We start from the raw sequence: 72,089 nt of genomic DNA, 5'->3' as shown, positions 1-72,089 counted from the left end.
GTAAAAAAAAACAGTAAATCCTGACAGGACTCCTAGGAGAGTAGGTGAGAGTCCTGAGTACCTCGGCCACACACGGACAGCTTTCTGTGTATACATACGCCAAGGTGGAGCTGTAGATGTGTGAATGGGATTCATAGATTCTAATTCCCCAACACATGATCGTAGTAAGATAAGACAACTGCAAAACTAACATAAAACACTAAAAAATAAAAGTTCTAAAAGAAAAGTAAATTGCTAGTTCACACGTAAAAAACTCCTGGCTTATTTTGGTCCTGAAAAAAAAACAAAAACACTTCCTAATTAGGAAGCTTTTTTTTTTTACCTCGCCAAGCTTTTTTTTTTTGGAGCTTTTTTTTTTTTTTTTTTAAAAAAAACAGCTTCCAAAAAAAGCCAGGCTGTTTTCCCCTCCCATAAAGTGAATGGACTGAAAAAAACTAGCGTTTTCTTGCAAAAAAAAAAGTTGCCTATTTCTGCAAAAAAAAAAAAACGCACAGAAAAGAATGTGCGGTTTTCGCATCCCATTCACTTCTATTGCTTTCTTCAGGCGGAAAACGCCTGAAGAAAGGTCATGTCGCTTCTTTTTCTGCTAGCAGAAAAAAAAAAAAAAGCTAGCTGTTCACATAGGGCTCCATTGTACAGGGGCTGATTTTGAAGTGAAATCCACTGTCAAAATCAGCCTCTTTGCCCCCGTGTGAACTTTAGAGAAACAAGTTTTAATGTTTTTTTTATAAGCTACAGCAGCAACACTACTGTTTGTATAGTCATAGAATGACAGCATCAGGCAGTAATGCTTACTTTGTAACGGGAGGTTTCTTTTAATGTTTTTTTTTAAGAATGGGGTGAAAACTGATGAACACTTGTGAGGGATAAGAGCAATGGACTTTTAATAACAGTAGTGTGAACCTAGATTAATTTTTTTTTTTTTTAATACAATAAAAAAAAATAATTTCTCTTGTAAATACAACATATACTAGGCATACTTACCAAGTGCTCCGTCATTTCCCATCGCAGCAGGATTAGGCTTTAGGAATCCTTACAATTGCTGTAATGATGACGGATTATCAGCTCCTTACTCATCAGCAGTGATTAGGGTTAATTACCGGGTCAATCCTACAGAAATGACTGGTGATCTGAGCCCGAGCCATTGTATATAGCAACGCCATTGTATATACCTGAGCCATTGTATATAGCACCGCCATTGTACATAGCCACGCCATTGTATATACCTGAGCCATTGTATATAGCACCTCCATTGTATATAGCCACGCCATTGTATATACCCAAGCTATTGTATATAGCACCGCCATTGTATATAGCCTTCACCAAATAATAGATATAAAACCCAAATCCCAGATAAATCATGGCATTACTTTGTGAGGAGTTATTATAAGATCTGTACAACCAGCTGACACCCACTTGTACATCTGATACATGAGGCCCATGATCTTCTCGGAACTGGATTATCAATAATATACATCTAACGTTCTTCTCTTTATGGATTGTGCGAGTGAAAAGAAAACCACTGAACATTTAACATTACATTTTCAGTTTTTTGTTTAAATATATATTTTAAGTAAAGAAAGATTTTTCTCTAATGAATAGGTTATCGCTAGATTAGAGGATAGCGAGCGGTCAATAGATATTTTTGTAATAATCTAATACTTACAGATCATTTCTAACAAAATTATCTGAGGCTCAGCTCACACCAGCATTGGCTCTCTGTTCTGCTCTCCGCATTTTTCACCCTCTTCGGGCGGAAACCAAGCAGAAACCAGATAAACCCCATTATAGTATAAAGGGTGCACAGGTAACCCACTTAAAAAAAAAAAAAAAAAAAAAAAAAAAAACGATTGGGTTTCCATTCTGGGCACCCCAAGGAGACCCCCTAAATGGAAACCCAAACACAGATGTGAACCAGGCCTAAAAAGGAGTTTTCTGGGCTAAAATTACTGATGTCTTATACTAAGGAAAGGTCATAAATATAAGATCAGTGAGGGGCTGACACTCAAACCCCCAGAAGGTGATTTGCAGTACCGGGCCTGGCCACAAATACACAATGTCTGAATGTGGAGGGCTAGTACTTACTGGGACCCCCAGTAAACAGGAGAACACAGGACTAAAAGTTCCCCTGCCATTTTCCTGTGCCTGAAACGCCAGGGTGCTTGCATGACTAGTGCTCCATTCACTTCTATGTGGCTGCCATATACTGCACACTCAACAGCCCCACAGCACTGAATGCAGTGTTGGCCACGAAAGTACACTGGCGTTTCATTCACGTGGAGTATATAGAGGCACATTTTCAGTCCCATCTTCCTGATCACTGGGGATCCCATCGGTTGAATCTGCAGTGTTCTGACACCTATTACCTATCCTATGGATAGGGGCTACCGTAAGTTACTTTAATGGTACAACCATAATAAAACCAATGCACAACTTCTCCTCCATTCATACTGGTGGGACCTTCATTCTCATGGTTTTTAGGCATCCCAATGGTGGGGCTTCCTGCCATTAGAGACTTATCACCTACCCTGGGGATAAGTGCCAACTCCATAAACCCCTCAATGCTGACTGATCATCTACGAGATGACTGCAAAAACCTCCACAATAGTCAAGCATTTTTTGGAGGAGTTTTCTAATCTTCTTATCCTCTGGGGGGGGGCAGAGAGAAATAGGGCCTATCTTGAGTTTTCTGGCCTGGCCTCAGAACCCCCACATAATACATGGTTGGCCATGTGCATGGGGTGAATGAGTCCGAGTGCTATAAATTTATAAAGAAAAAAAAAAAAAAAAAAGAAAATAGCACAGTTGCAGTCATGTACATAGGGCCTAAGTTAGAAGTCCGTTGCCCATACACTTCAATGTTAAAAAAAAAATAAATTACGGACACTTGTCGTCCGTTTTTTCTAAAGGACGCAAAACTTCTGCATGTAAGATTTTTTTGTCCGCTGGTAAAAGACCCCCAGACTTCTGACGAATTGGGTGTAAACGGACACAATATAAAACCCCATTGAAATGAATGGAAATTTGAATCGATTTCTGACAGCTCAGCTAGTGTTCATTGCTAAAATCTTGTAACGGACAATAACTGCTGATGGTCACCAACAGAAGTGTGAATGGAGTCTGAACCTATATCTGCGGGGCCGAGTTGCTATGCTGGGTTCTACTGACAGTATCCCATCAAGTAAAATGACGCTGGTGTTTCCGAGATTATCTGCCAGAAGTTACATCCTTTAGCAACATGCTAGATCAATTTTTCCACCAACTCCAAAAAATAAAATAAAAGGAATAAAAGCCATAAACGCAAAGAATTCAGAAATACTACATATACACATGAAATTTGTATGGCATAAAATATGAGGTTTTACCAAAAGGTTCTAAAGTACAGGAGATCTAAATGGTGATTTATCACATGCAAGTTAGTTTCCCACGAGAAAGTATTACTTATGTAAGACTGAACACAACAAACCAGGACATGTATGTAAGCCAAAGGAAAGTGGTGCGCGGATCGTCTCCAGGCAATACTGTTGGGTTTTACCTTTTCCAATACAGAACATGTAAGGGCAGCGCAGGCATACTGCAGGTAATACTCACATGTCCCGCTGACTCATTTCATAGTTCACTGCAGGGAATATCCAACATCAGATAACTCCAGTGTAGAGGAGGGGGATAATACACAAATGGGCTTTATTCATAGAGCCCGATACCAGAAATAAAGTACGGTAACGCACAAGGTATGGCGTAATCGCAGACATTTTCCCACAGGAAAAAAACTAAACAAAAATGTCCAAAACGTGCAAGATGCCCTGTTTTATAGCCATCAGTACTTGCATTTGCAAAAAAATAAAATCTTTAGGCCAAGTCTTAAATGCCTCGGGCAGAGCTGACTGTGCATGCCCGCATTCACAAGAAAAACGGCCGCTTACACAGTAATACGGGTCATCTGGTATGATAAGGAAGGATGCTCTTTATGTGGAAACCTGGGGTCTTCTTCGTTTTAGTGAACATATTGACAATGGTAGACCATTAGTAAGCTGAAATACAGTCTAAAATCTTCAGAAGTGCCAAATTTGGCCCAGATTGGTCAAGTTGCTTGCTCGTGCATAGAGAAAAGGCAACAGTCAAGGGGTTGTATTTGACCATTTTCTCCAGTGATTAACAGTAGTCATAATGTGAATGGAGGCCTACAGCTATGTTTGGCATATGCTTTCCTGAAGTATACACCAAATACAGGCAATGTAGCCTACACCAGCAGTCGCAGTGTGAGGTTCCTGCACGGTTACCTTGCACCACTGCAGACCAGGTAAGGATCCGACCACTGACAACAGCTCTGCTGAGTATTTCAGGCCTCGACAAACAAATCTGACACAAATTTAGATGCCATCTCTAACCGGTTAGAAGCCAGCCACAAACTGGACTGCAAATGGTCACTGCTGGTGGCAACCATCAAGATTTCTAAAGAATTTCTAAGAATTCAGGGACACCCTCAGACTGATATTTCTATGCCATGGGTTACATGGATTATGACCCTGTCCGTACTCTATAATGTTTTCTTACTGTATATAGGTGTGAAGAAGTCTATACCTATACGCAGCAAATTACCCCACATAACCCTGTTAGCAGAACTTCAAAAGCAAAATGTGAACAATCTGCTACCAAAGTCAATGGCATTTATTACATCGGATGCTCCACCTTTCAGGGGAAGCTGTAAGCAAAAATGCAGAGTGTGAACACAACCAATCCCAAAAGAGTCATAAATAGCCGATAATAAATAACTACTAGCCATCTAGTATTCCACTCACCAAAGGACAAAAGTCTGAGCAGTCCAAGGCGACCACTTCCATGAGTCCTCGGAGCAGATGACTGTTCTCTAGACATAATAAATAGATCTAGACAGGAATTTTTACTTCTTTCCAAAGAACATACTGCCTAAATATAGTCAGATACATGTATTTATACCCAGGACACAGACTGATGGTGGTGCATGACACTAGATCCCCATGACCTCATGCTAAGAAATCGAATATAACCACTCGACCATTCACAAGCACAAAAAGAAAGCCCAGTAGGCGCAACATTACTATGAATTACACAGAGTTGTCGCCATCGTCATCCCCATTGCATATTAAAGTGTACCAAAACTTTTAATTTTCTGGCAATATTTGTGCCATTAATACATTTAGTAATATACTTTATCAACACATTCTCCTATCCTTGAAATCCTATACTGTACTGCACTCTCTGTCCCCCATGTATTCTTACCCCTATTGCTTACAGCAGAAATCCTTACTGCTGTCAGTACAACAGAGTATGACTGTAACAGAGGGAAGATGGAAGGGGGTAACGTCAAATACTAAGAGACTATGCACTCCGTCTGAAAAACATGGTCCATGTCTGATCCGTATTTTCCGGACTGAACTCAATCATGTGGGTAGTCAGTTATCATGCATTGAGCTCCCCAATGGCCTGATCGCTCCTGTACTAGCCTGACATAAAGAAGCAAGTTCAGTACAGTAGCCATTGGGCAGCTTGGAAGCTCACGACATTATAACTATGATGCAGTGAATTCTACACACACAACCGAGCCCAGTTTAGGAAATATAGTCCACACACGAACTACATAAAGAAAACAGCCTTGTGCAGGGCCACTTATATATCAGGCACTATAAAACTTAGAACGTGACTCTGGTGTCATATGAAAGATGAGATTCCCATTTTCTCATACAACACCAAGTTTGTAGTTGGACTTCTAGAATTTCTGGCGATATTCCCAGTGGAGAACACAGTTGGGGATTGGGCGCAGCTGGATAAAAATATACCAACCCTCAATGGGTTTTCAACTGGAGAATCTCGTCTTTCATATGACACCAGAGCAATGATCTACATCTTATAATGAGACGTGAGCACTCACCTCCAGTCACAGCTTCTCTGTATTACACCAGAATTCAAAATCAGGCCCGATTCACATCTGAATTCGGGGATTCTGTTCCCCCCTCCGCATGAAAAATGAGGAGAGAGCATAGTCAGTCAGTCAGCACTTTTCTCTCCACATTTTTTGTGTGGAAATCACACGGACCCCATTATAGTCTATGGGGTCTGAAGTCTCCTAATGTAACCGCTTTTTTATGCAGATTAAGTTTCTGTTTGTGGAGGTCCCCAAGTGGACCCCAAACAGAAACTCATGCACAGATGTGAACTGTGCCTTAAAATGAATGAAGATTTCTGTTACTAATAAGGTTATGTTCAGACACAGTTTTTTGTAGGTAGATTTTAAGGTGGAAACCACCTCAAAAATTGCCTCCCAAAACACCAAAATGATTTCAGTGCAGGATTTCACAGAAAGGAGTCACAATCCGTTATTGATGAAACAAATTGCCAGAAGATGAAATAGTTGTCAGAAGGTTTAGGTGCACTTGGATGGAAACCTGTCACCAGGGTGAAGTATAATGAACCAAGAGCACAGTTAGACAGTTCAGCTCACCTAAATATCATACCTCCATTGCTGAGATATTCATTTATTCATAATATGCAAAAGCAGTTCCGTTACTCCAAATTGCTATGCCCTGCATTGCCCCAATATGTTGGCTTAAACACAAAAACACAGGGGCAGGCTAGATTTCAGCACAGCTCCCAGGCTCGGTTACTCAAAGAAGGGAGGAAAGAGGGTGTATTAGGGAGCATTCACACAGAGGAAAATGGTGAGGAATTTGGTGTGAAATTTCAGCGCTGAAAAAAAAAAAAGCCTCTCATTGACTTCAATGGGTTCCTTTTTCTGCTAGCTGAAATTCCACACCAAATTCCTCACCATTTTCCTCTGTGTGAATGCACCCTTAGAGTAACGTGGAGTGAAGCTGTTTAGAGCAACCAGAGCCGCCCTCAGTGATCCCGGCTGTTCAATTGTGTATGGTGAAATAATTGATTATCTCAGCAATGGAGGTACGACTTTTCAAGGCGGAAAAGGTGTTCCATTCAGACGACTGAGCTATATAACTGGGTTACTGGTTTAATATGCTTGACCCTGGTGACAGACTATGAATAAGGCTGAGGTCACGTTGTGGAAAAGCTGCACTTTTGGCTGCCGATTTTGCAGCACTGTTTTGAGTCAAAGTGAAAAGTGACTTCAAAAGGAATAGGGAACATGTAGGAAATTCTTATACTTCTCCCTTCTGCTCAATCCTCATGTGGCCTCAGTATAAGGTTATCCTGGCTAAAGATCACCTATCCTTTAGACCTGAAGCACACGACATGTGCGTGACGTCAGCAGTGACTGATGTCATCCAAGTGCCGCCCATGCACCAGCACCATTCATTTGGGCCAGCAATCTGTCCTGAATTTTGTGTGACAAGCCATTGGCCTACACATGGAGCCGTGGAAATCACAAGTGTGTGCATGGGTCATAAAGGTTTTTCAAGGACTTAGTAATTGATGACTTCTTGGGAGCCTTCACACGATGTAAACGCTCCGCTCATTTTGTCCATTTTACACATAAAAATACACGTGTAAAATGTAGTTATCCACTGAGTTCAATGGCTTACGCGAATATTTTTGAGCGCTCAAATACGCACGTAAGCGCTAACTACATTTTACACGTATATTTGTACACGTATAAAATGGACAAAATAAGCGGAGCATTACATCGTGTGAAGGCTATAGGATAATTCATCAAATGAAAATCCGTAGGTGTCCAACACCAGAGGAACCCAGCAGATCAGCCGTTTGAAGCGACAGCAGTTTGACCTGAGCACTGCTTCCATTTCCCAGGATGCAGCACTCACACAAACACTGCGGCCTCTTCAAACAACTTATCGGCCGGTGGGCCCTGCTCGTCAAACCCCCTCCAATCTTCATTTTAAGATCTAAGGGTAGATCATAAATTAAAAACCCTGTAACATGGGTCATCAATAAGAAATAGAAGGTTGTGGCCAGGCCAATGTACACCAGCTCCCAGTCACTGCTGTACTATGCTTAGTGCAATACGAGGGAGCTGTTCTACAAATGCAAAGCTTCATCACATAACATTTGCTGTGAAACTGTAGAACAGCAGTACGGTAAGACTCCATGCAGTTATTTTTTACCAGAGTAGACCCAACCTCCCTGTCAGAATGCAATGTAAACATAATGGAACCTGATGCAAGTGTGTATAGTGCCTTACAACTGTAAATAGATTGGAAGATCTGCGCTACACAGTGACAAAATCACAGGCATATTAGGAGGTAGAATTATAGTCATCATGGGACTAGTACTCAAGAGCTTTTTATATATATATATATATATATATATATATATATATATATACCACAACTTTGCTTGCATGTTGATCCAATATACTACAGGCAGATATGAAGAGGAGGGCACACATATTAGACTGACCTGCTAACAATCTAATGTGTATTAGGGGGTGCCCCAACTCTCCCCAACAAGGTGAGCACCTTCATGTGCACAGGGCTATAAAGAATTTGTTGCCAACCATGTGCATGAGTGATGTAAGTCCCTGCTTGGAGTAAATGTTGCACAATTCATAGTGTGCCAAAGCACAAGGTTAAGTTACTGGGGAGGGGCAGCCTTAATCACTAAGATGTTGCTCTGAATGCAGACAGTCCTTACAAGATCCTCAGATAATCTCCTGGGTAGCTATTTGGCATGACTTGTGGTATTTACAATCTGTCTGTATACAACCCAAACCTCAAAATATCCCCTGGCATAAATAGCTACAGCTTGTGTCCAGAGTAAATAAAGCCAGACTAAAATTCCTTCAAGGTAATGGACTGCTGGCAGGAGACAGGCATAAACACTGGGATAGCAAGCGACATTGCTGGACCATCTTATAGGCAACAGAATAACAATCCAACTTGTTCCTTGAAGGCTCTACATGTGAAAAACATGGCCACACTATCGCCCTGTCATGTACACAAACATCTCAGTATGTCCTGACTGGGTGATGTGCAGAAAACATATTCCAAAAAGAAGTCCAACATGAGACAAGTGATGCAGATGTCCCACAGCGGAGACTACTTGGTGAACTATTTGTTTCAAACCCTATATGGCCAGATACAGACAAGCAGAATATAGGTGCATGTATGCGCCTGTATTGTGGCTGCAAGATCTGGTCTGACCCAAAGTGACAGCATCACAGATCCTATACATTACTAAATGTGAACTCTGTCAGAAAAATCCACATCCATGACATCTGCATCACAGCTCAATATCCACAAGGGATGTGTCTTGCAATGTAAGTATCCGTATCCCAAGGAAAGTCATACAGAAGTCAGTACAACCAAATATAAGCACAGCCCACATAGGGAACTAGGACGATAACATTACACCCGTCTATTGATCATCTGATCGTTCCTCACAAACAATCACAAAAAAAGTGAAAATCTGATAGAGGACGTAGAGAAGATGGCGACAGCGTGGATTTCATCTATGTTATGGAAGACGGCCCAAACATTCATTAGTCATGAAACATAATTTGTCTCTGACCTTTGCAGAATTTACTTACTAGTGTCCAGGTATGTAGGGGTTAAAGATACTTATTTATGAGTGTCCTGCTCTATGGCTGTGCAGGGTGCTGTATACCTCTAGGCAGGTATATGTATATAGTATGTATATGACCTAGGCGGCTGTGCAGGGTGCTGTATACCTCTAGGCAGGTATATGTATATATATCCTAGGTGGCTGTGCAGGGTGCTGTATACCTCTAGGCAGGTATATGTATATAGTATGTATATGACCTAGGCGGCTGTGCAGGGTGCTGTATACCTCTAGGCAGGTATATGTATATATATCCTAGGTGGCTGTGCAGGGTGCTGTATACCTCTAGGCAGGTATATGTATATAGTATGTATATGACCTAGGCAGGTATATGTATATAGTATGTATATGACCTAGGCAGGGATATGTATATAGTATGTATATGACCTAGGCAGGGATATGTATATAGTATGTATATGACCTAGGCAGGGATATGTATATAGTATGTATATGACCTAGGCAGGTATATGTATATAGTATGTATATGACCTAGGCAGGTATATGTATATAGTATGTATATGACCTAGGCAGGTATATGTATATAGTATGTATATGACCTAGGCAGGTCTATGCATATAGTATGCATATGACCTAGGCGGCTGTGCAGGGTGCTGTATACCTCTAGGCAGGTCTATGCATATAGTATGCATATGACCTAGGCGGCTGTGCAGGGTGCTGTATACCTCTAGGCAGGTCTATGCATATAGTATGCATATGACCTAGGCGGCTGTGCAGGGTGCTGTATACCTCTAGGCAGGTCTATGCATATAGTATGCATATGACCTAGGCGGCTGTGCAGGGTGCTGTATACCTCTAGGCAGGTCTATGCATATAGTATGCATATGACCTAGGCGGCTGTGCAGGGTGCTGTATACCTCTAGGCAGGTCTATGCATATAGTATGCATATGACCTAGGCGGCTGTGCAGGGTGCTGTATACCTCTAGGCAGGTCTATGCATATAGTATGCATATGACCTAGGCGGCTGTGCAGGGTGCTGTATACCTCTAGGCAGGTCTATGCATATAGTATGCATATGACCTAGGCGGCTGTGCAGGGTGCTGTATACCTCTAGGCAGGTCTATGCATATAGTATGCATATGACCTAGGCGGCTGTGCAGGGTGCTGTATACCTCTAGGCAGGTCTATGCATATAGTATGCATATGACCTAGGCGGCTGTGCAGGGTGCTGTATACCTCTAGGCAGGTCTATGCATATAGTATGCATATGACCTAGGCGGCTGTGCAGGGTGCTGTATACCTCTAGGCAGGTCTATGCATATAGTATGCATATGACCTAGGCGGCTGTGCAGGGTGCTGTATACCTCTAGGCAGGTCTATGCATATAGTATGCATATGACCTAGGCGGCTGTGCAGGGTGCTGTATACCTCTAGGCAGGTCTATGCATATAGTATGCATATGACCTAGGCGGCTGTGCAGGGTGCTGTATACCTCTAGGCAGGTCTATGCATATAGTATGCATATGACCTAGGCGGCTGTGCAGGGTGCTGTATACCTCTAGGCAGGTCTATGCATATAGTATGCATATGACCTAGGCGGCTGTGCAGGGTGCTGTATACCTCTAGGCAGGTCTATGCATATAGTATGCATATGACCTAGGCGGCTGTGCAGGGTGCTGTATACCTCTAGGCAGGTCTATGCATATAGTATGCATATGACCTAGGCGGCTGTGCAGGGTGCTGTATACCTCTAGGCAGGTCTATGCATATAGTATGCATATGACCTAGGCGGCTGTGCAGGGTGCTGTATACCTCTAGGCAGGTCTATGCATATAGTATGCATATGACCTAGGCGGCTGTGCAGGGTGCTGTATACCTCTAGGCAGGTCTATGCATATAGTATGCATATGACCTAGGCGGCTGTGCAGGGTGCTGTATACCTCTAGGCAGGTCTATGCATATAGTATGCATATGACCTAGGCGGCTGTGCAGGGTGCTGTATACCTCTAGGCAGGTCTATGCATATAGTATGCATATGACCTAGGCGGCTGTGCAGGGTGCTGTATACCTCTAGGCAGGTCTATGCATATAGTATGCATATGACCTAGGCGGCTGTGCAGGGTGCTGTATACCTCTAGGCAGGGATATGTATATGACCTAGGCAGGGATATGTATATAGTATGTATATGACCTAGGCAGGGATATGTATATAGTATGTATATGACCTAGGCAGGGATATGTATATAGTATGTATATGACCTAGGCAGGGATATGTATATAGTATGTATATGACCTAGGCAGGGATATGTATATAGTATGTATATGACCTAGGCAGGGATATGTATATAGTATGTATATGACCTAGGCAGGGATATGTATATAGTATGTATATGACCTAGGCAGGGATATGTATATAGTATGTATATGACCTAGGCAGGGATATGTATATAGTATGTATATGACCTAGGCAGGGATATGTATATAGTATGTATATGACCTAGGCAGGGATATGTATATAGTATGTATATGACCTAGGCAGGGATATGTATATAGTATGTATATGACCTAGGCAGGGATATGTATATAGTATGTATATGACCTAGGCAGGGATATGTATATAGTATGTATATGACCTAGGCAGGGATATGTATATAGTATGTATATGACCTAGGCAGGGATATGTATATAGTATGTATATGACCTAGGCAGGGATATGTATATAGTATGTATATGACCTAGGCAGGGATATGTATATAGTATGTATATGACCTAGGCAGGGATATGTATATAGTATGTATATGACCTAGGCAGGGATATGTATATAGTATGTATATGACCTAGGCAGGGATATGTATATAGTATGTATATGACCTAGGCAGGGATATGTATATAGTATGTATATGACCTAGGCAGGGATATGTATATAGTATGTATATGACCTAGGCAGGGATATGTATATAGTATGTATATGACCTAGGCAGGGATATGTATATAGTATGTATATGACCTAGGCAGGGATATGTATATAGTATGTATATGACCTAGGCAGGGATATGTATATAGTATGTATATGACCTAGGCAGGGATATGTATATAGTATGTATATGACCTAGGCAGGGATATGTATATAGTATGTATATGACCTAGGCAGGGATATGTATATAGTATGTATATGACCTAGGCAGGGATATGTATATAGTATGTATATGACCTAGGCAGGGATATGTATATAGTATGTATATGACCTAGGCAGGGATATGTATATAGTATGTATATGACCTAGGCAGGGATATGTATATAGTATGTATATGACCTAGGCAGGGATATGTATATAGTATGTATATGACCTAGGCAGGGATATGTATATAGTATGTATATGACCTAGGCAGGGATATGTATATAGTATGTATATGACCTAGGCAGGGATATGTATATAGTATGTATATGACCTAGGCAGGGATATGTATATAGTATGTATATGACCTAGGCAGGGATATGTATATAGTATGTATATGACCTAGGCAGGGATATGTATATAGTATGTATATGACCTAGGCAGGGATATGTATATAGTATGTATATGACCTAGGCAGGGATATGTATATAGTATGTATATGACCTAGGCAGGGATATGTATATAGTATGTATATGACCTAGGCAGGGATATGTATATAGTATGTATATGACCTAGGCAGGGATATGTATATAGTATGTATATGACCTAGGCAGGGATATGTATATAGTATGTATATGACCTAGGCAGGGATATGTATATAGTATGTATATGACCTAGGCAGGGATATGTATATAGTATGTATATGACCTAGGCAGGGATATGTATATAGTATGTATATGACCTAGGCAGGGATATGTATATAGTATGTATATGACCTAGGCAGGGATATGTATATAGTATGTATATGACCTAGGCAGGGATATGTATATAGTATGTATATGACCTAGGCAGGGATATGTATATAGTATGTATATGACCTAGGCAGGGATATGTATATAGTATGTATATGACCTAGGCAGGGATATGTATATAGTATGTATATGACCTAGGCAGGGATATGTATATAGTATGTATATGACCTAGGCAGGGATATGTATATAGTATGTATATGACCTAGGCAGGGATATGTATATAGTATGTATATGACCTAGGCAGGGATATGTATATAGTATGTATATGACCTAGGCAGGGATATGTATATAGTATGTATATGACCTAGGCAGGGATATGTATATAGTATGCATATGACCTAGGCGGCTGTGCAGGGTGCTGTATACCTCTAGGCAGGTATATGTATATAGTGTGCATATGACCTATAGGCAGGTATATGTATATAGTATGTATATGACCTATGCAGCTGTGCAGGGTGCTGTATACCTCTAGGCAGGTATATGTATATAGTATGTATATGACCTAGGCGGCTGTGCAGGGTGCTGTATACCTCTAGGCAGGTATATGTATATATATCCTAGGCGGCTGTGCAGGGTGCTGTATACCTCTAGGCAAGTATATGTATATAGTATGCATATGACCTAGGCGGCTGTGCACTGGTCACCCCATAGCAGGTACTGGTGCTATACTGGGACACTGCCCTATAGCCGGGGACATTAGCCATAACTTTATCATGCACTTACCAGCCCGTTACCCTTAGCATACCAAACAAGTCTAGCGACCTATAACCCCACCTACCTGGGCTCCCGGGAGACCACCGCCGCTCTACACCGAAACTCCAACCGACACTAACGGTTAAACTCAGGATTGGCCACTTCACCCTGCTGACGGGCGGCGCCCATTGCTACAAAGGGGCGGGGCTACAGCGCCATCTCTCCACTGAGGCATGCTCGTCCTGAAGTGGGCGGTCCACACAACGTGATTGACAGGCTATCCAATCACCGAAGAGGAGGAGCGAGAGGTCCTCATGACGTCACTGCTGTAACTTTAAGGAACTGTTGCTATTGGTTGAAGTCTCGGCAATGAGTCGTCACCGAGTTTTGATTGGTTAGGCGAGCAGGTCGCCTAGTGATAGGAGGTAAACAGTAAGGGAACGCTGGGAGCCATATTTGTAGAGGGCAAAGCAAACACATGTACTGATGAAAGCATGAGACACTGTGTGTAAGAACATGTGATACTGAATTCATTCCAAAGTGTGATCTTGTCCTTGGACATTTATGATATTATATGATATGTGTGATGTGCCCAATATTATTTCCATTAAATGATTAATCTGGTGTATAATTATTTAATAATACTGCTGCGGGGCCTAGAAACATAAAAAACATTACTCGCCTCTCCCTAGGTCTTCCAGCAGTGTCGTACTGCCCAACCCTTATAGTGGGCCTGACACACTATGCCCCCATATTATAATGTCCCCCTCCAGTAGCCCCCACAGTTCAATGTTACTTTCCAGCTGGCCCCAAATTATATAATGACCCTCTCCTGTGACTCCGAGCATCAAATAAACAGAAAAACACAAATACTCACCTCGCAGGCCCGATGTAAGTAAGGTCACTACATTGTGCCTAGTGTCCAGAAACAGAGATAAGGGCCAAATGGTGAGGTATAACCCCTGCCAACCTGACCCAGAATCTGGGGCAATGCTGCTGAATCCAAGACAGTTGGAAGGTAAGCTGTGATATAATGCCGCCCTCATGGCGGCCCCAATATTATAATGTCCCCCTGACTATATCCCCATAGTATGCATCTCCTCCTGGTGCCTTACAGTAGAATGCATCAAAAAACAAACAACTAATACATGTCCTTGTTCCCCCCACAGTCCTTCCCTAAGTCTACTGCTGGCAGCCTCACAGAGCAGAAGACAGACTGGAAGTGATGGCACTACATTTTGTCTCCTGCTCCCAAGACATGCGGCACAGGCCGAGCTGTCTGCGTCCTCCAGAGATGAGATGAGTTGAAGTCAGGGAATACCTCCCGCCAACTGGGACAGCACCCGAATTCTGGGTCAGTTGGAGGCATAGCACCAGCAGCTTTGTTCATCTATATACAGGTCCTTGAGTTGTTTGTGCCAGGTATCGGCTGCAGCCAAGCACAACCCTCAGCAGTCACATCTTCACAAATGGCATGTGCTGAGGTTTGTGCTTGGCCGCAGCAGTCCCCTAGCAGAAACAGGACGTTCACTAGTGATGTTAGCTAGGTGACCTGTATACAAAAGACTGGAGCTACTGCCACTGGAAATGGAGGCAGCAGTCTTTATATCCTTTCTTCCAGCAGTGACATCCATACAAGATAATGTGAAGTCAGTCACTGCCCACTTCATTATTGACCACGTGGAACTGTCAGACTGGCCCTCCAACGAACCAGAGGATCCTCTGCTACGCCCAGGCTCTAATACACTAAGACTCCAGCAGAAGACACCCAAATTTAAAAGGGTACTATGATCGATCCTATAAGGATCTTCATCAGACATTTGTATTGCCATAGGTGAAATGAGGAAAACGGGTAAGTAGGGTAGACAACATGAAAAACAGCGGTGTGGAATAGTAGCAGGCACAACCGCTGAGGAAATGGTGCTGAGCCATACTGTTAAAACAGTGGTTACCCGCGGATGCCATGGTCTATAATGGGGTCCAGTATTTTCATAGTTATGGGGTCCTCTGTGCAGGACTTTTCTCTCTGTCAATTTCTGTCAGTTTCAACGGCAGAGAAAGACTCCGATGCAGATGTGAACTTGGCTTAAAGGGGCTCTATCATTGGAAAAAGTCATTTTTAACTAATCACATCCTTGCATAGCCTTTAGAAAGGCTATTCCACACCTACCTTTAGTATGTAGATTGCCTCAGTAGATTTTGAATAAGTCCGTTTATATTCATACTAGCTGGTACCCGCGACTTCGTCTGCGGTGATTGTAGAAGTGGGTATATGCAGGCGCGGGTAAGGTTTTCGTACTGTGTATAAGGGATGGGATATGAAATGTAACTTTGTATCTTGTTTTTGCTGTAATTCAGAGAATACGTGAGACTTTTGTGTTGAAGTTAATTTGTATTTGAGCTGCTATACGGTGTTGTGAGAAACTTTACATAGTGACTTTGGGACGGAAGTATTTGAAGTTAACCCTTTCCTGCCGATGGCATTTTTTGATTTTCGTTTTTCGTTTTTGACTCCCCTCCTTCTAAACCCCATAACTTTTTTATTTCTCCGCTCCCAGAGTCATATGAGGTCTTACTTTTTCTGGGACAAATTGTTCTTCATGATGCCACCATTATTTATTCTATATAATGTACTGGGAAGCAGGGGAAAAATTCAGAATGGGGTGGATTTGAAGAAAAAATGCATTTCTGTGACTTTCTTACGGGCTTTGGTGTTACGGCGTTCACTGTGCAACCAAAATGACATGTCCCCTGTATTCTGTGTTTCGTTACGATGCCGGGGATACCAAATTTATATGGTTTTATTTACATTTTGACCCCTTAAAAAAATCCAAAACTGTTAAAAAATTTTTTTTTGAAAAGTCATCATATTCCGACAGCCGTAACTTTTTTATACGTCCGTGTACGGGGATGTATAGGGCGTCTTTTTTTGCGGGAACGGGTGTACTTTGTAGTTCTACCATTTTCGGGAAATGTTATTGCTTTGATCACTTTGTATTCAAATTTGTATCAGAATCAAAACAGGGAAAAAAATGGCGGTTTGGCAATTTTGACCATTTTTCCCTCCACGGCGTTTGCCGAACAGGAAAAATATTGTATATCTTTGTAGAGCGTGCGATTTCGGACGCGGGGATACCTAACATGTATGTGTTTCACAGTTTTTAACTACTTTTATATGTGTTCTAGGGAAAGGGGGGTGATTTGAATTTTTAATCCTTTTTATTTGTTGGGTTTTTTTTTTCACTTTTTTTGAAACTTTTTTTTTTTGCATTTATTAGACCGCCTAGGGGTATTGACATGGGTGGGGGGTGTCGCGGATTGTCAGAGCGGTGGGGGTCGGCAAACATGGCTGCTCCGGAGCGTTAAAGAGAGCCTCCTGGAGTATCGTTAAGGTGAGGGGCAAAGTGGTAAAGTATATGTATATGTGATTGTGTGGGGTTAGGAGCGAGGCTGTAGAGGGCAATATGAATTTTGTGGCTTGCTATGGTCCAAAGTGTGTGAGATTGCAGAGATGGTGGTGTGAGTTTGGGTTTTGTGGGGGTCCTGGCACAAACGTATGTGCGCTATTGTGACGAAAAGTAGCCTATTGCGCAATCGGGTGTATTAACTATGTTTGTGGAAACTTTCAGCCAAATCGGTCAAGCGGGTTTTGCGTGATTGAGGAACAAACATCCGAACATCCAAACTCACAAACCCACAAACTTTCACATTTATAATATTAATAGGATGCTAATTAGCCTCTCAGTGAACCCCGGAAGTCTCATTGGGCACTGTCTTCTGTATATACAGCACAGGCTGCTGCTAACTCCTCCGCCTTGCTCTCATACACAGCACACAGCATAGAGAGGAGAGCTGGGTGACAACTACCTGTGCACTGAGGAGGCTAATTAGCATATCGATAAAAACTGACTTATTCAAACACTACTGAGACAATTTACATACTAATGTTAGGTGTAAAATAGACTTTCTAAAGCCTATGCAAGGATGTGATTAGTTAAAAATGACTTTTGCCAATGATAGAGCCCCTTTAACATTTGTTTGTTTTGGTGCCATACATTAGATTCTGATAGGCCCACTATTTATTAGCTGGTGGGTTTCATATACTGTATTGAAAAGTCTACATACACATGCCAACCTATGCACGAATATTAGAAATCTAGGAATGCTTGAGGCAGTGTTCACATCTGTATTGCTGAATACAATACTGCAGCATGCTGCACTGTTCTGACCACTAAAATGATGGAAACTATGATAACAACCTGAAGAACTCCAGCATACATGGGCCTTTTTGGTTCACACTACACTGTAACATACAAAAGCCTAGATTTAATAATAGTTAGACAGTATAAACTTAGACCGGCAATCTCAAAATACCCCAGAATAATCATAGCATCTGATGCCGGATGATAAATCTGTCATATCTTTAGCATGTCTAGTCTATGTTCATATCAACTTTTAGGGTCTGTTCACACGGAGTATTTTGCAGGCGGATTTTGACACGGAATGCACCTGCAAAAAAGGCTCCCATTCATTTCATTGGGAGCTGCTCCCATTTTTCCCCGTTAGCGATTTTTTTCAGCTAGTGGGAAAAAGAAGCGACATGCCCTATCTTCCCGCGGATTCTACAGCTGACTCAGCAGCGCCATCTGCAGCACAAGATTTACTCCTGATTAGGCCCTTTCATTTAGGAGCAGGATGCCACTACGGGATGCGGCTAGCCGCGCGGAGAAATCACACAGTGGAAAAGGTTTCCGTCGTGTGAACTAGCCCTTAATTGGTTTACCTAGAGCCAGAATTTTTCTAAACTATTTTGCTGCATTTAAACCAACCCCCTTCTCCAGAGATCTCCAAAGTAAATGCACCATGTTTACACCAGTTGCAACCACCAAATCTGGGCCATAGTGTGTACACATATACTAGTAAACATACTCAATTAGGGCACCAACAAATTGTCTACCCCTGAAGTGTTGGGGGCACAAGAGCCCCAGACAAGATGGCTGGAAAGGCAATACCACTGGAAGACAAGTAATCTCAGCCCCCACTTCATGTAATATAATTTTCAAACAATATTGTAGCCCTTCACAGAAGTCTCACTAGTCAAAGCAGGGTTGCCCTCATTGATAATCAAAGGTGATGGCTATCAGCCCCACTTGGATGTCACATCTTATGCACCCTAAAAGACGGGGGCTGGGACTATCCGCTAGAAGATCTTAAAATCTATGACCCCTGTTGTTATTGTCGACAATGAACAAACGTCTAATTCTAGCTCTAAGAGAAAATGCTGCACTTATAGGGTTGGTTTACACAGTGTGGGTAAAATTGTAAATTTTAGCACAGTTTTCACAAAATCTTGTCAAAAACACATATTTTAGGCGCAACATGTGACTAGTCCATTAATAGTAAAAATGTGCACACAATGTCGCAGACACAAATCATAGCATGAAACTTGATGTGAAACATATTTAATGTCACTTATTCAATGAAAAATGTCATAGTATTAAAAAAAAAAAAGCCATATACCAGATGCTGATGTGAATGCAGACAACAATGGAGTGGAAGAACTGAATAGAGATTATATTACAAAATGGAAGAAAAAAAAGGTCTAAAAATGTAAGGAGCGGTATATCTTCTATAATATGAAGCAGTGTCTATACAATAATCTACCTTAATGTGTATAAGCATAAAATGACATTATAGTGGAATATTTATTTTCCAAGGAAGATCAGTTCTTTATTCACTACTAATACAAAAGTTTTTGTGTACAAGACCGTACAGGGTTAGGGGTAGCCCAGCTCTATCAGCAAAGGGTAAAGGTGTATTCACATAGTTCAGTTAGAATTGCACTGGAAAAATTGCATAACTGCTTAACCTTAACCAGGTGAAATACAACGTACCTGTGAAAATCAAAAACTGCATCAAACCCCACCTCAAAACTGCATCTATTTTTCCAAATGCAGTTTTTATGAAGTTTTAAAGAAGTACTCCAGTTAGAGCAAGTTACCCCATATCTGATCGAAGTGCGTCCCATCGCTGGGAATCCCACTTATCTCGAGAACTGGAGTTGTTTGAACCCCAATATGAACAGGAGGGCCTAGTCATATAGTACACAACGCTCCATTAATGTGAATGGGGACTGCTGGAAATAATATTATTATTTATATAGCACCATTAATTCCATGGTGCTTTACATTTGGGGGTTACATACAATACACAGAATGTACAGGTAGATATAATACTAACAATGACTGGCTGGCACAGTGGGGTAGAGGGCCCTGCCCGCGAGGGCTTACAATCTATGAGGGAAGGGGGGGTAGAGACAGAAGGAGAAGGCGAGACTGTACAGATGGTGGTGCGGTGATAGTGTTATTGGAGGTTGTAGGCCTTCCTGAATAGGTGAGTCTTCAGGGCCTTCTTGAATCCTGTGATTGTGGGGGTCAGTCTTATGTGTCGTGGTAAGGAGTTCCAGAGTATGGGGGATGCACGGGAGAAATCTTGGAGGCGGTTGTGTGAGAGCGGATGAGAGCAGAGCGGAGCAGGAGGTCATGGGAGGATCAGAGGTTACGTGTGGGCAGGTAGAGGGAAATTAGTTCAGAAATATATGGAGGGGACAGATTGTGGATGGCTTTGTATGTTAGCATTAGTAGCTTGAACTCAATTTGCTGGGCAATGGGTAACCAGTGGAAGGACTGGCAGAGGGGAGATCGGGGGGGGGGGGGGGAGAGAGGTGAATTAAACGAGCAGCACAGTTTAAGGTGGACTGGAGGGGGGTGACGGTGTTTGCTGGGAATCCATGGAGAAGGGTGTTGCAGTAGTCTAAGCAGGAGATTATGAGGGCCTGGACGAGTATCTTAGTGGTTTCGGGGTGAGGAAGGAGCGGATTCGATGGATGTTCTTGAGTTGGAGGCGGCAGGAAGTGTTGAGGGTTTGAACGTGTGACTTGAAGTATAGGTCGGAGTCCAGGGTTACCCCAAGGCATCGGGCCTGTGGGACAGGGGTAATTGTGGTTCCATGGAAATAGCCAAGTGCTTATTTGCCTATCTCAAAGTGGCGGCAACCTACTTATCTTTTCCGAGAAATACAAAAGGTTAAAAGGGAGTCTGTCAACAGGATCAAGTATATTAAGCCAGCAGCAGAGGGGTCAGACTCATCTGATATTTGTGCCTCTGTTGCCAAGATATTCATTTATTTCATAATATGCAGTTAAGGGCAGCTCCGTTGCTCCAAACTACTATACTTCACACTGCTCTAATAAACTGGCATGAACAGGAGAACAAAGGGCCAGGATAGATTTCAGCATAGCCCCCTGGTCCTGTCACTCAACGAAGGATGGAAAGAGGGAGTACTAGAGCAGTGTAACCGCCCTCGGTGCTCCAGACGCCTTCATTTGCATATTGTGAAATAAATAAATCTCAGCAACAAAGGCATTAAATTCCGTTGAACCTGACCGATCTGTGTTCCTGGGTTAATATGCTTCACCCTGGTTACAAACTCACAGTAAGGCTGATTGTAGACGATTGTGCTGTAACCGGTTGGCCGTGAATTAAAAGCACGGGTAGCACATGGGGATGTCCCGGAATAGGAGCCATGGAGGCAAGGGCTGCAAAATAGGACAGGAATAGGACCTGTTCTGTATTTTGTGGCTCGGAGTGTCAGCCCGCACATGGGACCGGTCGTGTGTACAGGCCCATAGAAAAGAAAACAATGGGACACTGTTGGGTTTTCCCCAGAATTTCAATATTGATAAATTACATGTACTGTGATATAGTACCGGAGTAGAAATCACCTACCCAGGATAGGAAAACAAATGAAACCATTTAAGTACATTTATGCCCATAGATTCATTTTTAGGCTACGGCTACTCTTAGACTCCCACCGTGTGACCAAAGATCTCTGTGTCACCTTGCTACTCCTTCACCAAAGTAAGAGAATGGAGTTGCATTGTGACCCCAAGGGTACTACGACTGCAAATTGTATTGTAAATATATCAAGTACTACGGGATGTTTTTGTGACTAGAAGCTGCAGTCGCAGCGGTTCTCGTGGTTGCAATGTGACTCCATTCACTTAGATTAGTGAAGGACTTGCAATGTAACACGGTGATCTTTGGGAGTCCCAGCCGAAGCTTCCATGTAGCCCTATGCTTATTGTGACACTGGGATATTGCTTTATCAAAGCCATTCTAAGTCTCTGTTAAAGGATTCAATAAACATGACACAGGACACAATCTATAGAATTGTTGTATGTACCCTGAGGGTCACATAAAGAGACATTATGGTAAATGAAGTGGTGTAGCTTAACCATCCTGAATACACTACCGGGATCAGTTACATAAGTGTCCAATACTCTGCCGACTTCTACAATACAGGGTGAGGTGCCCTGATTCTTTTCATTCCTTTTGGCAGAAGTAGCACATAAATACTTACATCATAACAAAAGGACCTTTTCAGGTTAAAATCACAGGGTGTGAACATGTTCGGGTAGTAGTGGTAACTGTAGACATAGTAGTAATAGTTGTAGTAGATGTAGTAGTAGTAATAGTAATAATAGTTGTAGTAGACGTAGTAGTAATAGTTGTAGTAGTAGTAATAGTTGTAGTAGATGTAGTAGTAGTAATAGTTGTAGTAGTAGTAATAGTTGTAGTAGATGTAGTAGTAGTAATAGTTGTAGTAGTAATAGTAATAGTTGTAGTAGACGTAGTAGTTGTAGTAGATGTAGTAGTAATAGTTGTAGTAGTAGTAATAGTTGTAGTAGATGTAGCAGTAGTAATAGTTGTAGTAGACGTAGTAGTAATAGTTGTAGTAGATGTAGTAGTGGTAGTAATAGTTGTAGTAGACGTAGTAGTAATAGTTGTAGTAGACGTAGTAGTGGTAGTAATAGTTGTAGTAGACGTAGTAGTAATAGTTATAGTAGATGTAGTAGTGGTAGTAATAGTTGTAGTAGATGTAGTAGTAATAGTTGATGTAGTAGTGGTAGTAATAGTTGTAGTAGATGTAGTAGTAATAGTTGTAGTAGACGTAGTAGTAGTAATAGTTGTAGTAGACGTAGTAGTAGTAGTAATAGTTGTAGTAGATGTAGTAGTGGTAGTAATAGTTGTAGTAGACGTAGTAGTAATAGTTGTAGTAGTGGTAGTAATAGTTGTAGTAGACGTAGTAGTAATAGTTGTAGTAGATGTAGTAGTGGTAGTAATAGTTGTAGTAGTGGTAGTAATAGTTGTAGTAGATGTAATAGTTGTTGTAGTAGAGGTAGTAATAGTTGTAGTAGATGTAGTAGTAATAGTTGATGTAGTAGTGGTAGTAATAGTTGTAGTAGATGTAGTAGTAATAGTTGTAGTAGACGTAGTAGTAGTAATAGTTGTAGTAGACGTAGTAGTAGTAATAGTTGTAGTAGTAGTAATAGTTGTAGATGTAGTAGTGGTAGTAATAGTTGTAGTAGACGTAGTAGTAATAGTTGTAGTAATAGTTGTAGTAGATGTAGTAATAGTTGTAGTGGTAGTAATAGTTGTAGTGGTAGTAATAGTTGTAGTAGATGTAGTAGTAATAGCTGTAGTAGTTGTAGTAGTAGTAATAGTTGTAGTAGACATAGTAATAGTAGATGTAGTAATAGTTGTAGTAGTAGTAAATGTAGTAGTGGTAGTAGTAAAGGTCCAGGGGGCTTTCATCATCATAGCAGGGCATAGACCAAGGCAGAATTACCATAGCTCATAATAGAATACTGACAGGAGTTATACCCAAAATCTAGTGTAGATTTGAATTACGGCCTACAGGAGTGCATATGACTTACTAAGAGTCAGGACTCAGGAAGCTTTTAATAATTCAGGAGCATCTTGTGTCAGTCGCAGACTTAGTTAAGACTGACGTACAGAACACCAGTCTTGATGAATTTCCCCTAGTACATTTTTAAAACAGCCATGTTGTTTTTGTTCCATCTGAATAAGGCCAAAGATAACAGGCCATCGAATCTGTTGATTTGAGCAGGACAACCACGTCACATGTATGGAGATTATCTACTTCTCATTGATACTAAATCTTTAATTTACCCACTGAATTTCAACATGTCCAATCCTTTGTTTTCATAGAAGATAAGCCACCACCATAGGGGTCCAATAGTGGCTTATCTTCCAATTAGAACACATGCCCAACCAAGCATGCAAGGAGAAATGTGGTAGGGAGGAATAGCTGTGGGCTGAATTCCCTATCTGTATTATTAACATTAATACATTAATATTCCACCTCCATTTCATGTATATTCCAAAAAACTCCATAGATTCCCATAGATTCTACAATGCTGGCCTAATGGTGGACACTCTTTTGGTATGTTATGTTGGGGGATTGGAGTCCTATAGCAATACTTGCTGTATACAGAAAGTTTTTTTTTTTTTTTTTTTTAAACAAGGTATACACCAAGCCTACAGCCATAACTCTAGTGAACAGACACAAGGTATGTATTGAGTTGTCCTCTACAATGAAGAGGTTAAATTTTTATTCCCGACGAAGTTTCTAAATACAGTCCTATGAAAAAGTTTGGGCACCCCTATTAATCTTAATCATTTTTAGTTCTAAATATTTTGGTATTTGCAACAGCCATTTCAGTTTGATATATCTAATAACTGATGGACACAGTAATATTTCAGGATTGAAATGAGGTTTATTGTACTAACAGAAAATGCGCAATATGCATTAAACCAAAATTTGACTGGTGCAAAAGTATGGGCACCTCAACAGAAAAGTGACATTAATATTTAGTACATCCTCCTTTTGCAAAGATAACAGCCTCTAGTCGCTTCCTGTAGCTTTTAATCAGTTCCTGGATCCTGGATAAAGGTATTTTGGACAAACAATTCAAGTTCAGTTAAGTTAGATGGTCGCCAAGCATGGACAGCCCGCTTCAAATCATCCCACAGATGTTCAATGATATTCAGGTCTGGGGACTGGGATGGCCATTCCAGAACATTGTAATTGTTCCTCTGCATGAATGCCTGAGGATTTGGAGCGGTGTTTTGGATCATTGTCTTGCTGAAATATCCATCCCCGGCGTAACTTCAACTTCGTCACTGATTCTTGAACATTATTCTCAAGAATCTGCTGATACTGAGTGGAATCCATGCGACCCTCAACTTTAACAAGATTCCCGATGCCGGCATTGGCCACACAGCCCCAAAGCATGATGGAACCTCCACCAAATTTTACAGTGGGTAGCATGTGTTTTTCTTGGAATGCTGTTTCTTTTTGGACGCCATGCATAACGCCTTTTTTTATAACCAAACAACTCAATTTTTGTTTCCAAAATGAAGCTGCCTTGTCCAAATGTGCTTTTTCATACCTCAGGCAACTCTATTTGTGGCGTACGTGCAGAAACGGCTTCTTTCTCATCACTCTCCCATACAGCTTCTATTTGTGCAAAGTGCGCTGTATAGTTGACCGATGCACAGTGACACCATCTGCAGCAAGATGATGCTGCAGCTCTTTGGAGGTGGTCTGTGGATTGTCCTTGACTGTTCTCACCATTCTTCTTCTCTGCCTTTCTGATATTTTTCTTGGCCTGCCACTTCTGGGCTTAACAAGAACTGTCCCTGTGGTCTTCCATTTCCTTACTATGTTCCTCACAGTGGAAACTGACAGGTTAAATCTCTGAGACAGCTTTTTGTATCCTTCCGCTGAACAACTATGTTGAACAATCTTTGTTTTCAGATCATTTGAGAGTTGTTTTGAGTAGCCCATGATGCCACTCTTCAGAGGAGATTCAAATAGTAGAACAACTTGCAATTGGCCACCTTAAATACCTTTTCTCATGATTGGATACACCTGGCTATGAAGTTCAAAGCTCACTGAGGTTACAAAACCAATTTTGTGCTTCAGTAAGTCAGTAAAAAGTAGTTAGGAGTATTCAAATCAATAAAATGATAAGGGTGCCCATACTTTTGCACCGGTCAAATTTTGGTTTAATGCATATTTGCACATTTTCTGTTAGTACAATAAACCTCATTTCAATCCTGAAATATTACTGTGTCCATCAGTTATTAGATATATCAAACTGAAATGGCTGTTGCAAACACCAAAATATTTAGAACTAAAAATGATTAAGATTAATAGGGGTGCCCAAACTTTTTCATAGGACTGTATCAGATCTGTCTAGACTGTTGCTGGCAATTATGATGTTGGCTATGTTGGTTGTCACCCAGTTTTCTCATACACAAATATAACAAAAAAAATTACTAAATAAAATTTTCTTCTGCTGTCTTTCTATTTCAGGGGGAAAGGCCATGTAAAACACCAGTGATCACCAAACTACAGGTACAATAATGGACAACAACAGGTGCAAATAAAAGACAAGTATAGAGATAGGCTCTTGAAATGTTTCTATCAGGACTGAGAACACAGGAGATCATGTCTGAATTGTGACGCATATCTCTCAGCCTGTAATCCCAGTGAGTGCCGCAGCAGCCTCTGCCCGCTAACACGATGACAGACAATAACTTGCTTCCTACAGACAGTAAAAATGGCATTTTAGTTTCAGACATCACAAGGTTTACTAGGATGCCATTTCTTGCACATTCCTACTTACTGAAGGCCAGTACTATCCACCTGGTTTCTCATTTTCCCCTTTTCAGTGATCTTTGCTTAATCTGTACTGGGTCTCCCAGCTATTGTATAGACATGTAAGGGGAGACACGACAAAAGTGCATTAGGGTGGGATGGAAATATTCTGAAATACTAGGTTTTCTGGATGAATAGGAGATGAAACAGGGTGGTTTTTGTTGCGGCACATTTGCAAGTTTCTTGGGGGTTTCCACAGCAGTAATAGACATGCTACAGGTTTTACACCGACAAAGTCATTTTGTGCTGCAGGTTTAGTTGCAGTATGTGGGGATAACAGTTGTTTAAATATCATCCACTAGGTGGCGCCTGCACATTGCAGTGGGTTAGCTGCTGAAGTCAAGAAGTATGTGGCCTCAGTCCACGTAAGCAGTTCTCCTACTTTTTTTTTTCATTAACAGTTGTTAGAGAAGTTTCTAAAGAGAAAAAAAACCCACAAACTTTATGTCATTGGTTTAAAGAGAAAACACATTGTAAACTAAAGTTTCCCTGTGTTCCATCTAGGAATTACTTGGACCAGTCTCTGACCTTCTTGCTGATTCTATTTCTATATATCACACTGGGGTCATTGTAACAGTGTGAGTCAGGCCTCAGGGATATGCTTCTCTATTTGTACTTAGGGGCTTCTATGTGTCGCTTATATAGTCACCAGAGGCGAGGGGGGGGGGGGGGTATGGCAAATTCCTATCACAACCGCAACCATAATTAAGACAATGACTGTGCAGTCCGCTGACTGTATATTTATAATCACTTTAGCTATTAGAGGAGTGAAAGAAGACACTGTCCGCCAAGCAGGCAGATATAGCACAGTCTCTAGCTGTACATGTGATGCTATGTTTTTTTTTTTTTTGTTTTTTTTTTTAAGCCAAAACCAGGTGTGGCAATAAAAGCCATTGAAAATATATAGGCAGCTCTTATACTTCTCCCTCTTTAAAGAGGACCTTTCATGTCCTCAGGCACATGCAGTTTTATATACTGCTAGAAATCCCACAGCGTACTGAATTCAGCGCACTGTTGGCTTTCCTGTTATGTGCCCCGGGGCTGGCGATTACTGATCTCAGCCCACTATCAGAAGGGTGATCCTAACAGCCTAGCTGGGCTGTGAGGAACGCTCCCTGACAGTACTCGTCCATAGCCCTATACTGTCAGAAGGGGCTTTCCTTACCACCCAGTGATGACGCTAAGCTGTGAGGTACGCTCCCCTAGTACAGGGCTATAAACGAGTACTTTCAGGAAGCGGGGGGCAGTGATCCTCACAACCAAGCTAAACTGTCAGGATAGCCCTTCTGACAGTGGGCAGAGATCGGTAACGAGTGGGCAGAGATCGGTAATCGGTGCGCCGGGGCACATAACACAGTTTACGCAACAGTTTAATAAAAAACACATCTACCAATTAATCTTCTTCTGTGGGCCAATATGGCAGTGGTTGAACCACAAAACATACATACACTTTCAACCTCAAGGTAGCTTTATTTCATATATTCAAATATAAAAAGAGAAACAAATATTTTGTCAAAATGTGTAAGAAAAATTAAAAACATTTCCAACAGAAAATATCAAATCACTGCAAGAATGACTTAAGGCACAGACCAGAACATTTGCTTATACATTTGTGTCATATTACACGTTGGAGTATTGTATCTTTCCAGCTGACTTGTTACTTTTCATATACAAAATGGATGTAGACAGTACTCCTGCAGTGTTCAGTGCATTTATTTGCAATAAAGTATGTAAACCAGCCAAATTCTCACCTCTTTTATATGGGACTTGTAACCACTGACTAATAATGATCTAATGGACCGCATGTAGACAAATCCAGCCAGTTTCCAAAGTTTTAAAAGAATGGTCTTTACTAGAGATGAGCGAGCACTATTCGAAACCCTGTTTCGAATTGCATGCACCCATAGGAATGAATGGACGCAGCCGGCACACGCAGGGGGTTAAGCGGCCGGCCACTTCCATTCATTCCTATGGGTGTGTGCTATTCCAAACGGTGGTTTCGAATAGTACTCGCTCATCTCTAGTTGTTACCCATTATAAAAATGTCTAAAACTGGTAACAAGCATAAGATCATTAGTCGGCTTTTCCTCTTATGTATATGGGGCTTCCTCATGGTAGGTGTCAAAGCAAAGTTGGAACAGGCATGTTGGATTTCAACATGCCTAATCCCTTGTTTGTCTCTGAGTTAGAAGCTGCTGCCAGAGAGGTCTAGTTACAGCATTACCCTCTCCCTATTGATATAAACTCGCACACTCTCCGTTTTTACGGTAGAGTCTGGAGACGCAGGATAATATATATATATATATATATATATATATATATATATATATATATATATATATATATATATATGTTTTTTAGGGATGGCCTTGCACATTAGTTAGCTGTTAGAAGAAAGAGGGACTCAACCACTGACAGGCGCTTCAGTTCTGGTGGCAGGTTCTCTCACCAAGACTAACAGAATGGAGTATGTTGAAATCAAACAGCCCAGTTTTTATCTGCACTATCATCTGTTGTGACGGTAGATCCGATAAACATTAGAAGGCTGGACAACTTCAATCATAGTGAAATAAAGATTAGTAACATTATACTGCAAGCACAAGAGACTCAGGTATATGCAAAGTGCACAGTTCACACTCATCTTGCAAAACACTCTAGATGTAGCTGCATTAAATAGGAGCATATGCAGATTTTCACAGTATAACCATAGCTCAATATGGAATCCATGTTTACTATGGACATACAAACCACAGGATCAAACCGCTATTGAAAATGACAAAAACTGTGGTGTTCACCAGGCTGCTAAATGTTACTGCTCATACAAAGACCAGGATTTGCAATATGGTGCATGTCAAACTGCATGAGAATGGAGGAAATTAATTTCACTTGGCTGAAAATGAAAGATTTGGAAGTTTCAATACAACAGATAAAGACAACCATTTACATGTTTTATTGTGAATATACCTTGTAAGTGCTCTAACGGAGTGAACCAGACCGCAGCAGTTTTGTCAGCTTAAATAATCTGCGTGCGAACCTTAGGCTGTGTTCACATCTGCATTCCATTTTTTCTGTTCCGTCACACTAAGAGAATGGACTCTTCTGATTTATAAAGTGTTTTGTTTTCCCAAATTTTACCAGAAAAAAAAAAAATGCAGAGGTGTCAAACACAGATGCAAACAGAACCTTAGCGCTCCCAACACATAGAAATGCACATGGACAATTGTTTATAGTTTAGGAAATGACAAGATTGAGAATTTTCACAATGGAAAAATTCTGCACAAACACATAAAACTGTATTCTCCCCATATAAAGAATTAGATTGGCAGAATATGTCATATTATATCGGCTATACAGGCTGCAGACTATTTGTCCAATGTCTGACTCTTCGACATTCTTTCACATTTCTGGGTGCGGGGCCATTCATATCACATTTTAATCATCTGTTAGCAGATCCATTTGTGTGGTTTGCTAAAAATGGATGCAAAGGAATGTCAATTCCAAATACCCTGAATCTACAAAGTTTGACAAAAAAAAAAAAAAAAAATTTGGACAGGACTCGAATTTAGAGTTTGAAAAAAAAAATTGAACCCTTACGTAAATTGCACCCTATTCTGTGTATAAGTGTGCGATTGTGGGGTGGTCTAACAAATGAGCCCCCTCATTCATCAGGAAACCGCCTGAAAGCCTGATGGGAGTGATGTGCATGTTCAGTTGTATAGGGCCAACAAGGTGAATGGAGTGGAAGCCGAGATACGTGCACTACTCTATTCACATGAAGCACCCATAGATCTTTGCTCTCCTGATCAGTGGTGGTCCCAGCAGTAAGATGCCTATCCCCTATTCGGTGGATAAGAGTTAAGTGCCATAAGTAGGAAACCCCCTTTAAAAATAGTGGTATTTTCCTTAATGTGAAACAAGATACTAAGTAAATATGTACTACTAGAATGTAGCTACAATTGCCCAGTATTCTGAATTTCTTGGAAATGTAAATGTTATGTTCCCAAAGCCAGTCTGTCTGGTTCTTAATGTGGCATAATACAGACAGATAACATTGGTCGTGACACAAGAAATAGAAAGGAAGTTCAATATTCTAATACATAAAACAGTAAATGATTATATAATGTAACAGTATCCTAACCTTTGTGTTACATCTGTAACAAGGCCTGTATATAGAGATTACACATGATTTCTATTCTATTGTTACAAAACTACAAGTCAACACAATAATCCTTGAAATGTATAAAAATTGAAAACAGACGTGTGTCTAATACTAGTCAGCATGTTGACTGTACAATAGGCACCAGTAAATCGTTGCTCTTGCCGTGTACTGCCACTGTAGACCTAGGGAGAGAATGGAAACAGATTACACCATACATTGATAGAATTTAAAGGGGTTATCCACCTTTACAAAACTGATGGCCTAACCTTTAGATCATCAATTATCGGTATTGCATCAGCGTACCAAAGTCTTGTAAAGGACACTGCTGCGATACTGATAACCGCTGCTACTAAAAGTACAGCCATAAGCAGTGCATTGCTGGGAGAAGCAGCTGATCTACAGGTGTCCCAAAATGTGGACCCCGTCTATTTAAAGTTTATGGCTCTCTTTAAGGCAGGTATAAATACAAAAGATGACACTTTACCATTACACATGTTCTTCGCCTCCCTGTCTCTGGATCTGCATTTGAGCCTGCATTCTGGCAATCATTTCCTGCATGCGTCGAAGCTGTAATAAAAGTGACAAGTAACTAACCCCTTCGTAGCAACTTCACCAATACCTTGCTTTGTCACAGACTAAACCGACTAGCAGACAATGACTAGAGAAAAGATTGTCAGGGGAAGTAAGAGACAGAGTTAAGGTCATTTCTGAACTCACCTCAGCTTCCTTCTCCAGCAGTATCTGGTCCTTTGATACTTCCACATTCTCAACTTTGCTGCAATGGAATAATAAACTCTAAATATCTGCAGTAAGTCGATATAGTCATGTACACAACACAGATCAATCATTCAGCCTGTAACGCATACTACTAGTTTAAGGGAGTCTGTCAGCAAGTTTGACCTCCCTTCCTATAATAACAGCACCAGTTAAGTGAGAGGGGTACAGCAAATTAGACATACCTTGGATAATGACCATGCTACCTGCATCATTCAGGAACACTGCCCTATGCCCACAACTGTGTTTTTCACAATTGGCACATTGACCCATTCATCTCTATGGCCCCATAGGAAAGTTTGTGAATTATCAATGGCCTGGGGGCAAAACTCAGGATAACTCCTATTGCCAATCCATTTTATGATCTGGGATCATTAGATGAAGTGAATGGGTCAGTAATATAGAGGTGTCATATGGATGTCATCCACCTGCTGTCCGTGTTACGGACCGGGCACATACACATGGTTGTATGCATATAAGCTTAAAGAAGTTGGCCACTTTCAGACCAATATTGACAAACAAATGTACAATAAAAAGATATACAATTTTCCAATATACTTTCTGTATCAATTCCTCACGGTTTTCTAGATTTCGGCTTGCTGTCATTCATTCTGTCATTTCTAGAGGATAAAACTCTGACCATGGTCATGTGATGTACGGTCCATGGTCATGTGATGAGTACACAGGTGCCGCTCGTTATAGTTACAGCACAGTAATCAGACATCTGCCTGGTAATCAGCTGTGCACCTGTGTGCTCATCACATGACCATGGACCGTAAATCACATGACCATGGACCGTAAGTCACATGACCATGGTCAGAGTTTTGACCACTAGAAGTAACAGAATAAATGACAGGAAGCCGAAATCTAGAAAACCGTGAGGAACTGATACAGAAAGTATATTGGAAAATTGTATATCTTTTTACTGTACATTTGTTTGTCAATATTGGTCTGAAAGTGGCCAACCACTTTAATCTTAGTTGTACCTGAGATGATGTACATGAGTAGGATTGTGTATTAGGCAATGTGTAAATGGTAGGCTTTTAAAGGGTTATTTGCATCTTGGCAAATCACTGCTGCAATAGAAATAATTATAAATATCCGGATAAAAACCCATTCATTTCAATGAGTTTTAAAAGTAATCCACATGTATCAGTTTGTGCCATTTCCATCCGGTTTCCGTTTTTTTGCATGGAGAGTAAAGAATTTGCAGGACTTTGACTCCGTACTAAAAATAAAGATTCCAGACCTACAGCAACCAATTTTTTTTTTTTGCTTTAAGAAGAGTGTGTCCATAAAACCAGTCTTACCCTATGTGAAAAATATCAGTTTTGAAAGTGTTACCCCCTTATAAAAGCTGGCCATAAACTATATGTGAAAAAAGGTTATATTCAGCTCACTAATGTGCATAGGGATCTACAGACTTAAGCCCCCATGAAAAGTGCGCTCTGAAAAGTTTTGCCGTGAATTTTCCCCTGCACACTGAAAAGACATATAAAGTGAAACCTTTCACACAACCATACTAAATTGCATTGAAAAGTGGTATTTTTAGGGAATGGTCTTCTCAAAGGTTATGGCCAATATGCATAATATGTGATGAAATTGAAAACTTGTCATAAGGGTTCTGGTTTAGATAAGTGATCATCCTCTGGAGAGGCTTTCCTGTAATAAAAACTATCACTAGATCAAGCGAGATTGCTCACATCCAGGGGGCTATTTACAGTGCACTCATTGGGCACACTTGGCATATACATCAGACATAATCATAGCACATAATGGAGAAAAAAAAATTAAATAAATATCGGTGTCCCCTCTTCCTCTCTGCAAATACTTGCACAGTCTGGAAATGCCTGCAACACGTGCAGTAGAGATGGATCTCCATGGATCTGCAGGGGGACTGAGTTAGTTAGCTGGGAAGGGCTAGTAGTGGGTGGGACAGCTTTGCTAGGGAGACAGGGATGAAATGTAACAGACTGGGGGGGGGGGGGGGAAACAGTAAAAGGGCGGTAGTGTTGAAGGTACATATGTAAACAAATGTAGAAGATGCCAGGAGCTCCCAGACACACCCCAAAAAAAATCACTCAAAACACTACCCATTACTAGCACTAAGACTTTTTTTTTTAAAAAAAATATATATCTATATTTTTTTTTGCCCGTAAAATCCCTTTCATGCTAGTCGTACCTGGCACCACCTCTTTTGAGTCTCTCTGAGCGGAAGTTCTCATAATGCAGATCCTGAGTCACCTCTTGCAGATCCTGCATGTGGGTGCTGTAAAGGCAGAACATAACACATAAGACCCAGGTCACATCTGCGTTCGGCAAATCCATTCGAAATCAGTATTTTAAATCTTCAAAAACTGATTTCGAACTGCCCAGATTAAAACCCATTGATTTCAATGGGTTTTAAAAGTAATTTGCATGTATTAGTTTGTGCCATTTCCATCTGGTTTCCAATTTTTTGTGCGGAGAGAAAAGTAGAACTTGCAGGACTGACTCCAGACTAAAAATAAGGATTCCAGATGGATGGCAACCAATTTATTTATTTCTTTAAACATTGAGGTCTATGGAAAACTGATTACAAATGGATAGCAATCAGTTTGTGTCCATTTGCATTTAGCTTTTCCCTCTGCGCATGCTCAGAATGAAGGGGGGTGAATCCCGACCCCCCCCCCCCCAAACAAAAAAACAAAAACGGATTGGTCACAAACGGATTACAAACGGACACAAAACGATCAAGTTTTTTTGAACGGACACCCATTGACTAATCAGTCTAAAATAATGGATTAGGGTATCCGCTGTGTAACCATTTGTAATCCTTTTTGTACTAAACCGTGTTTCTCTTAAAACAGTTTGCAAGCGGACGGACACTAGACGCAGATGTGACCCCACAATGACAAGAATTAATAATTCAATGTAGCAAAAACATCAAGAAAACAAATCTCAGTATACTAGCAAAACGGTTTCAAATCTTTTGTTGCACAAATATTTTTGTGTAAAGGCAGTCATACACATTACACAAACGATGGCTGTGCCCATGGATTGTGCCAGGACTAACTCAGCATCTAATGTGTATCATGGTGCCAGGACTATCCCGAAGGAAGATGTGAAAGAGAAGGGTCAGGCTAGTTGAACTGCAATATACCTGATAATTTTGGTCTCAAGGGAAAGAAACATCAAGCATGTACCTGGTAGACGCAAACGCCTCTATCCCTACTGAGAACACATGCATGCTTTGCTGACCATAAATGTATATGGGGTTGGGATGAATAGCTCTCAGAAAAGCAAGGATGCAATTGACAGCTATGTGAAGAGACTTGGATTGTGAGACATCCTTTCCAAACATTAACACTCATAACAAAAAAAAACAGAACAAAAAAAACAAAAAAAACCCATGCACCTCACATATCCATGATTATTATTGGCTACAATGTTGGCATAAGAAACCTGTGTGAGAACTGACAGCCAGACTTACATAAGCATCGTCCTCAGTTTCAGGAAGTCATTGTGTTCTGGGTTTTCTACTTCCACCACTCCCCATGGATACAGTCGACCTCTAACCTTTTTACCTTTGGCCTCAATGAGCTGATTGGAACCAACGACAGAGAAGGGGATGCTGGCCTACAGACAGAAAGGTGACATTACAGCAGGCACAGTATACTATACATCCTAAACAAGAAGCGGCATCTCATTCTGTTGCCTCCTGCTAGCATTCTATGGCATAACTGCAAGTGGATTTTTTCTTTGGACTACTTGTGTAGGACACTGAGTAAATCATTTGTACAAGATTTATGTACTGCAGATGTTCAATATAAAATAAATATAGTTTACGATTAAACATTGCTGTATGTGTGCAGTGGAAATGGATTTGTATATACTATCATTATATGATTATTAAGGGGTTAATAGACTATTTTAGACAAATAGGAATATATACACTATATAACCACACACCTTCAAAAGTCTTGTCTGCTCCTTAAAATCTTCATCTTCATCAGATTCTGCATCTGGGAGCTGATAAATTTTTATTCCGTGTTCTTCAATCTCATCCAAAACCTGAAAAGAAACAAGTCTTTTCTTATAGTGAACACACAAGGCTTAGTGTAACACATACATAACCTCTCAAGGTGGCCATACACACATAGTAAGTCAAAGAGACACACTCCATGACAGTAAGAGAACTTTCTCAATCACTCAAGCCTTCAAGTGTGTAATACAAAGGTTCTCAGAGAATTCCTTAAAACTTCGACTTTATCAAAAACATAATTTTTTTGACCCAGGCATTTCCTAGACTTTACATCAGGACAGTACAGCCACAGTCCTGGAACCCATACAATCTCAAATCAGTAGGATGCTGCAAATTCAGCTCAGATGAGCTCTGGTTGAGCCAGGAAATGCGACTGTCAGGGCTAGTTCACACGGGGCGCAGGATGGCGTACTTTGGTCTTGATCTTGATGCGGGAAGTCGTGTCAGAATAGGGCCAAAATGCACCTGCCACGACTGTCGCAGCTTCCCGCTCTGGAGTAGGCCCAAATGAACGGGCCTAGTCTGGAGGGTGCTGCCGCGAGGCGGATGCCGGGGCTGAATCGTGAGTCGTGGAATCTGCCTGAAGAAAGGGCAGCTCGCGGTCTACATAGACTTCTATTGTGAGGGGGAAGATTCTGACGTGGATTCAGCGCCAAAATCCGCCCCCTCTTGCCCCATGTGAACGAGCCCTCATACGGACAGAGTTTCCCAGCCAAGATCCGTCACCACACACTGAACTTATACTTATAGTTCTTGAGTCCATTGTATTCACGATCTAAGTCTTTCGCTTACTCATGAACTCATTCTAAACTTTGAAAAAGGGTTATAGAGCTATTTGTATAGGATTTTCCTTAGGAATAAACCAGCCTCATCGGGTCTTGGAGGTCTATTCAATAATGAATGTAATTTGTTGAAAAATATGTGGACAGAAGGATAAAATTGTGTGTATGTGATACAGAAAAGAACTGTGCAATACTGAACACAGAATACACCGAAGTCTTAGAGTAGTTCTTACTCTTCTCTTGAGTCTCTCTCGTTCCTTCAAAGTCAAAGTGTCTGCTTTGGCAATCACTGGAACAATATTCACCCGGTTGTGTAAAGCCTTCATAAACTCCACATCAAGAGGTTTTAGGCTGCAAAACACACAGGCAACTACATCATTACACACACATATATATATATATATATATATATATATATATATATATATATATATATATATATGTGGCACTTGCATTAGTATGTATACATTGCTTGAAATATTGATCTGCCTTAACAAGCATTGTTAATTATGTCGTCCCTCGTCACCGTAGAGGTGACCCGGCTGCTGCTTCAGTAACAACATAAAACAGAACAAGACCTTCACATACCCATGGCCAAAGGGAGAGATGAAGTAGAAGCAGCAGTGGACACGATTATCTACAATGTGTCGCCGGTTCAAGCCGCTCTCATCATGAAGATATCGCTCAAACTGGTCGTCCACATATCGTATGATGGGCTTGAAACTGGAAAAAAAAAAAAAATCCTCATGCAATTATCCATTTTTTTTCTTTTTTTTAAAACCCATTCTGAACAGTTTCACCTGCCAGAAAACCCCTTTTGATGTAAAGAAATAAAACCCTTTTATTAGCAGTCGTTACAGGACACTGATCGAGCTGCTCGGAGATATGTTAATGTGTTATTTGCTATAGTGATGCCTTCTATGTAGGTCAATTACACTGCAAGCTCTGAGATTTTATTACTAGTACAAAATCACCTAGGTGTCTAGACCCAATTTACTTTTATAGAACAGGGAACTTTGCAGCCAACAAGAATATAACTCTGGTCCGTCTCCAAAATGCATCAGTCCACGCTATGATATAGATCTTTTTCTTGGGAAATGTCTTTATAAAAATGATTACAGACCATTACCCCGGCCATATATCACAGTGGATTTCATTTACAGGAGGAATATTACTGGTCTATCAGGGCAACGCAGAGAACAGCTGGACACAGACGCATCCAGTGATCAATGACCTGTGTTATGGTGTACAGAAGTGGAACATTTTTTGGATAAGTTGTAATGTAATTTGATACTTTGTGAAAGTTCCCAGAGACTTTGCTATTTTTTTTCTTACAGAGATTGCGGACCGTTAGAAGCAACTTATTTGTCACTAGATTTTTTATTTTTTTTTCCCAAGTTTACAATTTTCCCTTTTGGATGCTGTACATACCATACTGCTTTTTAAGGCCTTTTCAGATCTGTGGGGTCTGACACATGATTGATGCAGCCAAGGGGCCTCATTTAAGAGCACCCTTAGTCTACATTCACATAAATGTACGATGAAGCATACATGGCGGTTTGCATCTAAGGGGCAACTGTTTACACAGTTTCCTCACAGATTTCAGTTCATTCAAACCTGTGGCCCCAGAATTGAGCGTAGTTATAACAGAGTTTGGTACATAGTGTGAAACCCTCACCCCCACTAGACACCTGGAAATTCACTGCGCTCCTACCAGTGCTCGTTCCTTGTAATTGCCAACAGCAAGTCTGCACTTTGGGTTCGGACACTGTGCTCATGCACTAGCCAGTGGAAACGGCATGGAGGACACCTGGATTGGTATCCAGGTGTTGTCCATGGTCATCACTGACCCATCCATTCTGCTGAATAGGCCAAGCCGCAATTGTGGACAGGTATAGGACCTGCTCTGTAATTTGCGGCTCTTATAAGGGGTTAAAAAAAAAACCAAAAAAACTATAATATATATAATATAAATTCTATAACAACAAGTAAACAAACTCAACAAACTCAAAAAAAAATTGAGTTTTAATGATAGGATCCCCTTAAAAAAAAAAAAAAAAAAAAAAAAATCTGCATGTAAAACCCCTTTAAGGCTGGGGCCCCACAGGTCGGAAACACCGCGATTTGTCGCCGCGGGAAAAATTGTGGTGTTTTACAGTACTTGCAAAGTGGATGGGATTCATCGCCACTTCCCTGTAGATATAATTGTAACAGAAAGTCTGCGGAGGAGAACTTTCTGTTCAAAGTGCTGCGGGAAGAACCGCAATGTGTTCATGCCGTGGTTGTTCCCGCAGTGCTTTAGAGCGGCGTTTCTGGCCCATGGGGCCTTAGCCAAAATGTGGCATTGTCATTGGTTTAATAACCCAAAAAGGAACGGGCAGACGTTTAAGCAAAAGCATCAAAACATGGCCTGAAGTACGTTCATCCTTCAGTAAATGGCAGGTACCTTACTAGACAGACATCAGAAAAATAAATCGTTGTCATTGCGGCCTGCCTACTCGACCTTATCTCATTCACCGTTCCTGAGCTAGAGCTGGATCCTACTTCTGGGACCCCCTTCTATCCAGCATTTAGGACATAGCTAATGGATATAGCCATAAATGCAAGGAGAGAAATGCCCCTTTAAAAACACAAGAAGGGGAAAACTAGCTGTGGAAATCACAGCACTGTGAGAACAAGGTGTATGTTATTCAGGTTAAGTATCTGCAAAATTACAGACCGTTGACTAGAACAGCAAGTCCTCTCAGTAAATCATGGAGTACTAATGTTCTCTTCTTATTCTATGGCTGTACACACAGTTCAGAGAAGACAACACAAGCATCCAATTCTATTCTCTATGTAGCTAGAATGGTGAAACAGTATAAAATAGAGAATTTCTGTAACATTTACTCACCAGTCTTCACAATTCATTGCATCGCCATACCCTGGTGTATCGACCACCGTAAGACGCAACTTTACGCCTCTTTCTTCAATCTCAACGGTAGAGGCTTCAATTTCTACTGTGCGCTCAATTTTATCTATAAGGACAAGAAACACAAAGGTTTATCTTTGGCATTTTAGCGGCTTGGTTTTCATAGTTTATTTTATTCTGTGACTAGATGTAACATGTTAAATAGAATTTTATAAAACGCTGCATTTTTTAAAAAATTTTTTTGGTAGTGGCTTTTGTCGCTTCCGTGATGTTTTAAAGAAATGCAGCATGCTCGGGCTGTGGATTTTTTTGTAATTGCTTTGCTATAAACTTCTTTCTATGGAGGGGGAAAAAATAGTTTCATGGAGCTTTCTGCAAAAAAGCCTGAAAAAAAATATTTGTGCATTATTTCCACTGCTTTTTTTTTTTTTCAAAAACTGTACTGTACCGTTCTAGCTCATGAGTAGGGTCTGGACTGGCAACTCATCCCCCCATTCAAGTGAAGGACAATAAGATGAATTTCCAAAAATAGGCCATTTTATAGAGTGGCACCATTTCTTGAGTAAGCAGTTCTAAAAATCACACAACTTATACTGAACAGAAAATCTTCCAAAAGCAATAACTTTAATTTTCTGTTCAGAGCTGGATGAGGGAGAGAATGTACTTCATAGTGGTACGATTTTAAAGAGGACCTTTTATGGTTTGTGGCACAGGCAGTTCTATATACTGCTGGAAAGCCGACAGTGCTCTGAATTCAGCGCACTGTCGGCTTTCCCGATCTGTGCCCCGGATAAAGAGCTTTCAGTCCCGATACCATAGCTCTTTACAGTCAGAAGGGCATTCCTGACAGTCAGTCAGGAACGTCCTTCTCCACAGCAGTGCCTATCGCGCTGTACAGTGTGAGCGGGGAGGAACGCCCCCTCCCCTCCTGATAATACTCCCCACTCACACTGTACAGCGCGATAGGCACTGCTGTGTAGAAGGACATTCCTGACTGACTGTCAGGAATGCCCTTCTGACTGTAAAGAGCTATGGTACCGGGACTGAAAGCTCTTTACCCGGGGCATAGATCAGGAAAGCAGACAGTGTGCTGAATTCAGCGCACTGTCGGCTTTCCAGCAGTATATGGAACTGCCTGTGCCCAAACCATGAAAGGTCCTCTTTAATATCTTATACAATATATTGGAATGTTGCAAAAAATATAATAATAAATAAACAAATAAATATTCAGAACGGGGTACATTTTTGAGTATTTGAAAAAACTAAGTTATTTTTTATTTAGTTATTTTATCTAGTAACACTCTCATCCCCTTTCTCTCCCCCCTCCCCCAATCACCTAAAATATTATTATTATCATCATATTGCCCACAGGAAACCACTTCAAACATATTTTAAAAACCTTGGGTTATTTTTTTATTTTTTTTATTAACTAAAGCCATCATAGGATTAACAAATGACAGTAGGTGATGGGGCTTTCACTTCATCCTGTTTGCGCAAATCACACCCAGAACATTTTCCCACAGAAGTCGCCTCTAAACTACAGGTTTCTATAGTCTATGTAGCTACAATGAAGGATATCTCTGAATGTTTTTAACAATGTACCGTATTTTACGGACTATAAGGCGCACTGGACTATAAGGCGAATTGCCCATGAGCGCCTTATAGTCCGTCTCGGTTCATATATAAGGCGCACCGGACTATAAGGTGCAGTCCGGTGCGCATTATATGTTATTGAAGGCGGCGGCAGGCAGACTTTGCCAGCGGCCGCTTAACCCCCTGCGTGCCAGCCGCTTCTATTGGAAGCGCTCGGCAGGCGAGGAGGGGCTCTATCAGCAAAATCATGCTGATAGAGCCCAACCGTAAAAGTTACATTAAACTACCCCAGCCCCCCCCCCCCCCCCCCCCCCCGCGGTTTTAAAATAAAACCCTGAAACAGAATGTGAAACTTACCGAACGGTGCAGGGTGGGCGGGCATTCAGGCCTCCTCTTCCTCCGATGTTCCGTCCTCCTCCTCCGCCGCTCGCTGATAATGGCCTGGGCGCATGCGCAGTAGAAGCATTATGATATTGCGCATGCGCCCAGGCCATTATCAGTTCGCGAGCGCCGGAGGAAGTGGTCAGGACATCGGAGGAAGAGGAGGCCTGAATGCCCGCCCGCCCTGCACCGCTCGGTAAGTTTCACGTTCTGTTTCAGGGTTCTGTTTCACGCCGGCGTGACAGCAGGGCTGCCGGACACTTCCCATTCATTTCTATGGGAGCCGGCATGCGAGCGCTCCCCATAGAAATGAATGGACTGCTTTTTTCCATTCATTTCTATGGGGAGCGCTCGCATGCCAGATCCCATAGAAATGAATAGGAAGTGTCCGGCAGCCCTGCTGTAACGCCGGCATGTACGGCTGTGATACACGCCAGCGTTCCGTAGTGTGAATGCACCCTTACGGTGCCTTTTATGTATGTATGGAAGCAGCACGCAGACTTTGCCGCCGCTTCCATCCATATATAAGGCGCACCGGACTATAAGCCGCACTTACGATTTCTGAGGAAATCGTAGGTTTTTATGTGCGCCTTATAGTCCGGAAAATATGGTACCAGGCAAGAAGAGAGAGTTGTTTTTTTGTTTTAAATATATATATAAATATAAAATGCCTGGAACACTAAAAAGAATGTTTCACCATACAGTTTTACAAGGGTTGTGCCATGAAAAATATATTTCTATATTTTACTTACTTGCATAGCATCACTGTCATGACTTACAGTACCAAGTAGGCTTCACAATATAAACACCTTATCAATAAGTCTTTGGAGTAGGGGGCCACACGGTGGCTCAGTGGTTAGCACTGCAGCCTTGCAGCGCTGGGTCCTGGTGTTCAAAATCCCGCCAAGGGCATAAAACCATCTGCAAGGAGTTTGTATGTTCTCCCCGTGTTTGCATGGATTTCCATCCCATATTCCAAAAAAGACATACTGATAGGGAAAAATGTACATTGTGAGCTCTATGTGGGGCTCACAATCTACATTTAAAAAAAAATAAAAAAAAAATAAGTCTTTGGAGTTTGGGAGTAAACCATAATACCACACAAATATGGGAGGAACATACAAACTCTGTGCAGTTGTTGTCCTTCAAACCCAGGACTCCAACATGGCAAGACAACACTGGATAAACAGCTAATCGATAGTAAATGCAACAGAATATGTTCTCGATCTGAAGGAGCGCTTTAAAGACAGGACTATATATGTACAGAATGTAGGGTCTTACCAGCGGCACCAGGTACTATGCGCTCAGGATACAAATCCGTCAGGAAGAGGCTGTTAATCAGAGTAGACTTGCCCAAACCAGATTCACCTTAATACATATAAAATAAAACAAAAAAACTCTATATAGTCAATATAAATAATTAATATCTACACAAAATATTCTCAAATTTAACAACCATTTATTACAACGTATGCCATATTATGATTAGGAATCGGTTTCTGAATGAGAATATTACATCTGCATATTATGATAGACAATCGCCAAGTCACTGATATGTGTAATATTTTAGGAATAGATCAAACATGAAACTATAGTATGCTATACTTTTGTGTCAGTCAGAAAAAACTGGACACAAACTGATCTGTTAGCCTATGGGCTTGTTCACATCTGTGCCCGGGGTCTCCGTTTTGCAGGTTTCCGTTTCCCACCAGAAACTGGATAGGAGACGGAAACCGGCAGTCATTTTTCAAACCCATTCAAATGAATGGGTTTGGAAAGTGTCCGGCCGTGAGCGCCTGTGAGTGTTTTATGCTCTCCACGGCGAAACAGTTTTTTTTTGTTTTTTTTTAAATCGGACATGCAGGACTTTGTGTCCGTTAAAAAAAAACCCCGGTTTCGCCATGGAGAGCAAAAACGCTCAGCAGAAGACGGAAACCTAAAAATGGAAAATGAGCGCTGGTGTGAACGCACCCTAAGGCTCCACGTTGCAGAAAAGTTACTTTTTGTTGCAGACTTTGCTGTGTTTTTTTTGAGCCAAAAGTGGCTTTAACAGGAATGGGAAATTTCCTGTCACTCCAGCTTGTGTATTTCCCCATCTTCACAACGGCTATTAAAGTCAATGAAACCAAATATTAAAAACCTGACAACCAAGAGCTGTAGTTGTATTTCTACTGTCCTTTAAGGTTTTCTTATCTGTATTGCTATAAATGTTTCTGCCCTCAAGATAAAAAACCTCTGCACACAGCTATGTACAAATATATCCAAGGTCACGTTACAAAGAAGGCTAACAACTGAAGATTTCCTGGTGTTGTATATGTAGCCAAAGCTGAAAACAGTGTATACAGTCACCAGTAGGAGAGGACCGAGTATGTCTCAAAGTGTAAACTAAACTTTCAATTTTCTGGCTGTATTCCTGTCAATGATAATAAAGTATATTAAAAAATAAATAAAAATTAACAAATTTTGCATCCTTTTTTCTTGCAATCCTGCAATTCTTTCTCTAGCTTCTATATGGAGAGCTGTCCCTGCTTCTCACTATGTACGGAGTATGGATTTATGTGAAACGAGAAGAAAATGGAGGGGGTTACTTCAGTTACATCTCCAGCTTAATAAGATGTAGGCTAGTGTTTGGTATTACTTGACAGGAGATTCTCATATTTCATATGACACCAAGAATGCAGTTCTATCTTTACTACTTCCAAGAGATATAACTGCTTGAAAACAGTCAGGATTAGGATATTTATACTGTATGAGCTGCAAATAAATCTCCTAATCCAGTCTGTGTATTCAACTAGTGATATGTCTGGAAATTATATAGGTAAGAACTGCGACCTCCTCTTTCATAGGACACCAAAAGTAAGTTTATATGTTGTATAGTGCCCGAAATATGTCTGTAGTGACCCTCCCCTCCTCTCACAAGTCTGTACTCCATACAAAGTGAAAAACAGGGGACAGCCCTCAATACAGAAGCAAAGGAAAACATGGGAGAACTGCACCTGTCTGCAGTTCCCCTGTGCTTGCTGCATGCAGTGTATGACAGCTAATCTTCACCCACCAGCTCAAGGAAAACTGCAAACATCAGGGTCAGCAGTGGGTAAAACGAGACGGATTTATACAAAGTCTGTGTATAGGTTAGATACATTTTTCCACAAGATAGGTGATAATTGATAGCTGGGTTCCAACTGCTGACATCCGCACCAAACACAAAAACAAGGGAACCCAAGTCTCCTACGCAAATAAAGCTGTAGTACAACTCTAGCTACTGCTCCAAAAAAGAACACCTCTATAACCAGCACCATCAACTTGTATACATGGTTTACAAAATGTAATGCCACATTGCACAAGGGTGCATTGAGTGCACAACTGTGGGTGATATTATTACAATGTGACAGATGTCTACTTTCAAAAAAGATATACAAGTAAACTATGAGATTTTTATTTTAGAATTCATGTTTTATTTGCATGTGTCAAAAGCTCAATAACTTTGCCCAATCCAAGTGGGTTAAAGGAAATCTACAACCCCCCCATAAGTGTTGCTTGCAGTGCGTTTCTCTCTCCGCAAGTTTTGTGCGGAAACCACACGAATCCCATTATAGTCTTTGGGGTCCGTGGGTTTCCTTAGGCAACTGCTTTTTTATGCGTATAGGTTTCTGTTTGGACTTCCCGAATGCAGATGTGAACTGGGCCTAAGACGTCCACGTCTATTACTTGTTGTGCTATTTTTAATGAACTAATAATTTCCACTTACCTACAACCATCAAGGTAAACTCAAATCCTTTCCTCACAGATTTTCGATGAACTTGATTTGGCAAATTAGCAAATCCAACATATCCGGGAGTTTCTGGATTTGTGAACTGAGCCTGTATATGAAAGGAGTATATGATGCAAAGATTCATGTCATGTAGAAGACAAAAAAAAAAATAATTCAGGTGCCGCAATTCCTGGAACACTGAACAATCACATCACTGTATGCAAGATATAATGGAGCAAAACCTGTAACCTGACCTCTGCAGTATGGACAGAATATACAGAGACTCTACTATGTACTACTATCAGATTAGGGGGTTAGGAGAGGGCATTCCCGCCAGAAAAATGATGCACTGCTTGGCACCCAGTTGTGGATAGCTGTTTTTTTGGACTTGATTCTGAGGCAGCCACCGCCTCAAAATCCAGTCTAAAAAACTCTGCCTTATAGAGCTCATTTCCAAGCACAACCATAAAAGTTTCCTATCATTTATTACTACATTACACATAAGATTATAGTCATTAGAATTGTAAGATCTTATTTGCATCCATTACCTTTGACATCTTGAGGGTGATAAGAAAACTGCAAAACAAACAGAAGTAGAAGTTAGGATATAGTCCGCAGCAGACAGCTCATATGTGTATTATTGTTTTATATAGCTGGCTACTGACATGATATATTTACTGGCCAAAATAACTGTTCAAGGGGTTCTCTGGGTCATTCCATGTCAAGTGAACCAATGATTTTTACCTCTATATTTTTAATACTTTTGAGATTTGGTACTAGTGCAAATCACTGATGTCCGAATGCGGCCCTCAGTGGAGAAACCATTTTTTTTTTGGCCGGACATGCAGGACTCCTCAGACAGGAGAGTACGGATTCTTTATGTTAGACCATCTGCAGTCCATTTTTAGATATTTCTTAAAGATAGATAATCCGTGAAACAGAATCCCTCCGGTTCTCCGGCAGCACCCTCTCATCTGTGCATTTCACGCACAGTCTCTTCTTGGACCCAAACAACTTAACCCAATATTCAATCATCCACAATACTATTTTTCCCAAAATCCAGCTTATGATATTTGCTTTTTTGTCTAATTTATTCAATTTTTCTAGTAGCCAAATTCAAATACGGATTTCTACTTTAATGTCAATATCAGCAAGCTGCCGTCCCAGCATATACACTATTGAGGGGAAATTTAAGACTTGCGCTTCCTTTTCCCCACTGGCTCCAGCCCCTTAATAATTCAGGCACACTCCTATGTATCAGAATTGAAAACGATAGAAGACATATAATAACTCGTGACAGTTTTCTGGTGTGTTACAGTAAATGTGTTGCGCGGATCCGTCTCCAGCCTCCATTGCTCTCCACCCAGCTCTGTAAAAAGTGGCGAGCAGGGCGCAGTACCGACAATGTGGTATATCTTTGGCACCCACCTATGCCAGAAAACTGGAAATGGAGAGTTAGTAAATTCACCCCCGTGTCTCTACCTACAAAATACACGCAACATCTGGAGACTCTACTTTCCATCCCAGTTAGATTCAATTTGCTCTCACAAGAGAAGTCGCCTTCATGGAAACAGAGGGTGCAGTTATTGAGGAGAACCTGCATAATACTTGGAGAGATCTTTACACTGATTTTACCCATAGCTGAAGTGGAATAGAGCCCTAAGATCTGAACTAATTGTTAAAAAACAAACAAAAGACAATGTGTAAATGGAGTTTACAAATGTAATTTGTCAGAGGTCTTCAGTGCAGAAAACCCCCAACAAATCTTTCAGTGTTACAGTCTGGAGTCACGTGCAGGTTCTAGTGCATTTGTTTGATTCAGGGCCAGGAGTTGGATCAGAAAAGGATAAAGTCTAGAGAAAAGACTGGCACTTCTCTATTGTGTATACACTGCAGTGTTTGGCTCCAGAACATACAGCGTTACGTTTATACATCCACACACTGGAAACAAGAAATAGATGTCAATGCTATCTGCAGACTTTCATTGCTTCTTATAAACTGGAGTGAAGTCTGCAGTGAATATACAGAAAAATCCACATCAATAAATGCAGATTTTGCACCAAATTCTGCTATGGAAATTTTCCAGTATTTGTAGATGACCCCAAGTGTGAGTTCAGACATCATGGATTTACAATATACCGTAATATATGTGAAGGGGGTGCAGTACTAAATCAATGTAGTATCAGGGCATGATGTGAATTTCCCAGGGCTGTCCAGTCAAAGGGGCCTCAAAATAAATATTATTCATAATGTACAATTAAATGCAGAGTTTGTTGCATATTCATATGGGAATTTAGTAAAATTTAAAGATTCGTATAAATGTATATTGGGCGAATTTATTGAAGGGAGTCTGTCGCCAGGATGTAGCATATTAAACCAGTAACACAGTAGGGTAAGTTCTCACAGGGTTTTTTTTGGTCAGGATTTTGAGGCCGTATCCGCCTCAAAATCCTGACCAAAAAGACAGCTCCCATTGAAATCAATGGCAGCCGGTCAGTTCTTTTTTCCGGGAGCCGTTTGTTCCGGCTCCCAGAAAAAGAAGCAAGGTGCTCATTCTATCAGGCAGATTCGCCTTGCGACATCCACCTGAAGACACTCCCGACTAGGCCCATTCATTTGGGCCTAATCCGGAACGAAGTGTGCGACTGGATGCCGATGAACTGCACCGGCATCCAGTCACAGCTACCCGTATTTTGGTCCAGAACCTGATGCGGCCTCCACCTCAGTTTCCGGACCAAAAAAACCCTGTGTGAACTTACCCTTAGATAGGTCAGGTTCATCTGAATGTGACAGGTTTCTCCCCCATGAATTATTACCTCAGTTGTTGAGACAGTCACTTATTTCAAATATGCAAATGAGCAGTCTAGAGCACCAAGGGCGTTCCTGTTGCTCCAAACTGGTACAGCCCATACTGCTCTAGTACATCCACCTTCCCCTACCCTTCTTTGAGTGACAGGACCAAGGTGTTATGCTGAAATCTAGCCTGGCCCTGTGTTCTACTGTGCACACCGGTGTATTAGAGATATATGAAGAATCTGTCCAGACTGCTCATTTGCATATTGTGAAATAAATGTACTTCTTGGAAATGGAGGTATGAAAAAAAGCTTTACATTTAGGTGAACTTGACCTAACTATGTTAATATGGTGGTTTAATACACTTCACCCTGATGACAGACTCCCTTTTGGCATTTCCTACACCAGTCTCAATCATTCCCTCATTGGTGAAAAAGGTGTCAGAAATATCAAGAGCTTCCAACAATTCTGGAACATTGTAAGAGGTCCCATGTGTTAAGACTGACACAAGCCAGGGACTGGCCTAGATTGCAGCTAGAACTCATGTCAGGTACAGGTAATAAAGGTGTTGGTTTCTCCGGCCTGCCTTGACTTCCACCACATTTCTGACACTTTCTTAAAAGTAAGTGAGTGGGCCATGCGCCAATAGTGTGCCACATCTACACCAGTTTTCTGATGTAGATAGAAAAGTAGAATCTGCCCACGATGATGATCTTCTTAGAGATAACTAATGTATACTAGTTTGTATACAGGGACCATTTTTGTGAAGGTGTCGGGGGTTACCGACCACTCAGCCCTGCAAATTTCACCAACTACAATGCCAAGGCTGAGAATCACAGGGGCAAACACCACTACCCCTAACAAACAGAATACTAGAAAGTAAAAAAGAAACACTTATTACGCTATAATCTGTGAATCGGGATGACGTTACATGACTATACTGCAGCAAAAGAAAAATAATAATTGTGAAAGGTCTAGGTGTACGCTGTACGCTAGGTGTGGACGGACATTACCTCCTTGGCATGTTCACACTAAAAGCTACAAATATTCCCCTAAACACAAGAATTCTTAGAATGTGCACATAGAAAAACAACACCCAGAAAGTGGACAGGACCCCCAGGCGGAAGATAAGCAGCTCAGCAAGAATAAAGCAGAAAGTGTCCAGAACAAGTAATATTGTAACCCACACAATAATAATCTACTACATACAGGATTTGCTTGTAGATCTCAAGTCATGAGCGGCGCTAGCAGATCTATACAAGAGGCCCCCCTGATATGTGAAGGTTTATATAGTTACACAGGAAGGAAGCGGAGCTAGGAGTGTGGGATCCTTCACAGACAGCCAGGCCAGAGCCACTTCCTGTGTATTACACACTAAATACTACAGCTGTCACTTACACAGCAGCCAGCTATACCGGGGGTTTACTGATGCTACACTATATGGCGGAGAAAATACAAGAGTCATGTATGGTGACCACAGGCAGGATTGGATCCTGACAAGGGAATGTACAATGTTTCCTGCCTCTTAAATACTTCTGGTAGTCCTTATTCCAGCATTCACAGACTCCTCATAAACATCAGAAATCCAGCCCAGGACATAGCATGTTCTACTTTATCTTGGATTGTTCACAGAAAGGTTATGTGAATAGATCCATTAAAATTGATGGGGTTGTGTTCTGGTTATTACTACAAGGGCTAGCACACAGCTGGAGAACCCTGTCATGTGAATAAGCTCTTATTAGTAAGTTGGTTAGGCTTAGGCGTCTCAGCCTCAATCCGAATTGGTCTGTCAGGCAAGAATGGAGACTCCTTGGTGCAAAACTGGGTTGTCCCATCTATATAATAAGTGATAGATGTCTGATAGATCAGCTCTGGGCCCCACAACTCTCCAGTGAGGTGGCCGCTGGCTTTCGCATCCAGGAGAACTAATGAGAGATTGTACAAGAGTACGGGATAGGCTGCCTCACTTCACAGCAACAACCAAGAAAGAATGCAGGCTGCTTATAGCAGGAAGGGGGAGGGGGTCATTTATGGGCTATCCAGAAGGAATGCCACAAATACCAAGATGGGAAGAACCCTTTATATGGATCATAACTGTGGTACAATCAATATCATGGAAGAAATGACTTGGCAGGTCACATATTCACATACAAAATAAACTACCACCAGCGTAGCAGAGCTTACAGGTTGTTAAAGTGACTTAAGTGCGGTTTTACCTTTCTTTCCTATTGTGTCAGGGGGGTTTGGTGAAGAGTTTTGTAATATGTTTAATTAACCTATCAAACTTCCAAGAAATAGAAAACAGGCTGTAAAGTTTTCATTTTCGATGCTCTAACACACCAGTACTCATTGGGCAGATTTATGCAGACTGGCATTTTCCATTCAATTCCGCCACCACAGAGCCATAGACTATAGCGGTAGTTCTAACTGCAGATGTTCTCCCATTAACGTGAATAGTAGCAGAGCTGCCTCCAGTCAGGCACCTACATACAGATTCCAGATCAGTTCACTGCTACGGGGTCTGGGTGTCAGACCACCACCGATCAGATATAAGTGACCCATCCTTTCCATAGGTCATCAATATCGAAAACACGTGGACAGTCTGAAAGCATACCAGAGTCAGGAGAGCGGCTAATGCTGGATGAATCTGGCATATCTTTAGTCTGTCTAGTAAGACTGATTTACACGACCAGAATTCAAGTCTGCAAGTGGTCCACAATTGCGGGTTTTCAATTGCGGGCCATTTGCAGACATATTATATTCAATGCGGCCTCTTACACCACCGGATATTCTGTCTGTGGTGTGCCGGGCCGTGACCAAGGTCCACACTGAATACAGCAGGTCCGCAAAGCCCGTGAATTGCAGCACTGCATGGACTCGCCCATAGAACTTTATGGGCGTATACGGCAGGACACGGCGTCTGCGATGTATATGTCTAATGTGTAGTAGTAGTAGTAGTATTGCTGATCAGCAACTTGCAGACATGTAAGACCAGCCTTATGTCTGTCTACATCACCCTATAGTTGGCTTACTTTGAGCCAGAACTTTATGACAACATTTTGGTGCATCTTTTTCAGAGAATCCACACCCACATGTCTAATAAGTTAATAAAATTGGGGTCCAAACTAATTACCAAATGCTTACACAGAGTCTAGTTGCAACCACAATGGCAGACTTAGCCAATGGGTCTTGGAAACCCCTTTAAAGTCCCAGAGAACCTCTTTAATAGATGACAAGATGGTGCTGTGCCGATAACCATACAGCAAAAGTGGACACGATGACCAGTGTAATAGGACCATGTTGAATGGCAGGCTCTAGCGACCCATAAAAGATCTTTAATCCGAGAGAATTATCCAGGAAACACTGATAGCAGAACCATCATTTGGATTTGTGTGTCAATAGGTGAAAAGCTCAACAACACAGATGTAATGGGACACATTTATCAAGTAACTTGTACCTGTCTGGGGTCTTATTTGCTCACTAGCCTTTATTAATAAAGCATTTGTGCCCTTTTCTTGGATATTTTTCTTCCCTTGTCACTTGTTTTTGGAGAGAAAAGAGGACACGGCGAAAGTGGAGTTTCTTTTCGCCTCTTATTCATAACTTGTGTCAAAATCTACATCAATAAGAAAATGAATGTACACAGTTCCTCACCGTTACTTCCTCCTAACATTATAGCTAAAAACAAAATAATTGAGCAGAAAGTTACAGCATTAACCTGCTACATTTCTCCATTTGGTGGTGTAGAAATTCTGAAAATCCAGCCCTGAAATAATCTGTAATCTCACAAGAGACGAAGCAAAAACTACTCTGAATGAAGATACTACAGGATTTTATGGACTGGAGAGAGGGGGAAATATCTGCAGCTAATAAGACTATTGTGAGATTTCCTCCATTTGCCATATAAGCAGATGAGTTGTTGTCAAGCTTAGGTTTCCACGGTAAGGCTTACTTTATGGCACAGCTTCTCTTGGCATTATTTGAGTTAGAAAAAAGGGTTTGGTTTTTTTTTTACAATTTTAAAATTTATTTATTTTAAGAACCCACCATAAATGCTGGGGTTATACGGCAACTCCAGCTGCATAACCAAAGATTGGCACATGGCCCTGCAAACTCCTTTACTAATATAACTAAATGGATTCAGCTCCAAGGGTGCTTTGACTGTGACATAATGGAGTCCGCTGGGTTTCCATGCTTGCAGGGCTTTTCTCTCAGCATTTTTCAAGCTTGGGAGCCTTCACACGGAGTTTACGCTCCGCTCATTCTGAATGTAAAACTCGTTCAGAATGAGCGGCGTAAAAACCAGCTCCCATTGACTTGAATGGGTGCCGGCGTACGCGCGTATCACATTGAAAGCAATAGGGGAAAAAAAAAAAAGCCTCCCATTGATTTCAATGGGGATCAGTCGTATGTAGAGATGAGCGAGTACTGTTGGGATCAGCCGATCCGAACAGCACGCACCCATTGAAATTAATGGACGTAGCCGGCACGCGGGGGGTTAAGCGGCCGGCCGGTGTCAAAGCGGAAGTACCAGGTGCATCCATTCATTTCAATGCGTGCGTGCTGTTCAGATCGGCTGTTCCGAACAGTACTCGCTCATCTCTAGTCGTATGCGAGCACCCATTCAAGTCAATGGGAGCTGGTTTTTACGCGCTCATTCTGAACGAGTTTTACGTTCATAGTGAGTGGAGCGTATACTCCGTGTGACGGCTCCCTAATGGGGAATGGCATCCCCAAACAGAGATCAAGCGCAAAAGTCAACCAAGCCAAAGTAAAAAAATAAATAAACAACCCACTAACAATGCTCAATCACAGTTGCAGCACACAAAGGTAGCAATGCCAGTCTATTCACTTACAGTAGTGAAGATATTGCAGGTAGACACGGTGATCTTTGAGTCATGGCCATAGTGACCAGTCTAAAGCTCCAGGTACACGCCAAGTGTGCAGCCCAGGGTCCATAAGATGCTGCATTTGAGTATTTTATGGAACCTGCTGTATAAATATGGGAACGGAATATGAATCGGAAGAGCCTTGGGCTGGACACTTGGTGGTGTGCACAAGGCCTTAGAGATTTATGCTTTTCTATAGGGCTGTGGAGTTGGGGGATCAGAAAAAAAAAAAAAAAAAAAAGTTAGCAACTCTAAAATAAACTAATTAGATCACACAATTATTAATATTGTATAATTAGATGTATAGTATGACCCCTATGAAAGTAATTATGTAACAGTCACTGGCTTTTTAATGAATTAGAGGATCTTTGCCGATTCTGTCTGACCATGTTTGTCAGCCATTTATGAAAGTGTCAAAGCCAGGCCATGGAAAGATTAGAGGCAGTGGTTTGGCCAACCAATTCCTAGCTACAGAAACCCTGCCAACAAAAAAAGGGTGCAAGTGTAGCACACACTGTACTAATGAATCCACAGGAACTTATAGTAGAGAAAACTTTCAGTATGTCTGTACTTTTGGACAGATGGACATCTGGATCATTACCAGATGTGAGAGCCATCACTCCCACGGTATCTTCCCATTTATGGCTATGTAGAGATAACACTACATCTACATGATCATTACTACAGATGCTTCATGTAAGGAATCTATTCTGCATGAGCGACCATGTCGCACAAAGCAGACTGTCATTCCTAGACATTTGGTATGTGCGTTACAAGGGGGCACCACCCTAAACTGCATCCCCTCCCTCCATACTTTGCATACATCACATAACACTGGATGCAAGTCACGGTGCTTGTGTATATTACAAAGTACTGCTTGTATGTCTCTTAGGCTGGATTCATACATGCAGTTTTGCTGCAGTTTTTTAAGCCAATCACAGAGGTGGTTCCCAATGAAAGAAAAAGTATCCTGATAGATCATCTATTTTGTATCCGCTCCTGTGTTTTGAAAACAGCACGTGTGAATACAACCTTTATTTTCATTCTGCAGACCAAGTGCACCAGATGCCATACACTGCATTTCTATCATGAATATACAGTATCATTGTGAGGCTCATAATCACTCCATGTAACTAAATTCTAGCAGATAATAGGGGGGTATTCAGACATTGCAAACAATTATGATATTAAAAATGCATGATAGATGTTAATTGACACGGTGGACATTTTTACAGGTGAAACGCATGTCATTTACTAGATTTAATCAGTGAAATTAAAAAAATAATAAAAATAAAGCATATGCAAGTTTTCAAATGTGTTTTCAATTGGAAAAAAAACGCACGGTTGAAATACACTGAAATCCGATACCAGTGAAGAAGGGTCGTCAAACAACAATGCTTAGAGGGATTGTCCAGTAAAAGGTTTTCAGGGCAGTCCCCCAGTCCCCAGACCAAAAAGCACAATCTGTATAGCGGCTGGTCACCATCACAGTGCCTCACCTCCCACTGACTGCAACGAGTGCTGAGCTGCAGTGATGGAGCCTTCCACTTCTGGTACTAGATTGTGTAGAAGAGTAGCTGATCAGTCCAGGAGCCGGCTGTCAGCCCCCTCACCAATCAGAGGTTTATGGCCTATTCTAATGAAAGGCTAGAAAAATCTTATTCCTTGACAATCTCTTTAGGCCAAGGCTCCACGTAGCAAGCCCCAGTCAAAAAGCGCTGTGGGAAAAAAACGCAACGGAAACACTTTGCAGTTTTTCCCACAGCGCTTTTCCCAGAAAGCCTGCAAGCGTTTTTGAATCGCAACCTTGCTGCTACGGATAATTTTCTGGTATGTGTGGTTGGGATAAGCCAGAATCCCATCCACTATGCAGTTAGTGATAAACGCAGCGGTTTCAGCTACGGACAAATTGCTGCGTTTATACTACTTTGAACCCCAGTCTTGAGGTCAGAGACACAAAGGGTATAATACTGTGCATTCAGCAGCAGCTAACCTTCCATGATGTACAGTAACAGTGTAATAGATGGGAGTTCTCACTTACATACAGTCAAAAGACCACTTCCTCGTGTTAGGGGTCTTTGTTAGGGGCACAAGACCCCTAACACTCGTCACCACAAAACTAACACAGATGGGAAGAGATGCGGCATCTTTGGTGCATATGAGGACTGTGCCACTTCCTTTTTCTGTTAAACACTCACCACTTTTTGCTAAAGTGGGCAGAGTGGCGTAATGAGACCTCTGCCTGACAAATCCCAAAATAATCTGCTCTCAGAGGCCTAATATGGAGCTCCTGGACCCTAAATCTGTATGAGGACCACTTGCCCACAATGCTTTGTATATAATATTGGTCTCCTCAAATTGGAAGGGTCATTAATAATACATAAAATCAGTGGGGTCCAACATGTGTGACCCCGCTGATCAGCTGTATGAAGGAGCACGATCACTCTTTATATGATATGTTGTCTAAGTTATAGCAGTCATGTGATGTAAGTACAGCCTCTCCCATAGAAGGGAAAGGGGCATCAACAAAAAAACAACTGGAATAACCAATTAAGGCTGGGTTCACACTACTATTATTAACGCTCCCATCCATCATAGGATGACAGAAAGTGACCGATTCACTCTAATGTAAGAAACGTTTTCTGCCGTCATGTTTTCAGCATTCGAGTCAATGGGAACAAAGGCCAAAGTAGGGGGCTCCGTCTGCACCAACACTACCAATAATGTCTATGACTGATGAAAGCAATGGATGTGCACAATGGTCGTGTGAACGTTCCCTAAGGCTCTCGGACAGAACCGGATACAATGGCGCCCCCTCACGTTACGCTCCATCCACTGCAGAACTCTGAGGTCGGTCCTTGGATTTCTGCTGCGGTTACGCAGCAGATCTGCACAAGAATCACTCCCCTGCCAATGTGGCTTTACCTCAGGACTCCCATCCAAAGGAAATAAGCACTTCATTCCAAGTCAGATTCCTACAATGAGCAGCCAAAGCTCTTGGCAGAGATTTCCTGTAGTGTGTGGCCAGGGTTGTGAGAAGCCAGTTACATGTAGGAGACATGAAGGTGGATTACATGTAGACTTTGCCACAAGTGAATGGAGATTTATAGACAAGTAACTGAAGGAGTTGTGGGACTAATATAATAACATCCAATACCTCGCAGGGATGCCACAGTGTAGCCTCTCCAGTCTCCTGACACACCCTGATGTCTCTGTGCTGGTCCATTATCCATATACAGAGCAGTGCAGACAGCACCAGGGCCCCAGCACACAACACTCTCCCTAGACCTGGTAGTGTCACAGCAACCGCATCTTAACACAAAAACCGCTAAGTGTGTATTACCAACACAGAGTAAATGTAAAAGGCCATGACGTTAAACCATAGACCGTAAGAAGACAAGGCTACAGACTACAATACAGGAGCCAGCCCCCGCTCTCCCCCGCCCGCTCTTATAATTACCTCTCGGTTTCCGGTACCGGACTAGCCCTGCTCAAAACTTGCAACCTGAGGCAAACTCCCGTCAGAACCGCCTCAAAACGCCCACAACTGCCGCCAGCCAATCAGCGGCCTCCGAGCAGAAAGCCAAACTACAAATAACCAATGGGATGCTCCGTTATGGCGCCGGGATGTGACCGCGGCTGATAGCTAATTACAGCCAATCAGCAAGTTTTTAACGGAGGAAGAAACACACGCCCCTCCCTACGGAGGGCGTGGTGATAAATAGGCCACGCCTGTTGGATGTTTGCGTGAAGGATACTAGACTGTAGGCGGCTTATAAGCGGTGTATGGTGGGGGTGCAGATACCCACAGAGACTAGAGGGGAGGCCTGTGCTGCTCACAAATGTCCTCTGCTGACCCTCATCTCTGGAGATGTTTGACATGAAGTAGGGTCAGAGGTTTTATAGACTTCCTAATACATTTAGCTTCTCCCAAGATGGCTGCTGAGTTCACTTACTGGGGTGAGAGCTGTGACCTCTTCACAGAAAACCAAGCACAGCGTGGTCAATTTGTAAAGTGGCTGAGCTTGATGGCTTCACGTGAATGGGACTGAGCTGCAAGCAGGCCATGTGACTGCTGAATCTGATGTGGCCAGTGAAGCCAAATTTACCCTCCTCTGATCCCTTACAGGGACACCCCTTTCATGTACAGGAATTCCACTGTGGGGGTTCATTTAATCCAAATTCCACCCTTATGTTGTTGCCCATTCCCCTCCTGACCTATTTTTCAGTAGTATACAGCTATGATGTAGAAGTATACAGCTATGATCTATCATCAATTAACAAAGCCTGGAAAACCCCTTTAAGACTGACACACACTACATGCCAGTCTTTACCACTTGGCCCTGTTGAATCAATCACTGCCTGACTACTCGGCTTGTATTGAAAAGTTAATGTTCAGTTCAGTTTTTTTGTAGTGTTTTTAGCCTAGGGGCTCACAAGACATAGGGACCCTGGTATGGGTTGTGAGCTCGAGCCTTGTGGCCACAATACCTAATACTTCATGGTTAGTAACTTTTCTGTGTGCAGGATGCAGCCAGGGGGCTAGTGTTATTTATTTTTAGGGCACCATTAATTCCATAGGGCTGTACATCCGAGGGTTTACATACAATACATAAAGCACAAGTACAATATGAACAATGACCAACTGGTCCAACACAATTGAGGGCCCTGTCACAAGAGCTTACTATCTATGAGGGAAGGGGAATGGAGACAGTAGGTGAGGGCAAAATCTCTACTAGTGGGGTATATGTATACAGGTTCTTGTAGGTATGTGTGAGGGAATGTTTCCAGGATTATGCCCCTGTGTCATTTCCACAGTATACTATTTGGGCCTGTTGCGGGACCCGTCATGGCTACTATGGGACCTGTAGCTTTAGATGGCCGACCTGGCTCTTGCTGCTTTTTTAAATAGGCTATTTCCTAAAGGATTACTCTACAAGGCTTCGGCCACTAGTCACTTTCCAGTCCCTGCTTCTGTCTACAGCACGCTCTACTCCCCCTTCAGTTTTCAGCCTCCAGGAGGCCCTTTACACTGCAGGGACCCTGAAGGTGAAGCAGAGGTGGCCATAGGCAGGAGTGAGGATTGATAGATTAAAGGGATCCTATCATTCAAACTCAATTTTTTCTCATTGAAGCGTCGGAATAGCCTTAAGAAAGGCTATTCTTCGACCTTTCGTTGTATTTTCCGTGCTGCCGTTCGCTTGAAATCCCGTTTTTTGTCGGTATGCAAATGAGTTCTCTTGCAGCACTGGGTGCGTCCCCAATGTTGCGAGAGTACTCTCTCCAGCACTGCCTCCATTTTCTACAGCAACGTCCTCTTCACGCGTCTTCTTCCGGTGCAGGCTTCTAGGCCTAGGGCAAAGCCGACTGCGCATGCCCACCGGCCACAAGAAAATGGCCGCTTACAATACTATTAAAATAGATATTAAAAAAGTGGCTAATAATAAACTTTATTTATATAGTGCCAACATATTCCGGAGCACTTTACAAATCAGAGGACACATGAACAGACAATATAAGACATTACAATGTGAGAAAGAAATAAACATATCAAACAGTAGAAGTGAGGGCCCTGCTCGCAAGAGCTTACAGTCTGTGAGGAGGTAGGGGGACATAAGAGGTCAGAGGGCTTGTTTCCTACAATGGTCCAACCATATTTTAATAGCAAAGGTTATGTAACTGAAGCTGTATGAGCCGTCACCAGCCGGTGCCTGTGAATAAACAGATACTAAGTGCAAGGAGTGCAGTGTAACTTCTAGATGGAGAGGACAAGATCTCAGGAACAGAGGAGGAAGGATAAAAAGAGTTATTGGTGATCAGGTCACGTGATAAGCCTGACCAAACAGATGTGATTTTAGGGCAGTTTTGAAGCTGCTATAGTTGGGGATTCATCGGATTGTCCAGGGTAAAGAGTTCCAGAGCACCAGTGCATCTCAAGAAAATGTGGTTTCCTTCCTCCACCCCTTATCCTTATGAACTACCTCCGTTATCTTCCTCCATACTGTTAAACATCCAATCATAGAACTGTATTGTCTTGATAATCTCCCCATATCCACCACTGCGAGACATATCACTGTTCAACTTATAGTTCAATCCACTTTTAAATTCACAAAAAAAAACCTCAATATGTGAGAGAATGAGAAGGCGAGTTGGGCAAACAATTCTCAAAAACAGAAATAAAAACTATGCTTTCTAGATCACGTATTTTTCTAAGTGTGTAACAACCCAGTAAGGCTCCTTTAAATTGCTTACGTGATGGTGCAGAACTTAAGTGTCTTTTACAAGAGCAAACCTAGGTAGTCCTGAAAAATCTGGCAAAAAATCAGCCAGAGCTGATATCTCCCATATTTGGCATTCCTGCCCTATGATAGTCCTCTGCAATGACATACAAATCTACCACAAGAATGTCTTCCAGTCAGAGACAATACTCCTGTGGCTCTAGATACATTTAAAGGGACACTCCGGTAATATTTACATTATATTGTCTTAAAGATCACCCCCTCAATAGTAATAGTAGTCTCCTTACAGTGTCTTTACTTATCCTGCTTTCACCTTTTTTAATAACTCACATGTTCCAATCTGACCTTTTTTTTCTAGCATGGGTTGCTGTGTAAACAGGTGCTCTCTGCTGCCTGCAGATACAGTACTGTCAAGTACTACCATGTGACCCCTGATTCATCCGTGCCCTGCCGTCTCTTTTTTCAAAATGCCTCTGGTACTCCTCTGCCTTTCGTATCATCTGCTCCCTATATCTCCCCTCAAAAGGCGTAACTTGAAGTTCCTTGACCGCAATGGAAAAATATATAAGAAGGGGCACCACTTACTTTGTGCTATCTATAGTAATGGTGTCTTATGTTCTAAAAAGGCCTTTGGGTCCCCTGTCCAAGGTCCAGTAGTGATTGCTACTTCTGTCCCCGCCTCTCACATTATGCTCATAATTCTCCCCTTAACAGCCATACTGTATGTACCCCAAATGGTACCAATAAAAAGCACAGATCATTTTGCAAAACATAAATCCTCATCAAGCTCCATAGACAGAAAAATAACATTTTATTCCTCTCAGAATATGGTGGTGCGAACCACACCTTAAATTGTCATAAAACATAGTGAAACATTACATCATCTCCTTTTACATTTGTTGTCTGGCCTCCTATGTTACACACCATGCTTATTATACTGTGATATATGTGTTACACACCATGCTTATTATACTGTGATATATGTATATTGGTCATTTAACTTGATTATTATTATTTTGTTGATAATGTACAATTACAGTCCTATGAAAAAGTTTGGGCACCCCTATTAATCTTAATCATTTTTAGTTCTAAATATTTTGGTGTTTATAACAGCCATTTCAGTTTGATATATCTAATAACTGATGGACACAGTAATATTTCAGGATTGAAATGAGGTTTATTGTACTAACAGAAAATGTGCAATATGCATTAAACCAAAATTTGACCGGTGCAAAAGTATGGGCACCTCAACAGAAAAGTGACATTAATATTTAGTAGATCCTCCTTTTGCAAAGATAACAGCCTCTAGTCGCTTCCTGTAGCTTTTAATCAGTTCCTGGATCCTGGATAAAGGTATTTTGGACAAACAATTCAAGTTCAGTTAAGTTAGATGGTTGCCGAGCATGGACAGCCCGCTTCAAATCATCCCACAGATGTTCAATGATATTCAGGTCTGGGGACTGGGATGGCCATTCCAGAACATTGTAATTGTTCCTCTGCATGAATGCCTGAGGATTTGGAGCGGTGTTTTGGATCATTGTCTTGCTGAAATATCCATCCCCGGCGTAACTTCAACTTCGTCACTGATTCTTGAACATTATTCTCAAGAATCTGCTGATACTGAGTGGAATCCATGCGACTCTCAACTTTAACAAGATTCCCGATGCCGGCATTGGCCACACAGCCCCAAAGCATGATGGAACCTCCACCAAATTTTACAGTGGGTAGCATGTGTTTTTCTTGGAATGCTGTTTCTTTTTGGACGCCATGCATAACGCCTTTTTTTTATAACCAAACAACTCAATTTTTGTTTCCAAAATGAAGCTGCCTTGTCCAAATGTGCTTTTTCATACCTCAGGCAACTCTATTTGTGGCGTACGTGCAGAAACGGCTTCTTTCTCATCACTCTCCCATACAGCTTCTATTTGTGCAAAGTGCGCTGTATAGTTGACCGATGCACAGTGACACCATCTGCAGCAAGATGATGCTGCAGCTCTTTGGAGGTGGTCTGTGGATTGTCCTTGACTGTTCTCACCATTCTTCTTCTCTGCCTTTCTGATATTTTTCTTGGCCTGCCACTTCTGGGCTTAACAAGAACTGTCCCTGTGGTCTTCCATTTCCTTACTATGTTCCTCACAGTGGAAACTGACAGGTTAAATCTCTGAGACAACTTTTTGTATCCTTCCCCTGAACAACTATGTTGAACAATCTTTGTTTTCAGATCATTTGAGAGTTGTTTTGAGTAGCCCATGATGCCACTCTTCAGAGGAGATTCAAATAGGAGATCAACTTGCAATTGGCCACCTTAAATACCTTTTCTTATGATTGGATACATCTGGCTATGAAGTTCAAAGCTCACTGAGGTTACAAAACCAATTTTGTGCTTCAGTAAGTCAGTAAAAAGTAGTTAGGGGAATTCAAATCAATAAAATGATAAGGGTGCCCATACTTTTGCACCGGTCAAATTTTGGTTTAATGCATATTGCACATTTTCTGTTAGTACAATAAACCTCATTTCAATCCTGAAATATTACTGTGTCCATCAGTTATTAGTTATATCAAACTGAAATGGCTGTTGCAAACACCAAAATATTTAGAACAAAAAATGATTAAGATTAATAGGGGTGCCCAAACTTTTTCATAGGACTGTATTATATATATTGATAATCCACCCCTATGTATTTATGCTGTAATCACATGTAATTTATGGCTAGTTGATATGTAGAATTGGCATTGATATTTTATTCTATGCTCTCAGATTATTTGTCAGGATCTTGTTTTGTTGAACTCTTTTTTGCCATCAGTCAAGATGGAGTTTTTTGTGTTTCCTGCCTGTGACTTACCCTGATTTCCTGATTCTTCATTATTTAGCATGTGTGTTCTGATTACCCAGTTGCCTGAGTATTGTTTTCAGAAGCCTGTCTTCTGCAAGGACCTCAAGCTCAAACTGACTGTTCCAAGTTGGTGAATTACCTGCAAGTTGATTGCTACCTAGAACCACTACCCCCAGCAAGTCCTCCTGCTACCTAAGACTTGCTATCCACCCGGTCCACAGGAGCCGTGGAACTACTGACCCCAGCAAGTCCTCCTGCTACTAAGACTTTGCTATCCACCTGGTCTAAAGGAGCCGTGGAACTGCTGATCCCAGCAAGCCCTCCTGCTACAAGGACTTTGCTACCCACCCGGTCCAAAGGAGCCGTGGAACTACAGCCTCCAGCAAGCCCTCCTGCTGCGTATAGGACCACTGCTTCCGGCCAAGCCTCCCTGCCTTCCACAGAACGGACTGTAAGTCTATTTGTATATTACTATTGCTAGACTCGCTGTTCCCAGCCATTGGTCTCTAGAAAATAGAAAGGGTATTGTGACAGAATACTCAGGCCATGATGACGGAGACCGCTGGTTCAGAGAGTTTGGAGGTACGTTTTAAGAAACTATACAATTTGACTACCTCTATGCATGTTGAGATGCAGGCTCTAAAAGCAAAGATTGATGCAATGGAGGGACAATCTAACCATAATACCCAGGTGTTTGGGCAAGCAATTCAGGAACTATGTAACCGCACTGCACAATTGGAGGCACAGGCACCAGTTCCCATTCCCACTCCCATTCCTAAGTTACCACCTTTTAGATTCGGCGGTGAACGTGACAAGTACCGTGGCTTCATAAACCAGTGCCGTTTATATTTTGATGCCAATGCTAGCCAGTTTCCAACCGATCGTTCCAAAGTGCTGTGTATTATCATGCTCCTGACTCATAAAGCCATAGCTTGGGCCAACCCTTTCATTGAGACTGAAGATCCCATCTTGGACAAATTGGACGATTTCCTTACCGCTATGAATCTAATGTTTGATGACCCCAATCGATGTGCTACAGCTGAAGCTGCCATTCTAACTTTACGTCAGGGCAGGCGCTCCGTTACTGACTACGCGATGGAATTCCGAAGATGGGCTGTGGATACAACCTGGAACAGTCAGGAACAGATTCCTCTTTTTCGTAAGGGCCTATCCAGTATTATTAAGGATGAATTATCCCGAGCAGAGGCTCCTTCCAGCTTGGATGATTTCATTAATCATTGTATCCGTATTGACACGCGTATTACTGAACGGAGGCAGGAGAAAGAGAGATGGCTCGCCCTGAATCGGAGTAGTAATTTTTTCCCCTCTTCATCCGTGAAGGATCCACTGAGTAAACCTCCCCGGGATGCAGGGGTTGAACCTATGCAAATAGATTCTCTACAGAGACGTCAAAGTCAGGACCGTAAAGAACATAGGCTTCGGGAGGGCTTATGCCTGTACTGTGGTGGTTCGGGTCACTTCCTTATGAATTGTCCTAATCGTCCACTTAGAACGGCTGCAGCAATTGCAGAATGTGACTTTTCTGATTCTGAGTCGGTCGTTTCGGAGTCAGCTTTGCTTTTGAATGCTGTCATAGCTCCTGTGACTCTGCACCCTAAAGAAAAGGAAAGAGGATCACACTGCCTCCTTCCAATTCAGATATTGATCAACTCTCAGTGGGTTACTAGTACGGCCATGATTGACTCAGGAGCTAGTGGAAATTTCATAGATCTATTGTTTGCCAAGGAGCATGGAATCAAGTTCCGGAAAAGGGCTTCACCGGTGGTACTGGAGACAGTGGATGGATCTCCACTAGTCTCAGGGCCAGTAGATCATGAGACAGTACCCTTGAAGATCCAGCTGAAACCTGATCACCAAGAGACCCTTACCTTCATGCTGATTTCCTCGCCACACTTTCCTGTTATTTTGGGTTTTCCATGGTTGCAGACCCAGAACCCTGATATCAACTGGGAAACTAGTGAGATACGTTTTCCGGAAAAGGATCTCCCTGCTAGCATGCATATACGGAATCCAGTTCCAGCCCCAAATGTACCCTTTAACAGCATGAATATCCAAGATCCGGCTCCAGCTCCAAATGTACCACTTACCAGCATGAAGATTCAAGATTCAGCTCAAATGCTGAGTTTACCATCTTGTTATGAGATATTCTCCGATGTTTGCGACAAGAAGAAAGCCGATCTACTTCCTCCACATCGTCCATATGATTGCCCGATAGATCTCCGACCCGGTGCATCTATACCTTTTGGGAGCATTTATCCACTAGCAGGGCCAGAACTGGAAGCTCTGAAGTTGTACATTGATGAAAATTTGGCTAAAGGCTTTATTCGTCCCTCTTCATCTCCAGCTGGAGCTCCCATATTCTTTGTCAAGAAGAAAGATGGCTCTCTCCGACCTTGTATAGACTATCGGGAATTAAATAAAGTTACAGTTAGGAATCGCTATCCTTTGCCATTAATTCCAGAATTATTGGAGAGAGTACAACAGGCCAAGATATTTACAAAATTAGACCTTCGTGGTGCATATAATCTAGTCCGCATCAGGACCGGGGATGAATGGAAGACCGCTTTCAGATCTCGGTATGGGCACTTTGAATATCTTGTGATGCCGTTCGGACTTTGTAACGCTCCAGCCACCTTCCAACACCTTGTGAATGACATTTTCAGGGACCTTCTAGATCTCTTCATGGTCATATATCTGGATGACATCTTGATTTTTTTCAAATTCTCTCGAGGAACATCAACAGCATGTAAAGACCGTCTTAGGACGCCTGAGGGAAAATCATCTCTACATCAAACTTGAGAAATGTGAGTTCCATAGAACTGAAGTGCAGTTTTTGGGGTACATAATCACCCCTCAAGGATTGAGCATGGATTCAAGTAAGATACAAGCAATCCTTGATTGGCCTGTTCCCAAGAACGTTAAGCAAGTTCAACGTTTCATTGGTTTTGCTCATTTCTATCGACGCTTCATTAAGAACTTTTCAGGGATCGTCTCCCCTATTACCCAACTAACAAGAAAGTCAACAGCGTTTATTTGGACCACTGAAGCACAGGAAGCCTTTGACCGTTTAAAGGAAAAATTTACCACAGCCCCAGTCTTAATTCATCCTGATCCTGAACGGGCCTTCATTGTTGAGGTAGACGCGTCGGACAGTGCTATTGGAGCTATTCTCTCTCAGAGAACAGGAGAGAAGAATTTATTACATCCATGTGCTTTCTTTTCTCAACGTTTGTCACCCGCAGAAAGAAATTATGATGTAGGGAATAAAGAATTATTGGCCATCATCGCTGCCTTTAAGGAATGGAGGCATCATCTCCAGGGAGCATCACAACAGATTGTTGTCCTCACTGATCATCGTAACTTGGAGTTTATCAGATCTGCTAAATGTTTGTCTCCCCGACAGGCTCGCTGGAGTTTATTCCTCAATCAATTTAATTTTGTGATTTCTTTTAGGCCAGGTTCTCGTAACGGTAAAGCTGATGCCTTATCCAGAATGTACGTTGCTGACCCTACTCCGGGTTCTTTACCCAAGACAATACTGTCAAATTCCAATTTTGTAGGGGTAATTCACAATCAAGATTTGTTGAGTGACATTAAGGAGGCTTATAATTCAGATCCATTTCTTTCACAACCCACAAGGGATGTATGTTTAACTCTAAGGAACGGAGTGTGGGTTCAAGGGCAAAGCCTTTATGTTCCTGAAGCGGTGAGAGTAAAGATTTTGAAGCTGATGCACGATTCCAAGATGGCAGGTCACAGGGGAATACAGAAGACCCAAGATTCTCTTTCTCGTTTTTTCTGGTGGCCAAGTTTTCGAGAAGATGTCAGTAATTATGTTCGCTCATGTGATGTCTGTGCCAGATGTAAGACACCACGTTCTGCTGCAACAGGACTACTGCAGCCTCTTCCTATCCCAACTCGCCCCTGGGGGTCAATCTCCATGGACTTCATTGTAGAACTGCCAACCTCCAAGGGAAAAAATACAATTTTAGTGGTGGTTGATCGTCTGACGAAAGCTGCTCACTTCATACCCTGTGCAGGTCTACCTTCAGCTAAAGACACTGTTGACTTAATTATTCAAAATATCTTTCGCCTACATGGAGTTCCAGATGAGGTTGTGTCTGACCGAGGTGTTCAATTTACTGCAAGATTCTGGCGAGGGTTCTGTGCGGCACTGGACATAGATGTCTGTTTGTCCTCCGCTTTCCATCCACAATCAAATGGACAGACAGAACGTACTAACCAGACTCTGGAACAATATCTACGATGCTACGTCTGCCATCTACAGGATGATTGGGTTGATTTGCTTCCCATGGCAGAATTCTCCTACAACAATTCACAAAGTGCTTCTACAAAAGTAACACCATTCTATGCTAACCAAGGCTATCACCCAAAGATCTTTCCCAGATTTCCGGTGGATGCTCCTGTGCCAGCAGTTACAGAAAGAATCGCCTCTTTACAACAAGATCTGAATTTGTTAAAACAGACATTGCGCACAGCTCAAGAGAGATTTAAGAATACAGCTGATAGGTGTCGTAAACCAGCACCAACATTCAAGGTAGGAGACGCAGTTTGGTTATCTACCAAGAACCTGAAATTAAGGGTGCCGTCACGTAAATTGGGACAAAAGTACATTGGTCCCTTTAAGATTAGTGGTCTGGTAAACTCAGTAACCTGTCGATTGAATCTTCCAAAGACCATGAAGATTCATCCTGTTTTCCATGTCTCTTTGCTGAAACCTACAATTTCCAATCCTTTTCCGGGACGGTCATCTCCTCCTCCTGGTCCTGTCTTGGTAGATGATCAAGAACATTTTGTTGTGGAGAAGATTCTGGATTCCAGGATTTTCAGGGGCAAGTTACAATATCTTATCAAATGGCAAGGCTATCCTCCAGAAGAGAATTCCTGGGAACCTCTGGATAACATCAATGCCTCTCGATTGATTAGACAATTTCATGATAAATATCCTGAGAAGCCTGGTCTGGAATCGTCCGGAGGCCGCTCCTGAGGTGGGAGTAATGTCAGGATCTTGTTTTGTTGAACTCTTTTTTTGCCATCAGTCAAGATGGAGTTTTTTGTGTTTCCTGCCTGTGACTTACCCTGATTTCCTGATTCTTCATTATTTAGCATGTGTGTTCTGATTACCCAGTTGCCTGAGTATTGTTTTCAGAAGCCTGTCTTCTGCAAGGACCTCAAGCTCAAACTGACTGTTCCAAGTTGGTGAATTACCTGCAAGTTGATTGCTACCTAGAACCACTACCCCCAGCAAGTCCTCCTGCTACCTAAGACTTGCTATCCACCCGGTCCACAGGAGCCGTGGAACTACTGACCCCAGCAAGTCCTCCTGCTACTAAGACTTTGCTATCCACCTGGTCTAAAGGAGCCGTGGAACTGCTGATCCCAGCAAGCCCTCCTGCTACAAGGACTTTGCTACCCACCCGGTCCAAAGGAGCCGTGGAACTACAGCCTCCAGCAAGCCCTCCTGCTGCGTATAGGACCACTGCTTCCGGCCAAGCCTCCCTGCCTTCCACAGAACGGACTGTAAGTCTATTTGTATATTACTATTGCTAGACTCACTGTTCCCAGCCATTGGTCTCTAGAAAATAGAAAGGGTATTGTGACATTATTCTTTGTACATTGAGACCTGTGGTCCACATATACTGTCTTTCTCTTTTATGTCACTGATGTTCTCACACTGAGTTCTATGTTATTGTATTGTTCCAGCCTGATGAAGGGGTTTCCCGAAATTTTACAGTAGTACAATTTGGACATACTCAAGTGTCATACATGATGAGTTTACCTGAAATAAAGATTACTGTGTATACAGAAAATACATGGAGTGCTGTCCCAATTTGCTCTTTCTACTGAAGCTACTTGGGGTATTGGCCAATCCCCATGGTGATCGTACACCCACTGGAGAAGTGCAGCTCGAGTCTACGCTACACACAGAGATATTTGCTACTTCCAGCATCACTGATATGCCTAGTGATATTGATGCCTATTGACATTTTCCAGCACGCACAACCTTATATACTATGTATGACATCAGCACTGTCCAACATTTCTGTGTTAAATAATCTTTTTACATTTGATGTTATATAATATTCTAATTTTCTGAGATCCTGACTTTTGGGTTTTCCTTGGCTGTAAGCCATAATCATCAACATTAACAGAAAAGAAAGAAACACTTGAAAAAGTTCACTCTGTTTGTAATGGCTCAATGTAATATATGGGATTCACTTTTTCAATTGAATTACTAAAAGAAAAAAATAACTTTTTGATGATATTCTAATTTATTGAGATGCACTTGTATCTGAAAAGCAAAGCATTTCACATTTTTAAAACTGCAATTTTTTCAAAATTTACACAAAATTTCCTATTTAGTTATAAATTACAGGTAGTCCTTGGGTTACGACGGTCTCGGGTTACGACGTTTCGTGGTTACGACTAGAGATGAGCTAAAAAGTAAAGCTCCCTCGTAACAGAAAGCTGTAAGCACTCCCAACTAGCAAGGACGAGCCTGTGGCAAATCAACACTGGTTCTGCAGCAGGCTCATCCTTGCTCGTCGGAAGAGAGCTGGCAGCTTGCTGTTACAAGGGATCTTACTTTTTCTCATAGGAATTAATTGACCAGCATTGATTGGCCGGAGTACAGCATTCGGCCAATCAACGCTGGTTCTGCCGAAGGCTCATCTGTGAGGAGGCGGAGTCTAAGATCGGACCACAGCAGTCTCCATTGTGGTCCGATATTAGACTCCGCCTCCTGGCCAGCGTTGATTGGCCGAATGCTGTACACTGGCCAATCAACGCTTGCCAATGCATTCCTATGAGAAAAAGTCAGCTCCCGCATAAATGCAAGCTGCCAGCTCTCCCTGTACAGTACGTGATTAAGTGTGCAACGGCTCGGAACCAAGGAAGACTGTACTGTACTGTATATGATACAGTCTTCATCAGTTCCGAGCCGCTGCACACTAAATCACGTTGATCTGTTCCTACGGCATCGTATGGTATGTTTCCGACTTGTGTCGAAATTTGGTTTACGACGCCGCGTAAGAACGGATCAACGTCGTAAGTCGAGGACTACCTGTAATACAAAAAATTTTGACCTTAGCTTACCACTAACATGATGTACAATGTGTCACATAAAGAATAGTCTTAAAATCACTTAGGAAAGTTAAAGTGATCCAAAGTTATCGCATAAAGTGACACGAGTTTTGAAAAATGAGGCCGAATCCTTAAAGGGATCCTATCATTAAAACTGCATTTTTTCTCGGTAACACGTAGGAATAGCCTTAAGAAAGGCTATTCTTCTCCTACCTTTAGATGTCTTCTCTGTGCTGTCGTTCCGTAGATATCCCGGTTTTCACAGTATGCAAATAAGTTCTCTCACAGCACTGGGGGCGGTCCCCAGTGCTCAAACAGCACTGGGGGCGGTCCCCAGTGTTCTTCGGATGGCTTCTTCTGGCTTTAAATGGGATGCGTGGGCAGTCGGCTCTGCAATGCCTGCGGCCATTTTCTTATAGCCGCTTACACAGTACGCTTGTGTAAGCGGTCACAAGAAAATCCCGGTACACAGAAATAAAAACAAGTTACAGGTACCTAATTATAGCAATGGTACGAAAAAAAAATGTAGATTTTTTTTTTTTTTTTTAAGAACTACAATGTAAATAAAACTATATAAATTTGGTATGTCAGGATCGTACCGATCCATACAATACAGATGACATGTCATTTTGGCTGCATAGTGAACACCATAAAAATGAAGCCCATCAGAAAGTAGCACAAATGCACTTTTTCTCCTTTTCCCCCCTATTCTGAATTTTTTTCCGGCTTTCCAGTACATTGTACAGAATATTAAATTGTACCATTATGAAGTACAATTTGTCCTGAAAACATTAAGCCCTCACATGGCTCTGTGAACAGAAAAATGTAAAAAGTTATGGGTATGGTGCGGCCCTGGAGAAGGTTAGGCTTGTTTTTTTATATTGCTGATCTGTTTGATCCCTAGAGCTCAGGCCCTTTTACTACTTCACCTCTGTTCTACACTTGCCAACTACTGAATGGTTTCACTACCAACACATTTCTCATTTTGTCCTGATCCTGTCTAGATCCCCTCAGGTATCTTTGCCCACGGCCTTTGAAAAATTGTGCTGTGCTGGCACCTCTACTAGAGAGCTTATTACTATTATCTATAGACTCCTGTCCTACCCTGTGGGCCGATCTCCCTTACATCATAAATACATGACCAGACGGGCTGAGGCTTTGAATAGGCCAGTGATGGCGAACCTTTTTGAGACCGAGTGCCCAAACTGTAACCCAAAACCCAATAAATTATCGCGGAGTGCCAACACGGCAACCCACATGGCAACCCACAAATTACAGTCATGTGAATGGGGCTTTACAGAGCTTGTACTGAAAGGTAAAGGTCTGTACACAGTACAATCTGCTCCGCAGTGGCCCACACACACAGTACAATCTGCCCCGCAGTGGCCCACATACACAGTACAATCTGCCCCGCAGTGGCCCCCACACACAGTACAATCTGCCCCGCAGTGGCCCCCACACACAGTACAATCTGCCCCACAGTGTCCCCCCAAAGGATTATAAGTGTATACTCCACAGTAACCCCATCCCCACATAGCATGAAATGGTCCACAGTAGCCCCCTCCCCACACAGCCTATAATGGTCCACAGTAGCCCCCTCCCACACAGCATGAAATGGTCCAAAGTAGTTTCTCCTCCCCACACAGTATGAAATGGTCCACAGTAGTCCCCCTCCCCACACAGCATGAAATATCCCACAGTAGCCCCCTCCCCACACAGTATGAAATGGTCCAAAGTAGTTCCTCCTCCCCACACAGTATGAAATATCCCACAGTAGCCTCCTCCCCACACAGTATGAAATGGTACACATTATTTCCCCCTCCCCACACACCATGAAATGGTCCCCCTCCCCAGACAGTACACACACAAATATACTTACCTAAAGGGCCGCCGGGCGCTCTCTCTCCTATTCACTGGGTATATATTAGGAAGTAGGAAATGTTTTGTGTTGATGCATCCTGTTATTGGATAAACTGGATAATAGAGATTAATGTATTTCCCAATTGAGTGGAGCCTCATTTATCAAAATTTTGCTGCTCGAATCATGTGTAGAGAAAAGTACTGCAGACAACACTTTTCTCTCTGCATGATTTGTGCGGACACCGCCTGGAAAACACACAGACCCCATTACAGTCTATGGGTTCCGTGTGGTTTCTTAGCTGCTTTTTAATGCATTCTGTATTCCGTTTGGGGGATCCCCTAGCGGACTCCCCAAACAGAATACTGAACGCAGATGTGAACCAGGCCTTATTAGTAACAAGTAATCATATTATTAATTGATAGGGTGAGTCTTTCTGATGATATAGAAAATAAATCCTGTGTGACCAATAAGGACATACTTTTTTTGTTTGGCTGTGCTGCTATTTCTTGTCAGTTGAGTATACCATTGTCTGCTCAGAGGGAAATGTCGTAAATGCTTGGTCTCCAAAAAACTCCAAAATGCGCAAAATCTATTTAGTGGCTTCATGGTTTGAGGGATCAGGTTTTTCCAGTTTCTGCTTGTCTTATTCTTTCAGCTGCTACAACCTTTTTTCCCTTACATACAGAACTCTGTAAATGACAGTAATGAATTTCGTAACGTTCTTCTATTTCCAATGAACGTCTCAGCTGATGATATGCTTGTGTGCTCCCATAGGCTCACACCTGTTAGTTTCTAGAGAAGTGCAAGAGAAGGATAGTCTTGTATAGAAGCCAAGCCTATGTGTGCATTCTGTTTCTTTTTTCTTCAAAACATGTTGTAAATTTGCAAAATTATGGTAGGTTACAAGTGAAAATGTAGTACAGTAATGAATACAGTTTAAAAAGAAGAGAACCACGTTACATTCTAGCAATATAAGGTATATAAACCATGTCTACATAGTAAATAGGAAAAAATAGATCACATATATATATATATATATATATATATATATGTGTGTGTGTATATATATTGCTGCCAAAGTTTGAATATATTGTACAGTTATAGTACAGTACAAAATTTATAGTACAGTTACAAAGAGTCACACCTTAAGAGGAAAGCACCTGGGTGAAATACAGATTTGCCCCTCCTTATGCTTCATTTTCCACTTTGTTCTAGATATAGTGAGATAAGTGGTACAAGAAACTTCTATGGAGTTCACTTCTATTAATGCTGCCA

General features: G+C 41.8%; 2 protein-coding genes across 3 annotated transcripts in view; both read right to left on the bottom strand.

Moving 5' to 3' along the window:
• FARP2 (FERM, ARH/RhoGEF and pleckstrin domain protein 2) overlaps nt 1-14,275 on the bottom strand; it is an 83,348-nt gene extending 69,073 nt beyond the window's left edge. For both annotated transcript variants that reach the window (XM_075268952.1, XM_075268953.1), the window contains exon 1: nt 14,193-14,275. The gene's annotated coding sequence lies outside the window, so the exon portion shown is untranslated. The remainder of the gene's footprint in view (nt 1-14,192) is intronic.
• Nucleotides 14,276-28,219: 13,944 nt separating this feature from the next.
• Nucleotides 28,220-56,271, bottom strand: SEPTIN2 (septin 2). Its single transcript, XM_075268944.1, has 13 exons — nt 56,216-56,271; nt 45,622-45,649; nt 45,071-45,182; nt 42,604-42,690; nt 39,331-39,454; nt 37,026-37,160; nt 36,671-36,788; nt 35,583-35,684; nt 35,104-35,249; nt 33,814-33,900; nt 31,575-31,632; nt 31,342-31,424; nt 28,220-31,039 (listed from the first exon to the last, which is right to left on the bottom strand). Exons 2-12 carry the CDS (start codon nt 45,628-45,630, stop codon nt 31,344-31,346), a joined length of 1,059 nt encoding a protein of 352 aa, XP_075125045.1. The 5' UTR covers nt 45,631-45,649; nt 56,216-56,271; the 3' UTR covers nt 28,220-31,039; nt 31,342-31,343.
• Nucleotides 56,272-72,089: the final 15,818 nt, after the last annotated feature.

This window comes from Leptodactylus fuscus, chromosome 3, assembly GCF_031893055.1.
Source record: "Leptodactylus fuscus isolate aLepFus1 chromosome 3, aLepFus1.hap2, whole genome shotgun sequence".
Classification (NCBI taxonomy): domain Eukaryota; kingdom Metazoa; phylum Chordata; class Amphibia; order Anura; family Leptodactylidae; genus Leptodactylus; species Leptodactylus fuscus.
The sequence above is the reverse complement of the archived record's forward strand: the minus strand, read 5'-3'. Positions and strand labels throughout refer to the sequence as shown.

Excerpts from the sequence above, each read along its gene's own strand:
- SEPTIN2 (XM_075268944.1), bottom strand. Across the intron at positions 35,685-36,670 it reads GAGAGAGACTCAAGAGAAGA|GTTTTGGATGAGATTGAAGA; the intron begins GTAAGAACTACT and ends GTTTCTTTTCAG. Across the intron at positions 31,633-33,813 it reads CTCAAAAGAGGTGGTGCCAG|CAAAGTTGAGAATGTGGAAG; the intron begins GTACGACTAGCA and ends ATTCCATTGCAG.